The following is a 71338-nucleotide window of genomic DNA, read 5'->3' as shown; positions in this document are numbered from 1 at the left end:
CCACTTGGGCATCAACTAACTGTGCAATAAGTATTCATCCTTCCCTCCCTCTCTCTCTCCCCCTCCCTTCCTCCATCGCTCGGCCCTGCACCCACCCTGAGCAAACAGCACTTTATCTGGAGGAGGAAAAAAGGCGCTTGCCCTCTCTCTCTCTTTTTGCTCTTTGTGTGTTGAAGTGTGCCGCTCTTTGTTTGGACCCTTGTGTTGCTGGTTGATGTATTCTCCCCCAACAGCCCAGGACCATATTTGAGTGTTAAATAAATGACTAGTCCTCACAATGAGAGGCTTGGAGAGCTCGGGTTTTCCAGTGATTTACCGCCATCCGTCCTCTCTGCTGTTTGTTCAGACGCGCGCGCTCGCTCTCCGAGACGCACTTCTCAACACAAAGAGCGCACAAGTCTCTCCGAGGCGGTTCAGCGTCCCGCCGAGCGCGCGCCGTTGACAAAACACCTTGTGGATGAAATACAATCGCACACCGTGACAGGAAAATATACAAGGCGCCGTGTTCCAAATGAAGAAACAACAACAGCAGAAGAAGTACGGCCTCCGAGCGCCGCCGCAGACAAAGCCAGTGTAAATCCTGCAGCCCATTCCTGTCACGGCCAACGGCATCCTTTATCCGGATGCGAGGTGGACCGACAGCTTTACCATGTATCTACAGATGAAACGCAGCTGATTCATTGATATCATCACGCGGAAATCAATAACGAAATGAGTTTGTGGAGCGCTAGCTAATAACAAAGCGTGGGAAGCCGCGTGACCCTCCGCTCTGATCTCCCACCGCAGACAGACTTGCACCCAGGTTTCCATCGTGTTACATCATTTTGTCTGAAACTTCTTATTACAAAGTGTTTCCCCCAAGTCTTTTGACACACTTAAGGAATAATACATGGCGCCCGCGCAAAATCTGCCGTAATCTTCCTCAGCAGAGGCGCTCGCTCGTCCTTTTAGCCGGCTGCCATTGTTCCTCCATTAGGCCCATTCAGGCCCCCGAGCCTGTTTGTCTGAGCTGTCCTTTCACTTTTATGCTCCCGCTCACCCGCATCTGAGAATTGGTCAATTTCACTTCAGTTTGATGCAATTCTTAGAATGATTAGGATTTTATTTACTGCTCCATGTTAATGAGCAGCGCTGGTACCTGATTGGCCGCTTGCTTTTTGTGACAGGACAAAAGAGTTTTTCTTTATTCTTCTGTGTGTGTGTGTGTGTGTGTGTGTGTGTGTGTGTGTGTGTGTGTGTGTGTGTGTGGGTGGGGAGGGTGTCGTCTTAGGATTTCGAGCCCCAGCTGACCTGTCTGACACAAAGCCTAGCCCTGCACAAAATCAAATAAGCCCCCCCTCCACCACCACCACCCCCTCCGCCCTGGAAACACGCACTGACATGGGTACTGTAGACACATACTCACGGAGCATGGCCAATCCATTAGCACAGCCAGTGGAAGACGGCAGCGTGCTATAAAGGTCCAGGATTTATACCTGTGTCACAATGAGCGTGACGCCCTGCTCTGTCCCACTGTATCAGCACGCTGCCACGCTGCCAGATGGCATCATCTTATTTCCCACTGTCTATATGTTAATTCTGAACAGATGCACGTGTAATCTATTATCTAGTTCACTAGGACTGTTTTTTTAGGTCAGTCTTGGACAGGTCATTGTTCTCAGTGGGTGATGTACCCTATGTTCTTATGGAACAAGTGATCCTGCGCTGGCCTTGATTTAACCTGGATTTTACTTTGTTATTCTGGAAAAGTACACTACAAAATGTATTTATTCAAGAATTTAGAAATGAAATGAGTTTTGAGTTTTTCAGTTTTATCTCATCTTTGTGTGTATTTATTTGGTGTAATGTGATGTTTTATTGCAATCATTTAAGTGTGCGTTTAGTCTCAGGCTTTAACACTACCCAAAGTTTTGATGTAGAGAAAACGTGTCCCTCCATCTTCCAATGCAAGATTTCTGTGTAAACATACTGTAGAGATCTACAGAAGGCCCCATATGAGTAAAGTTGTTTTGATGTATTAACTTATTTACTTTCAAGTATGCCATTTTCATCTTCACGTAGCTTGTGTATATATTGCATATCACATTATTAGTAAATCTTTCAGTATAAGTACCTATTTATGTTAAAATGAATGTCTGACATCCAAGACTTGAATTTATTACCGGACGGCAACCCTCTAAACAGCCGGCTGCCACGCTGTCATTACCATTTCCATAACATCAATCCTGATCAATATGCTCAGCTGTGTAGTAACTACAGGGCTCATTCTCTCTGGGAGACACAATAACATGCGGTAAAAGAAAGTAAAGCCAGACTTCTGCTGACCGTGCAGGACCAGAGCAGTATCCTGTCATCTGTTCACAGCCCTCAGCGGGGGTGGGGAATAGAACCATGGAATATTTAACAAAGCCCTGAAAATACCTTTAACATTGGGTCAATGTGAATCAGTCCTTATTGTACTTTTCCATCCTGTGAGTACTGGACACTAACCATAATCCTGCCAGCGTGATGTAACGCGTTAGATAACTGCTATTGATCCGTGCTTCACACAAGGCAACTGATGAGTCGCATGTAATGAAGCATTTCCCACCATCCCAGGCACGACACAGTCGAAATGGACGCCTCAAATTAAAACTAAAGCACGGAGGAGGAGAGGCAGCTCAGGCGGTGGAGTATATTTCCAGGGAACAGTGAGCTGATAGGTTGAGTCCATCTCTTTCTCCGTCATCCTCTGCGGCCACACACACACACACACACACACACACACACACACACACACACACACACACACACACACACACACACACACACACACACACACACTCGTACACTTCCCCACTGTGTCTTACTCACCGTGACTTGTGGGGATGAGTAATGTGGCCTCAAGCATAACATCAACTGGGAATGAAGCATGGGATAGAGACAGCAATCTATCTTTCACTTTCACTGCTAACACATCTATCTGCTCACCAGGCACGCACACGCACACATTCATGCTTACACATGCACAATGGCATCCAATAGCAGCTAATTGGGTAATCCTTTAGTGCATTGTAAAAGAGATTGAGCATGAATAGGGCTTCAATGCTGAAGAGCAGAATACCAGACACTCATTACTGGCCCAGAGCTGGAGTACCAGGCACGGAGGGAGAGACAGGAGCAGCGAGAGGGCCGACGAGGAGAGAGTGTGTGTTGTGTGTGCGAATGAATTTTGTACTGCGGAGCTATCGCTGCATTATGCATCGATAACTCCTGTATTGTCTGGGAAACACTTGATATCTCTTTTTAAAGTTTGAGGTTAGGGGTTTGTTGCAGGGAGGGAGTTTAAAGGCTGCGCAAAACACACTTTTCAAAAGAACGTCTCGTATAATCGCAGCCGAGCGGCCTGGTCTTTGATCTGAGAGCAGCGTTTACTGACATTACTGACAGACCCCCCCCTCGGTGAAGTCTGATTGCACTCATGCCATTATGTGCATCCAAATTAGACAACAGGTCAAGCAAACATTCACACAGTTTGGGTTTTGATACATACGGAAGTTGTTGGCACCGCTCACCGGGTTCCTGCAGACAACCACTTCTCCTGCAGTACCAGCATTTGCATAACCTCAGCAGCCAGACTATAAGGGAAATGTATTTTTAATGGAGTCTAAACGGGGCCTTTAACCCAGTGACGAGGATGGGGATTGATGCTTACGAACTTAAAGCGTCCTAAAATTAAATATCTAAAATGCCCTTTTATAAGTCTTTATTGAACTGCATCCAACCACGCAGGACTGATTATTGCCCCACAATATGTCTCTCCACCTCTCTGGAATGCTTCAGTCTCATGCGGTGGCTTGGAATCTGTCCAGAAACGGTTTTAAAGAGCTGTACGTGTCTTCAGTAAGACAGAGCAGATCACTGGCCAGCTCCATCGCAATGAAATATTTAATTCCAGGGCTTTTATCCCACTCTAAAAACAGCAAACGCAAATGTGCTGTAAAAAGTCAAAATATTTTTAGACATTTTTGAATTATGGCCCATCCATCGCAGTACGTGGGCATGTTACATTTTTCTTGTGCTGCCGCTCACTTGTTTTGAACAGACTGCGTCGGTGAATGAGATAAAAGCATTGTCGCGAGGGGAATGACAAGTGACGCGCCGTCGGACGACTTGGCTGCGGTGTCAGATCGCTGCTCGTGCAGTAATTGAACATTCGTCGAGGAGACACGCGGAGTCAAGGAGCTGTTGGCTTCGATTAAATACCCGTGCACGTGCATCTCTTCTGGTGGAGGAGAAGAATGGGGCTTTCCCACTGACCTTGCAAGCTGAAGACTGGGTGATAAAGTTATTCTGGCATCCTCCCATCGGCCTATCTGCTGGCATGGCGTGGGAGTAGGAGACGAGCCCATGAGCTCACTCCAAGGGGCCCATCTCATAAGCAGCAGAAACTGCATGCTATGAGCTTCAAAATAAAAGTCTGCTGCCCTTGTAATGTAAAAATGTTCCGTTTAAGGAAACTTGGGATGTTTCATTCAACACCGCAAACCGCCGCGTATGTATGTAAGACGCGTATGGCGAAACGTTTCGAACTTTGCCGCATCATCGTGAGCCGAGCTTGGCAGAGATGCTGCTGTGCGGCGCTTCCCTGATGCGGAGCTTTCACTCGTGAAATGATGGCGTATTTGGGTATCTGGGGCAGATATTTTAGGAAGCGTCTTCCCACCAGGTCGCGGGAGCTCAAATGGTTTGTCAAATGCCACAGATACGGAGCTAAGCCGCGCTAATCTGCGCGACAGAGCGCCAAGCGCTAAGGATGCACGGCGGCCAGAGAAGTCGCCATGTTTATAACGACATAAGGCTTTTTTGCAGTTCTGATCAGCGTGGATCTGGAAAGACGAGGAAGCTTCCTTTGTTTATTTCATCCCTCGGCTCCTTTAAACTTTGTTTCCCCTCACCGCACAAAAGAGCGGCGTCCAACGTGCCCGAACAGGCGCCTCAGACTTACCTGTTCACCATGTCACCTTGTCACCCGCGCGGCGGTCACAGTGCATACGTTACTGGAAGGGCCTGTCAGCTGAGAAAACGTGAGGTTGTGCAATGACGAATTATTGAGTTGTGTTTCCTCACACAAATGTGTTGCCATTAATTATAAGAAAGATAATGTTTCAACACAGTGGAGCCAGTTGGGTTAGAGAATCACAGGCTGGGATATCTAAGTGGCCACATTTAATTCATACTTAAAATACCTCTAACAACAGACTATGAGTCCAGTGCTACTCATTTTGTCAAAGTGTTGTGTACACTGTAACACTAAAAAAAGGGTTTCACGCCGCTCCCTGTTATTTCACGCTTCCCCTAAACAATGATTCGGCCACTAATGGCTGTGCTGAAAGTCAGGGCTGTGAGTGGCAGCGGCTCCATCCAGAGCTGGCAGGTCCTAAATCACACACGCGGTTTTACTTTGAAATTCAGCTTGCATAGAGAAAACAGGAAGAGCCTGTACTGCCTCCACGATGAGAAACTCGGCTTCGGGACTTGGAAGCCCGTAAACAACAGATGATCTAAAGTGGTGCTGAACTGAACTTAGCGTTGGACTTCCTACACACACACAGTCACATCTGTGCGTCTGCTGCCCAGGTTCCCTCCAGAACGAGCCCGTGCCGCCACTTACCCCCCCCCTCGTCACATCCGCTCCACGACCTCGGGTCGAGTCCAGCTAGAGGTGACTTACCTCTGTTACGGCCGACTTGCCCCCACGGTCACGCTCGCGGCCGCTGCTCTGACTCCCACAGACACTTGCTGGCGCTGCTGCCGGACGGAGGAAGAGTCGTGTCTTGCGGTTCCTGCTCTCCTCTCAGGGTTCTCGACAGGGTTCTTGACTCTCCCCTCGTCAACACCTGGCATGACGCAATCAGTTCGTCCCATCGCTCACAAACTGAGCATTGTCACATTCCTCCATAAACATGCTCCCTCTCTCTCTCTCTCTCTCTCCCTCTCTCTCTCCCTCTCTCTCTCTCTCTCTCTCTCTCTCTCTCTCTCTCTCTCTCTCTCTCTCTCTCCCCTCCCTCTCTTCTAAGTGCAGCTCCCTCCCACTCTCTTGTGCTCTCTGAACATCCAGCACTGCCTCCCACACTCCCTCCCTCCCTCCCTCCACCTCCCGTCTCTCTATTTCTCTTAAGTTTTGCAGTTTTTCTTCAGCATTCTCTCCTTTTCTCCTTTTCTTCTTGTGTGAATCCGCCTCTCTCCACCTGTCTCCTCTCACTCTTCACCTCCCTTCTCTCTGCCTTCCTCCCCCGTCTCCTGGCCTTATTCGCCGCCGTTCATATGAACTTACTTCCCTGCCTCACCCGTGCCCACGCGTCGTATCTGGACCCCGAATAGAATTGGATGTCAGTGCGTTTGATCAACTTTGGAAGTGTGAGGATTAAAGCAGTGCGAGTGTGCGATAAGCATGTGGACCTGTACAACCCGTGTGTGCACTTACATGCAAGTGGCTGCTGCTCCAGTGACTCATCTGTGCAGTTGTGCACAGCACAAGCAGCTCCAACCGACCCAGTCATGGCTCCTACTCACACGATGCTGGAGCGTCCACTGTGTTTGTGTGTGTGTGTGTGTTTTGATTTATTCATGTAACAGATGTGCTAAATAAATGATCAGTGCACAGTCACACGCCACCCTTTTACTGTGCGAGTCCATCGTTACGTCTTCCGGTTGTGGGTCTGTCCGTGCAGCTTTGTGTCGCTTCAGCGCTGTCGTCAACGTTTTTCTCGCGCAATTTACTCGTCCTTCGTCTTCCTCGACACAAAGCGTTTGACAGCCGCTGCATTGCGGTGAAAAAGATCACATGCACTGTCCTCTCCCACGATTATTGTAATAAAAATAAAGTTGGGAAGAAAAGCTGCGAATGATAAGTTCAGTGTTCAGTGTCTTTGCTGTCTGGGCATGTTTGGTGGGGATGTAATGACTATTCCTTGTCCTGGTGTGCCGTTTTCTCTTGAAATGATTTTCTCCCTTTAGTCTGGGTAATGATATGTAATCAGAAGCTGGGAAGACAGTCGGGGACGTTGCGAACACACTCAGCAGGTGCCGTGGATGTGGATGCGCGTGTGTGTTTGACACAACCGTGTAATTTTACTGACCGAGGCCCAGTTGAACAATCTCATTTTGATAGTTTTCCCCCTTTTTTATATCCTGGTTATTTCTGTGTGTCATTGAGAGCGTGAGTGATGCTGACAAATGTAGTGTGTCAAGTCAAGAGTCAGAGTGTGTGTGTGTGTGTGTGTGTGTGTGTGTGTGTGTGTGTGTGTGTGTGTGTGTGTGTGTGTGTGTGTGTGTGTGTGTGTGTGTGTGTGTGTGGGATCAGCTGTGTGGGGCCTCCAGCCACTCAACTTTGACCCGGGGTCAGTGTCCGGGGCCCACGGGGTCAACAGCACAATGCTGAGTCTTCGTATTCAACAAGGTATCGATCCTGCTCCATGTGTTTATTTGTGCGCGCCTGTGGGGCTGAGCGAAGATAAACAGGCAGATGGGGCCAGGCCAAGAAAAGGAGGCACGTTCTGGAAGAACAAATTTGACATAAAATCTAATCAATTTCTGCAGCCCGTTCCCAGGCTGACAGCCGCGCTGCTCCTTCAAGTACAGAAAACACCCAAAACAGAACTCAGCATGAGTAATCACACCGGTTCATTCACTTTGGCAGAAAACACAAACATGGCCTGATTGTTTTCCTGTAGTAGCCTCTTTAGAAGCCTGCTACAAGATTTATGTAACAGTGAGCGTGGAAACACAAACGCACACGCTGGAGAAAAAGATGATAAGGTACACAAAGGGTTAATAAGAGAAACAATAACCAAGCAAAGATACATTATATAGATAATTTAAACCTCGTCTACAGTAACTCATTACAAAACAACAAACCTCTTATAGGCTTCACACACACAACTTCGGAGACTCACACACAGGAAAAACACATGACCAGAGTATGATTTAAATGCAATATTTCAAATGTGAGCCGCTATGAATATTTAAAACGTGTATTCCACTCTGTTGCACGGAAAAATAACTTACAGCAAACTTACACGTTTGTTCTGCGACAAATAAGTAAAATATGAGCACGACTGAGCACGTGGCGCGTGCACCTTTTCTAAAACCCTCATCGGCGCCAGAGCAAGCACGCTTAATATCTTCCAGATAATGATTCATATATGGATGTGAAATGAGGGATGAGACACTTAGACATTTGTTTACAATATACTTTAATTGAACTTTATTCTATGACTATTTTGCTGAGGGTAATGTCTTTAATACTTCCAAGAGAGATTAAAGCACAATTACCTGACGTCCTTTCAGGGAGGATTTCATAATGCTAATCGGCAGTAATAAATGAAAGTCAAAGCTCTTTGCACAGGAAGGACTCATTTGGGTCATAAACAGGGAGCAACGACATTGATGCTCCGGTTTAATTACAGTGAACTACTCCCCGGTGCTCCTTCTATCTCTCTAATAGCGCTTCCGCCGCTGTCTGGAACTGTTTGTGGATACTGCGCCAGGTCCTCCATCATTTAAACTGTATGTGTGGGGAACATCGGCGTCTCCGAAGCTCCGGTCAAAAGGAAAAAAATTAGCCATGCATCTGTGCGGAGCGGGAGCCGCGGCGCTAACAAGCTGAACGGCCTTCGGTAATCCACGTGGCCTCGCTCTCTTCCTTCCTCCGCAAGTGCTTTCTTCTTTTTCTTTTTTCATCCCCTGTCAAGGCTGACAGCTCCTCTGTGTATCAGCGTGTTCACCTGGGGCCGAGCGGAAGGGCACGGAGAGATAATATTGACAGGAGTTGTTTCCAGACACAGATAAATGATGTCACTCCGGGAGAGACCGAGGAGGGACGCGGACTGTACGCGGGCGAGAACAAAAGGAAAGCGGCGTTGGAGTAAGAAACAAGAGGCCAACGCGAGGTGCGAGTGCACAGAAGTGGGGCTCGAGCGGAGGCTTTTATCGATTCTGCTGGCTTTGTCTGTCACCGTCTCCGAGGACGTAGTTGGCCCGGTGATATATGGCCGCTTCATCATCTGCTGCCGCGGCAGGGGACGCGGGTCACGGGGTCCGGCGCCGCGGGGACCCGGTGTTGCGCCGCCGGTGCAGCGGGGCCGCGGAGCACTTTGAGCCCCGCACATCACGATCCCACCGAGAGCCGACGGGGGCCCGGCAGCGCGAGCGGGGGGGGGGGGGGGGGCTCACCTGACTTCCCGCCGCAGGTCCGACAACTAGCATCACGAAGGCGTCATTAATAAGCAAATATTCACGCGCAGATGTTTGGTCTCCTCTGGCATAAACACGTACAACTGGTCCCCTCGTGCGGGAGATAACGCAAAGCGCGCTCACACACGCACACGCACACACACACACACACGCGCACACTTCAAAGCGGTGATGGCTGTCTCTCCGTGCAAAGGCAATTTGCTCTCCCCCAGATCTTTCTCACCGGCAGCATATAAATAAGCCTGGCACCGGGCGGTCAGAGCGCACGTTAACCGTCCATCAGGTTAGATGAGGACAATGAAATCGTCTGCCCGTCCCTCACACCTGACGGCGGCCACGAGTCGAGGGGGAGAATTCGCATTACACACGCCCACGCGCCGCCCGCCGCTGTCAGTGAGACGCCCGCGCAGAGACATGCAGGGGTTATTAGTATTGATTCCATGTGCTAAGTCACAGCTTGATGAGGCTCTAATTTATCAACACACTCTCTCCCCGCGTTGACGGCGTCGGGCACGAGCCACCGCCGTCGTCGGAGCCCCGGCCTCCTGAAAGACGACCGCTGCGGAACCGCGGGAAGCTTCCCGCGCTCCCTCCAGCTGCTGCTTCACCCTCGCTTTACCTTTCGGAGTAGATTTGCTCATAATCCTATTAAGTCACGGGGTTAATGGGAGAAGTCTCGCTGATGATTTCAGCTTTTGATGCGGGGGCATGGAGGTGCAGCGTGTCTGTGCTCAGACGCCGTTTAGACGGATCACTGCTAAAAATCACCCTGATCCCCCTGATGATCGGGGGTTTAATATAAATTTCGCAAATAGAGCCATTCGCCTCTCCCCGTGGTTAATACTTTGGACTCTAACAACAGTTAACTGGTTTGAGAAGTCTTAAACATCTGCTAATAGGGATTATATGGTGTGTGACTGGGCTATAAATTGCAATGAACTGCACGTTTAGGCCGCGTGAACAGAATAGCGTTATAAGCGAAACGCCTCCTCCCTTGAAATCTGTGTTTGTGCGATGGACACAGTTTGGTGGCGTCTGACTGGTTTCAGGCTGGTTACAAGTTTAGCTGATGATGAATCGCTATTGTTCCAATAAAATCTGTGCAATGTGACAAACGTGCTTAATGCACTAATTAAAACAAATGCACTCAAACCCTACAGGAGGCAGCAGAGCAGCTCGCGACTGGCCTTTATTTAAACAGGGCTTTGTGCATGTTCCACAAACTGCTAATGAGCTGACATCCCAAAATAAACTTCTTTCAAATCTCCTCCCATAACATGTTCCGAGTGCAGATTCTACCTGCTCGCTAATCCGGTTTAGCATAGCACAGGTACCTGAAGTCTGCTGTTAGTGGGAGGCTGAGCCACACAAATCACATTTTTAATGCGTGGGGGGAGGAGGGAAGGGGGGGGGCAAATGGGGGAGCTGTTTGTAGAGTCTGTGGCTGTAGCTTCACAAGGGGGCACTGTTGTCATTCACTTCATGAACTCCGATCCTCCCTTTCTTTCTCACCCTCTTCCGTCTGGACGGTATCATACATGAAATGAAATGATGTTCTTCCTCCGAAGCAGAAGGCGAGCGCTACCAACAGTTTCCCCATTTCCCTCCCTGGTTAAAATTAGCCGAGCGCTGATACAGGGGGCAGCGCCTCCATTGTGCTTGCAGCACACAGGGTCCCTGTTAATTTCCTAGCTCAGTGGTGAGGCAGTCATTATCTGAGGATGGGCATCTACAATGGATAATTATCCTGGGAAAAGGATTTCAAACTGTGGAGAAAACACTGCTTTCAGCGAGGGGGCCTGAATGCACAAAAACACTGGCTAGCAGTTAGTCACTGCCATTACGTCTTTCTCCCTCTTTGGCTTTTTCCAAATGCCCAGTTGTGATTTGGACCGACTCCCAACGAAACGGTTTTCAAGCCACTCCCTGTTTTCTTTCGTTTTTTTTTTTTCCTCGCATAATTTTATATTTATTGCTGTTTTAAATCTCATTTCCAAATGAGCCTGCTGGCTGGACAGAGCAGATAATAGAGTGTGTAATTTGAGTGGACCACTGGGCAGAACAGGGAAGCGCACACCAGCGCACACAGGTGCGCACACAAACACGCGGGGCCGGAAATAAAAGTTGAAGCGCTGCCGGAGTGTGACGTGTCCCACTCGCCTCCGAGGCGATATCGGTAATTACTTTCTTTTGTCTTAATGGCAGCCCTTTTTTTTGGGGTTGTTTCAAAAAGTCCCTTCTTTAGGTCCCACATCAAAGCCCGTGTGAGCGAGTCCATTTATCGGCGCAGACTTGCCTCATTTCAGCCAAGTGATCTGTAATTCTGATAATTACCGAGGCTGCTCGACCCTGACAAGAATCCCGTTCTCCCGCCAATCATTTCATCACGAGTGAACAGATAAATAACTCAACATAATGTCATGCCAATGTTATCTCTGCGCCTTTAAAGCAGCTTCTTTGTGTTCGAGGGGACTCCATTGTGACGGCGAAAGCCGGCGCCGGCTGCCAGGACTTCACACAGACGCCGGACGAGAAGCAGCCGGAACCCGGAGCTCTGGCAGGCGTGCCCTCTGAACCTGACTGAAAGCTACTGTTTTATTCCGCTGTGGATCTCATATCTAATCGCAGAAATCCTTCGGAGATCCAATTGATGCCCGGCTGCTCTGTGTGGTAAACTCGAATAAATTCAATCGCATCAGGGCAAAAAGAACATTATTGATGACTTGGAGCAGCTTCACACGCATGCACACAGATGCTGCTCTGATTGACCAGCGCAGGCGAGCGAGGGTGAAGCCGGGCCTTGGAAAGTACACTATCCCCTAATAAGGTGATCCCATACGAGCACGAATGGGCTGAATAGAATAAAATGAATTCTCCCCGGATTAGGCATAAGCGGATGACAGCGCTGGGCTCTGATTTGTTTCTGGTGTACTGGTTTAGCTCAGTTTAATTGGGCCCACCGTCTGCAGAACACAGGTGATTTACAGATAAGAGGTTCTGCACTGGGCCCGGTTCAAGCTAATGTTCAGCCACTAACGTCAGCGCGCCGTCTCGGGCTTCGTCGCAAATCATTAGGCCCGAGTGCCGCGGGGCGAGGGCGCCGGGAAGTGTGGAGCCGCGACTCGGCGACACCAGCGTTTTATTTCGGGCCCAAAGTGAAAACAGAGGAGAGAATCCCGCCCCCCCGGTTGCGCTCGGCCGCGCTCGCTTGTGGTGGTAACTTGCGGATCTGGGTGGCGCGAGAGTGAGAAATAAGAAGAGACAGTGAGTGAGAATAAATATCATAATACATTTCAGGCTCTGTCAGGCTGAACCCGGCGCTGCCACTGGAAGCTCTACAGTTTTGGATGCTGGGACCCCCCCCCCCCCCTGCCTCCCCCGTCTCTTTACCTCCTCACATTTTCAATCTGTTTTACAAAGACGCGTCCTTATTCCCATGTCAGTGGGCTGAATGTCCCAGTTTGCTTGAAGATTAAAGTAGAGATACCCACAAGAAATATAACTCCATCCAAGCATTTGCTGTGTGAATATGCATTAAGTATTTTCCCATATACTGCAGCAGCTCTGCTCCTCACACCATCCACAGCTATAGGACACCTTCACGCTGCAGCACAGTGAGGCGTCTTAGTCGCCTTAATGAATCAGGACGACAACACAAAGTATAAAAGCTTTTTTAATGCTATAGCCTTGGATGACGCAGTTCACTAATGCCTGACAGGAAGTGTTTTAAAAAAAAAAAGAAGGAGGAGAACCAATCATGAGCTCTGTGTTTGTCCATTATTGTCTTATTGTCTTCCCCCATTAGCTGCGAGCGCCAAGAAGCGCACGTCTTCACTTTCCGCACTCGACCTCCTCAATTAATCACGGCCCCTCGTGCTTTTCTTTTTTTCCATCAAATGATTTCCCTCTTCCTTTCTGTCCAGCTCCGCCGCGCGTCTCCCTAACGTTTCTTTCCATCGCGGCTGATGGAGAGGCGGCAGTCGTTTATGATAAGGGGCGTGTGGAGTTCCTGGATGCATAACTCACTAAGAATTAATCCTCCCGGTATTCGCTGCTTTCAGATCAAGGTTTGGGTCAAACAGCCTGAGAAATAGAGACACATTCTGTGGTAGTGAAGCGAATCTATGCCCCAAGAACCGTCGAAAACAACTTACACGTTCCCCTTTGGGCTCAATTTACAGGCTGCTGACTGTAAGTTTCAAGCATTGGTATAAATGCTGTTAATCGTCTCATTTAAATGAGTTAAGTGGACTATTTCCTAACATTTATTTCTGTCACAGCGCTCAGCGGAAATATTTAAACAGCTTTGGACACTGTATGAAGAAAGGTGCTCATTATCCATCCCTCGTTCCAAAAGTGGGGGTAATTATTATTTAACGCCATCTTCAGATCTGCAAAGCGCCGCTGTATCGGTATTCACCGGGAAACTGCTGTCGTGGGAGACAGACGGCGCAGAAACTGAGAACCTTCAGTGAAGTTTGTGATTGTGTGTGTGCTCCCCACTCCATGCCCGTCTCCCTTTTGCCCCACACTCCACTTCCTCATTACACACACCTCACACATAGGACCCTTCCCATCACTATCTGTAAGACATCAGCCCTCCCCCCTTTCGTTTCCCCCCCATTTCTTGTTATTTCTCGCTGTCCGCAGCTTTCCTCTACCTCTCAAGCCTCCTCAACCCACCACCCCCCCTCCCCCACGCCCTTCCTTTAGCTCGTTCTTTCCTCTCTCACTTTCTCTATTACAGTACAACCGCGCCTGATAGGCGGTCGTACAGTAGGAGTAGGTGTTTTGACCTGACATTGGGTTTGTTCAGCACGTCTGTCCATAGCTGCTGGAGGCCCTCTGAGGGTCCTCCGGGGTCCGGGTCGGAGTTTGTTGTTTGTGGAGTGCGGTTCTGGAGCCAATATGCTCATTCAGAATACAAACATATAGCTCACCTCTGAATGGGGAGGTGGGGGTGAGGAGGGGAGGGGAGGACGCAGAGAGAAAGGGGTTCAACACCACCTCTTCATTCATCCCTCCCACCTTCAGGCTCTCCCTCTCCCTCTCTTATCCCCACTTCTCCTTCCCTCTCTATGCCTCAGTGCATACATAAAGTGCACAGGCTCAGGGTAGTACAACGGCCCTGGGCAAAGACCTAAAATACAAGCTTCGACACATCCTTACGTAAAGCTCGCGATCTCTCCCTGAGATTCCCTGAGCTGCTTTTCCACCATTGCCACGAGCTCTGTATGATGTTCACCTTTACTCTCACTCTTTCCACTAAATAGTTCTCTGTCCACACTTAGTTTTGGATCTGAAGTTAACTCTATTGTGTTTGTAGCTCGACCAAAAGTCAAACACTGACACATCTTAAATGCCAAAATTAACTTGAAACACTGCATCCCTAGAGTTGCTAATTAATTATACACTGCTGTAACATTAATTATAATAAAGCTTTTATCACATTAGCTGATATGTTACCATGTGATCCCTTTACATTCCCACCGTGCAGCTCACTTAAATATTTATCATTCATTAATATTATTTGCAGTCGGTTATAAAACAACTGTTAACGCCAGGAAATAAATAAGACGACTGGCACGGCCGCGGCAGATCTGCTGGAGCAGCGAAACTCCAGGTTTTATAATAATTGATGAAGGTAGCGTACAGTATTTCATACGCTGGGTAATTTTCTAATTGGCGGAGGGGCTGAAAGTTGCTGTGCAGGCCTGCAGCTGGTCACCGGAGGGAAGGAAACGCACGGATTCGCCTCCAGACGTGCGGCGCGATTTGGAAAAAACGCGGAATCGTGCGGCGAAATGAAGCAACATGTGCAGTTTACGCCACTGTGACATGTGTGAAAGGTGTTTGCATCACGCTATATGCAGCGCCTGCTCCGCGGAGACAATGATTTATAGATGCATATTTGCAGGGCGCGTCTTTACACCTCACGGCGTCGTCTGTGAATCCTGTCTGATATTTTAGAAGCTGTTAGATCAGAAGAAGAACACGCTATTTCAGGCACGTTCGGGCACAAGATAATTTTTTATCACCAAAAGAGTGTCGACAGTGTAATGACTGGAGTTTCAAAAGGATCGCTGTGTAACAATTACTTCCTCCCACCTCGTCGAGGAAATACTGTAATCATACAATCAAAATCAGGTTTTAAACACCATAATAGGAACTGGCAGAAATTGCTGGTGTGTTGCTGCTGTTTTGTTTTATCTGCAAGAGGTGCCTTGGTGGGTCATCTGCTCTAAATTCAAACATTCCAGTAGTGGGATGAAAAAAAAACCCACCAAGCTTGTTTTTGAGCGCTCCTGTAATCCAAAGAAATCCACCCGTAGCGTTTTAAATCACCGCAGGCAGCAGGAATAATGAATCTTTCTGTGTGTGTGCGTGCGTGTGTGTGTGTGTGTCATAAACATGTAAACGTGAGGGGCCGTGAGGTGCAAGAGTAATGAGGGGCCGCTTAAACAGTCTGTCATCATCTATGCCGTCAGAGTGGGTCCTTTAACCGGCCCCTGCAAAGTATATTGGCTGCATTATGGCATAGCGATCCTCAATTTATCAATAAAAGAAGCGATGTGTCACTCCAGCGAACACAGAGGCTGCATTTGCATTTCAGATAACCAGACCTGTCATGTGCATTTTACATGCTGTCTCCTCGCTCTGTTTGCTGCTGTCCCTCTTTCCCGCCGTTTGCTTTTAGTTTCGCTCTCCTTCCTGCAAATCTGAATGAGAGCCCCCTCCGTGGCCACGATGGCTCGTCGTGGACTGGAGTCATCTGTTTTGCGTAGCATTCTGGTATATTACCTGTAAATTACTCGTGCATTTACTTTTTGCATTTTTGACTATTAGGCGCCTGCGCTGCCTTCGAGTGCACCTGTTCATGCCGCTTCCAGTCTCCACTCCTGCGTTTTTTTCCTCGAGAGCCCGCACGAGCAGCGTTTGCATTCTCCTTCTGAAAGAATAATATGTTTACCGAAAGCACAAACACGATTTAACTCCTGATTCAATTACCGGCATTCTTTTGAGAATCCAAAAGGAGCATTAAAAAATACAGTAAAAAATGCAACGCTGACAGACCAATCCAGAGAGAGTAAACAACGGCTACAGTGGTGAGCAGCAACATAATCCCTGCTCACAGGCCCTATACATACACCACGTGTGTGTGTGTGTGTGTGTGTGTGTGTGTGTGTGTGTGTGTGTGTGTGTGTGTGTGTGTGTGTGTGTGTGTGTGTGTGTGTGTGTGTGTGTGTGTGTGTGGGTTCCACGGGACGGCCATGGCTCTGCAATAAAGGCCAGACTACAGCTGTGAGAGAGACAGAGATCCCATCGCCAAATCCAATAAGAGGAGTTGAATTTCATTACAGATGTTGAGCCGGGATATGACGGCTCCATCAATAACCTCCCGCATGTGAGGAGCAGAGGGGCGAGCATGACGTGGTCCACGTCCAACAGCCGTGGCAGAATCTGTGTCGGGCTGCTTCGCTCCAGCTCCGGTCCTCCTCCTCCTCGCTCTGAGTTCTCTCCAAAGCCCCCTTTGTTCTTGCTGATGCCTCTCTTTCTCCCACCTTCACTTTTTTTCACTTGGACAATAGAAATGTCCAGTCTTTCTTCAATGGAGCAAGGAATTACATCTCAAGTGGTCTGGTTCAATCCAGCCGTCCACTCCTCTTGTCCAAGCAATGAACATGTTTGCTTAAAAGAATATACAGCCCTCATTGGGATTTTCCACTTGTACACACACACACACACACACACACACACACACACACACACACACACACACACACACACACACACACACACACACACACACACACACACACACCCTTGTCAAAGTGAGGACCTCTATTGACATACCAGTAGTAATGCCTTCCGTAGCCCCTTACCCTTCACCTAACCATCACATTAGGCAGACGCCTAATCTTTGCTCTAATCTGAACAAAAACTTAGCCCTAAAATCACGTCTTCACCAACCCTCAAGCGGGCCTTCAAAGAAGTGAGGACTGGCCAAAAATAAGTTTTTTGGTTATCACTTCGATGCAAGTACAAGTACACACACACAGTAATGCACGCACGCACGCACACACACACACACTCGTCTCTCTCTTTCTGGTTTTCTATCCTTCGAAACTATCCTATTTTTTACTTGTCAGTGTGACACAAGTGGCATTTCACTGTAAGAACTACAATAATTAGAAGCACAATGTAATTCGATGAAAAAATGAATCCCCTTTGGTTCTGTTTAATAAAATCCATCCCCTCGCTCTCTTTCTTCTCATTTAGTCTGTGTCCGCACAAAAGATGGCGCAGAAGTTGACGTCTCCTTCCAGTGACGTCCAGTGGTGGAGGTTCAGCCATCCATCACCTCTGAAACTACTGTATCTCTGGACACGCACGAATAATTGAATTGAATTGTTTTGTTTTGGCCTTTGTTGTAGCTCAATAAAACTAAACTGTACTGACATAACAGGAGCCTGCTGGAGACCGGACCCCTATCAACCCACCAGAGAGTTTAATAAGTAAATAGTGGAAGTCTCTATCATATCATATGTTTCACTTTTACAAAACAATCAGACATTTGGTTTTTGAGGCCGAACTTCATATGTGTGGGGTTTTACTGTAGCCTTTGATTCCCAACGACAAACAGACAAAAACCTCAGATTATGCCGTTACTTGCGTTGATCAAATATGATTTTCCACACAAGAAATCCAGGTAAGAAGCAGAAAGATTTGTGTGCAGCCACAGCTTGAGCTACTGAAGTTCACATTTTTCAATTACCTCCATCTGGATCCGCTGCCGCCTGGGCACAGCTTTGGCCGACGTTGGTTTGATTTCAAGTTTGTGAAAAACGCACGTGATTTAACGCATTATAAATGTTTTAATAAGCAAGATATCGTAATTTAGAAACACCTGTGGAGCGAGCGCCCCGAGCCGCCTGATTAGCGCCCGCTGGATTCGGCCCCTGTGACCTCCGGGGCCAGGTTCTATTACTCCCTCTGCTTTGGTGAGGCGGAAGTGAGATGTGGAATTCAGAAGAGGGGGAGCTGTGCAGCGATGCGTATCGGTGACATGCTGAACACAAAGCCAACAGATCTGCTTCCACATCCATCTCTCGTGTTTTCCACCTCTGTCATCTTTGTTTTATCCAACTGATTCTTCGTGACAATAGATGCGGCCCGTCCAGATAAAGCTGCAGAGCCGCCGCATCTTTCTCCATCCCATCGCTTTGTTTCTCAACGACTGCCATTAATATTATATTGCAAATCGATCAACCACAGCACATTTAGTGGGATGAATAACAAAACAATTTGGCTTGCTGCTCGTGACGGTCTTGTCTTTGCTGGCATTAAAGTAATGTTTAATCTCACAAGGATATATACTGCACACAAGAATGTGAACAGTCCATTACGCTGAATTTATTTGTCTACTGCTTCTTTCCTTTCTCTCGGATGTTTTTTTTTTTGGGGGGGGGGCGGGCGATTTATGTTATTGCATTCACAGTGCATTACAGAGCTGAGGAGACATGCTGTGGCTGGGATTTTTCTGCCCAGGCATTGAAAGAGGACCATCATCCTCGGCTCATATCGCAGTGGTGCTGAGAGCCATTAGCGCATGCCATACATATTTATCCAGAATCAACGCGCGCAGGCTGCACATCAAACTTGATAAACAGGAGTTTATATCAAACATCCACTCCTGTCAAGCGTGAAAGTGATATATTTTCAAGCACATCTGTATCTATTACTGAATATTTCACCGGCGAATCTTCTGTCTCAGCAGGAAGCTTATGCAGCTCTACTTCCTCCCTGCATGATGACATAAGCCACATTAACAACTCATTACAAGCTTTTACATCAGTTCCTGAGGTAATCTCCGAACAAAGACGCACTGTGAACTCCACAGTCGCACACATAATGTAACTCTGAGCCACAACTCACTGGCTCCGCACCGCAACGGGGGCAGAGGGGCCAAATTGCATCAGCGGCGAACGGCCGCGGAGAGGAGAAGAAGAGCGCGCCACAAAAACAGGTGGGCGGCTGCAGAAAGGAATGATGGGACAGCAATTGGAGCCATCTGTGATTGGAGCATTCCTAGCCCCAGTAAACCTTTCTTCTCCCGCCGCCATGTGCAGAGTGTTGATAAGAGACATCATCCCACTGACTCATTAATCAACTGTGAAATGTACAGCTACCTGCCGCTTTCTTGTTCGCGTGCCCCCAAAAACCCGCCGCTACCTGCCTCCCCCGCGCTCCCTCTCCCTCCCTCCCTCCCTCCCTCCCCCCGCCCGCGAGGAGAAGAAACAAACTGTGCTCCGCAAGGATTCCCTTTCAGGGAGAGGAGCGAAAGGAAGAAATACCAAAATTGCCCTCGTTGCAAATTTTCCTGTTTCAAGACTGTCCTTTCTTCGCGCCCTCCCCGTCGCGTCCGTGCGCACGCGCGTGACCGCGAAGCACAAAAGCAGCGCCCACGTCTCCGCGAGCGGGCCTTGAAGTTGAGCGGCCGGGCGCGTGCAGACGCGTGGCCCACGCGCCGCGTGTCGGCGGCGTGAATGACGCTCACGCAGACGGATGAGCGTGTGATCTGGGCTTTTTTCACCCCGCTTCCGAACCGGGCCGCCGCGGCCCACCTTGTCCCCCGACGGAGCCGCTTGTCCCAGCGGTAAAATCTGCCATCAAACTCCTGATACGTCTCTAAATTGTGCTGCGCGTCGCGCTGGTCTCCTGCATATACAATGTCTTTAAGCCGTGTAAGAACTGCTGATCTGCTGTCTTTTTTTCGCCCCCGAACTCGGGGCGGGGGATGTGAAAGAGAGAGAGAGGTCGGCATTTTGATCAGTTTATTTGCATTTCCTACATGTCAAAACCTCTAATTTATCTGCCAGTGTGGATCGCCTTTATGGGACGCTGACTACATAATCACTCACAGCATGTCATCAATTTTTCTGTGAAGTAAGCAACAAACTGACCAAATCAAAGTGTGATTAATAGGCGGGGGGTATAAACAGCATTGTTCTGATGGCAGACCGCGAAAGAGGACGCCCAGAAAGCTTCCGGCTGTACATTTTCTGATTTAGCAGGTTATAAAATATACACACCAGGGCATAGGTTCACTTCATGGAACATAATATACTGCTAACAGGTACATGTCAACGATGCTTTCACGTAGTGAAAGCTAAACAATGAAACAGAGTTGGATATAAAGTTTCTTCACGCAGTACATAACCAAGAAACATCACCAGACTACGATTATTACGTAGTTATTACGAGGCAGAGATTTGACCTCCTTCCAGGAATAAATCTGCTGTAGATGCTGCTATGTCCCAAATGATTCCACTGTGATGTCTACATACTGTACATAGCGTGTAGTGTCAAACTCAACTCATCATACAGTAGTAGGCAGTAACAAGCTGGATTTGTAATTAAATATGGGAATCATATAAAGTAATGCAGTTTCTATGGTGGAAACAGGACCTGTCTGTTTTGGAGAAGACTCTGGAGCCCTGGATTGTCTCTGCGATGCGTCTGCACCACGTTATGGCTGTATTGCATTATGGACTACTGAGGCTGTTCCTGCTGGAGAATTGACAGTGCTGCTTCATCTTTGATGGATTTCTCATTCTGAAATTGTTTAATGTTGATGTAAGATAAGAATTTCTCTCTCAAACACTGTCTGACATTTACTGTTGCTATAGATGTATCAGATAGAAGGTTAGATCGATTTGGTAAAATTGAACTGTTCACCCGAGACAGATTTTGTGTGTTTGTTGATTTTGTGTGTTTGTTGGTATATATATATATATATATATATATATATATATATATATATATATATATATATATATATATATATATATAAACACATTATATATCTTGAGAATATTGCAAAAGTGCAAAAAAAAGTAAAAAAAACAATACAGTGAAATGCTGGAGATGGGTTTGAGTCCTAGATTAAATTTTGAGTTTAAAATATTGAGTAACACTAGAAATGTGTGGTCATTTGTCACCGGAGCCCTGAAATGGAACAGTTTGTACTCATATAATCACTGCATGTTTTGACATCCCAAACAACCAACGCTGGATCAAAACATTAACGTGTCACTGTTCAATTGTGTTAAATGTGAAACTTGGGCTAAAAGATGATAAATATTATACTGAAGCAAGTGACATTTTATATTCTCAAAAGCCCAGAGCAGTCAAGTGGCCGGATTAGATAATCACTGTAATTTCTCCCAGACTTGACCACAATGTATACGGAGAAACAACAGTCAACCATCGCACAGCGAGCACGGTTTCATTTTCCATCTGCTCCTGTGACAGATTGTAAACCTTTCTCTGAATTAGCCTCTAACATAAAGCTTTTTGCTTTGGTAGCCTGTGACAAAACACTCCATTAAAGTGCACCGCCCGAAGACATAAACATTTGGGTGGAAGAACTCAAGAATCAACATTGAATCACTGCAGGGGAAATGTACATATGCAAAGAATAGATGTCATCTGCAAACATGCCACAACGTCAGAGTTTAAATACTGAAAGGAGGAGTGTAAATATATAAAATCCAAACACCCAGTACAGTTCACATCAATGCGAGTGTTGATTGTTGGAAATATATTGGAATGCTTTGTGTTACATTTTGTGGTATTTTGCTAAAAATGTGGTCAGAGTTGGAAGCTGACTTGCTGGAAATGTAAAAAATTAAACCGTGTGGAAGAAACCTTCAGTCGGAGTTGGATTTTTAAACGATTACTTCATGATACCCAGTGAATTTAGAAACAGCGATTGCATGTGTACAGTACTGTATGTGCTCACTATACACACCAATCATGAAGGGCACCAGCACAAAGAGGTGATGGAGAGGCCAATGGAGGGGTAAAGGTTGACCATGTGACACGTTCTCCTCAAAGCAGCATTACTGAACGAGAAAGCGATGAAATGAAACATTCCTTAAAACGACTGTGGTTTTATTTAATACAGCATTTTTACAACTATATTGTTCTAATGGCAGCTTTGTATAAATGTCCATATTTTGTCTGGTGGTCATATGCTGCTTGTTGTTTGTGGACATTTGTGTTTGTACATTGTGGGATGTTGAAAATTTGAGGGGCAATCGCCAGATACTGCACAAGCTCTCGGTGCCAGAGACGTCTGATCCTTCGTCTATAACGTCCTGCGGTCAATCACACTCTGATCCCCCCCCACCCCAACACACGCACACTACAATGACTGTCCACGCACAATGTATGTATGCATTAGCATGATACTCAAACAGGTTATGGCTTCTCAAGCAGTTTGAGCTTGTTTAATCTCATCCTTCTATACATTCTTAATATATTAGACAAATATAAACGCAGATAATGAAGGCCTTCCATTAGTAGGAATACTCGGTACAGAGCCATCTTAGCATACAGTAATGTCCATTCACGGTACTGCAGATGTCATTAGGTTGAATGAACGGAAACACACTCGTTTATATACATAGAGACAGAAGTGTACACAGGTGCAGGTAGACGTATGTCGAAACACCCACAGTCATCGACAACAACACCTCAAACGACCAAAGAACCATTCACTGTAGAAGTCGCCCTCTGGGCTTCCGGTTGCTGCCTGCTGGAAAAATATACTGTAGCACTCAAATGAAAGAGCTGTACCGCAGATTGATCATGGTCACGGATACTATACCAACATTTAGAACACTGAGTAGGCTTTACAGTTTACACTTTACACTAGTGGTGAAGAGACAGAACGTAATCACCCCCGTACCCGCCCATAAATTTGTGGACTGCTCCAAGAGAAGATTAAGTTGAGAACCAATTCAAGAAAAGAAGGTGACTGATAGCAGAAATATGTCTCTCTGTCCTAATCTCTTCGCTCTCACTCTAGCCCATTTACCTCCCGCTCATTGCTTTTCTCTCTGCAACAATTTCCTTTCTGTCAATCCCGTCTTCTTTTAATTATGTTGTTCGCTCCTCCGCTCGCTCCTTTGGTGAGAAAAGTGCACAAGTCTTTAACGCGATCGCCTTCGGGCCTCCGGGGGGTTCGTGTCTCGGTCGGACCGAGGGTTGTTCTCAGAGAACGGCCTCCCGGATTCCCTTGGGAAGGTCCCTTTTTGCTCCGTCACAGTCGCGGTCCGCCAAAAACACTACATTAAATGAACAACAAATTCACAGTTGGAACACGTCAACATTTTCCGCCTTTTATCTCCTTTTGTTTTCGCTCTTTCATAAATGTCATTCATGTCGCCGGCTCAGAGACTCAGCCCTCTTAATATCAGTCTCAGAAATAACACCTTCTGCTTTTGGGATCAGCTCGGGGGTGGATGACCTCTTTTTTCTCCGCCTGGCGCTCCTATAAGGCATGCTGGGCCAGGACCAGCGCCAACGCCAGGCCGGGAAGCAGAGCCCAGACGCTGGCGCACAGACAGGCACAGCGATCCTCTGGTAGGTCGTGGATTTTGCCCAGGCCACCGGCGCTCGCTTCGGAATACTGGGCAGACAGAGGGACACACGGGGGGGAGAGAAAGGCAAAAAGGTTAGACGTGACTCAGACGCTCGTCCTGGCATTTGGAGAGAGGGAGGGAGGGAGGGAGGGAGGGAGGGAGGTGAGACATGACAGGGTCAAAGCTGAGGAGAAGAAGAGAAAACACGAGTCGGAAAGTTGGAGTGAGAAATTACATGTATCCGTGGCGGAGCCGCTTTGGCGTGAACATGAAGCGTTTGATCCGCCAAATGTTTTGATATGCGAAGTATATATCAAGCCCTCGCTGCTTAGTATGCTCTCTGCTTCTTAAACAAGTTGGCAACAAAGGGAAGCTCCTCGCGACTATGTTTCCCTTTTTCTCCCCGCTCTTTTAGGTTGTGCCAGCAAGTCTCTAAACGGGTTTTAGAGCCATCATTACAGACTTTATTTACAAGAAAAACATGCTACCGAGGCAAACACACGAAACAGAAGCCAGCAGCGGCCGGGGATTTCTCTCAATATTTCATAAGGCACAGCTTACAGTCGGCAGGCGCCGGGCGAAACTGTGGAAAGAGCCCCTGTGAGTCCCCACTGCACACAATGAGAGCGTCCAATGGGTGTCTCCAATGCGTTTTTAACAAATAAGTTGCGATTAATGGGTGTGAAAGCGATGCCGTGTCAGTGGAAAACCCATCAGTCTGGATTTGGAGCTCAATGGTGCGCGCACGTCGGCTCTTACAGGTACGTCCACACCTCTGCGCCGGCATTATGTGCTTTCCCATCAAATTGTTAGCATTTTGAATACTTCTTCAATTTTCCCGCATTCTTGCAGCACAATGCAGAACCATTTGCCTGCAAGTGAAAGTAGTCTCACTCAATTTGCAGAGGTCCCTCTTTCAGTCCAGCGCAGCAATACAGCGACACATCATAGGAAACATTAAACATTTTCTCCTCGTCCTCCTCCGCCTCCATCGCCATCGTCCCCTCACCTTGTTTTTTACCAATGCAACCTTTGCAGAGATTGCGCTTTGGTCGATTTTCTGGAACGCACACACACACATGCGCACGCACACACACACACACACACTCACACACACACACGCACGCACGCACGCACGCACACACACGCACGCACACGCACCACGCACACACGCACACACACACACGCACGCACGCACGCACACACACGCACGCACACGCACCACGCACACACGCACACACACACACACACACACACACACACACACACGCACCACGCACGCACGCACGCACACACACACACACACACACACACACACACACAAACACCATCTACTCTGATGTTATCTAGCGGTTCTTCATCTTCAGAAAAAACAAGGGAACAAACTCGCAAACAAATAATGAAATAAGCAAAATGCTGTTGATATTACATTCTTTTTCGCAGTAGTTTTTTATGCTGAAAGATGAGAGAGGGAGAGAAATGTGAGGCGACCGGAATAGCTGCACTTTCCACACTACCTGAGCTTGTGCATTGCTGCTGTGCACGCTGCCAAGAAATGGTTAAATGACAGTTGCCAAAAAAAGGGAGGGGGGAGGAGGGGGGGAGAAAGCTACGGGGAGCTTGACAATGCACCAAACACATCTGCAACTAAAAGCCAATTAATTAGCAGGGGCAGTGATGTGTGGCAGCAGCCTGTTGACATGAGTCCAGATCTGTGGCTGCAGCCAATATCCACACACAAACCCGGGGCTGAGAGATGCTTCACGTACACATAAACAAGTGGCCAAAAGCACAAACACATGCATACACGCGCAACCACCGTGACGAGAGGCAGACAATGTCAAAAAAAAAAAATCTCACTACGCACACACACACACACACACACACACACACACACACACACACACACACACACACACACACACACACACACACACACACACACACACACACTGTAACAAATGCACAGACAGAAAGCGAGAGGATGGAAAACATTCACAAGGAGAACGGAAAGAATCTATTTAGTGTTAAGCTGTGTGTATCACACCTGTCATTGAAAACACATGTAGACAGCGCCAAAAAAGCATTTTCCTTATCGATCTACACATTGTCTAACTTACAGTGCATTGGAATTGCATTTCCCAGAGCTATTTACCGAGAAAACCGGAGTTACGCAGCTTCTGTCCACAATCAATTCCATTCAATTAAGCCGGGAATCAGCACACAACGGTGCTACGTGGGAACGCACAGCGCAGCGGCTTCCCAAACGGGGGGTGATTTCCACGCACTCAACACGAAATGGTCCGCGTTATGAACGGCTTCGTTTAAGAAAGTCCCAGCTTAGCAATCTGTTACTGTACGTGTACACAATGCAAAGCAGGAGAAGCGTTTAAAACACAGGGTCTGTCTTGTTTAGAGTCGGGACTGGAGCAAAATGTAACGTCACAAATATCACTTTTTGCTCTATTCAAAGTAAATGAGAGTTTTGCCCCCTACCCTCTCTGACACATGACCCAACTGGAGCCCAAACGTTAACTGAGGCTGGGGCCCACAAGCACCAGGAGGCTGCCTTTGAATCACAGCTGTGTATAACACTCTACATCCTATAGGGGAACATCATGGCTGACGTGAGGAGGCTTAGTCACAGGCTGCAGGTTTTCCTGCTCTTTCCTACTCTAACTGCGCTTCATTTGACAGCCTGTTTTTTAATGTCATGGATGTTTGGCATTAATCCATCTATCTATGTTTATTCTGCTTCCCAGACCACGTGCAGCGTTGTGTGTGTGTGTGTGTGTGTGTGTGTGTGTGTGTTTTACTACAGGGCCCACGCTGAACGCTGTGAGATTTACAGCTTTGGACAGTTCGTCGTCTGCCAAGAGGACTCATACCATAACAACACTCCCCCAATTTATCTGCCATGGAAGTTTGACAAGTTTTAATTGCCAGGCATAGTTGTCTCAGAACATAGGGCCGCCCAAAATGTCCCCACCAGCTCCTTCTCTAATTATAAACTTCCTGCTTGAGTAATCACACGTCTTATTGTCTCCTAATTACCATTTTTACAATAAATTAAACACCACGCTGCAGTGAGACAGGCACAGAGCGGTTCATCAATACTGACACACACACATGGAACCTGCGCCGTCGACCTCTCCCTCTCCCCAACACCTTTTCCAAAACATACACACTGTCATTGTTATCAGTGGCGCTTGTTCATTAATTTCCTCTTTGCCACGTTTTTTTTTTTTCTCTAAGGTTTTAATTTGCTGTCGTCGCAACAATGAGGGTTTCTGCGTAAGGGACAATACGGCGTGACGCGTCTGCAGTGAAACCATTTAATGGCTGTGAAAATGTCTGGAATAGCTCAGAATAGATGTCTTAATGGGAGCCATTCGTTCAGCAGGCACATTTACAATCATAAACACTGCATGCTATTTGGATTTTGTGTGTATCTGTAGTAATAACTGGAAAATGACATTAATATTAATACCATCAACATCAGTGTAACAGTTTTACTCCACTGTGTCTGATTCAGCCCAGCTCCGCGACTGGGTCTCCTGCAAAGGTGGGAAACGTCGTCAGTCCTACACTAGAGGGCTGCACGCGCCGAGAACATCTGTAAATAGAACAATATTTCACAGCCAAAACAAATCAAACTCAACAGCTTGATAGAAAAAAAAAATGACGAGAGCGAAAAGCTTGCATTCACCAGCTGTGAAATATTTCTGTTCTGTTGAGGAGAGTCTTCGGTGAACAATGCGATCCTGTCACTTCCACATTTTATGTGTAGAGAAAATGTACGGTTCTATTAAAAGCGTTCTTCCACCACAGATGAAGAAAAGTGCTGTTTCCGGGCACCAGACGGTAAAGTCAGTCATAGTGGTGTTGACTGCCGTCTTCAGAGTCGACAGCATTCAGCTGAGAACAGGCCCTAGGCCAGTATTTTGAAACCTCTAATCCAGATTAAAACCCCCACCTCCCATTTCTTTCGCTATTCCATTGTGTGAGAGAGAAATATTATATTTCATCCAAATGTCATCATCTTGGGTGTAGCATAAACTGTCTTATCATAAAGTGTCTGTTGTGGTGTACAAATTGCTTTAACAATGCAGTGCGATGGCATGTGATATGAATGTCAATGCTGTGGATTCGTACCAAATCTTCTTTTCGTGGCAGCAGAATATTTTTTTGTCATTTTTCTAATGCAAAGAAGCTGCTGGACACTGTAGCTGGAAAGGTACATGTGACCATGAGGGAAGTCAATTAATTACACACACCATTAGCATTGGTAGCAGTCCATGTAATTTCTGTGGCTTTTTACCTTTGTGATGATGACAAAAGGGGGTTCTGAGGTGAAGTCCTCCTTCGTTGTCAGCGACGGGTCTGGCACAGACATATTTCTGCTCTGGACGTTGTCCACCCCGTAACCAAAGGCCTGGATAGCGTTTCCTGCAGGGACAGAGATTTAAAGTCACTTGCTTTTTTTTTGCCTGCCATCCCAGAAAGAAGCCAGCAAGCAGACACATAGTTTTAAGTCAGCGTCTTGGTCCCCTGCCCAATCGTAGGCAACCGAGGGGAACAAGTGAGGGCGGAGTGGGCTATGGATGTAAAAGGAGTGCACAGAGCCAGTGTTTCTGCTTTGTCAGGAAGAGCGAGTTGGTAACCTCCACTCAGGAGATTATAAAATACCATTACTGCCCTAGGTTTAATATTTTAAGATATGCCCATTTTAACGCTAGCAATTTAGCTAGTAATTATCTTTCTATGGGCAAAGTCTGGGGAGACAAAATAGCCACGTTTAACCAATACAAACACAACGGGCTCAGGTTCACGTAAGGATTATTGCAAAAAACTGTTTTATGTTGCAACAGCAACTATGCCAAATAGCGGAGTTGGTGCCTCAGATGACAAACCCCAAATGTGTTTTCAGATATTCAGAGGTATGTGAGGAGCAAAAGCAATAAGGCGAAGCAGAACACAGGCAGCAGAGGGCTGTATATACAGTACGTGCAATTAAGTGTATGTGTGAATCTCTACAAGACGTGATGAATCCCTGTTCAGTCAGCTTTTCAGCCAGATGTGGTAAAACAGAGGCTGAGTACCTTTTCACTGCTCATCCATTTAAAACACGAGGCGCTCTTTGTTCAGCCAGCGAGAAGGCAAGGCATGTAATTGCTTGGCAACCACCTCCATTATAAGGTCAGCGTGCAGAGATGACTTTGAATAGATTCATGTGACTGATCAAATTCAAAACATTCTCAAACGAGAGAGGCATTTCCACCGCATCGTAGCGGAGGACAGATAGGATAGCTGCGGAACACACATGTATAATTACACACACACACACACACACACACACACACACACACACACACACACACACACACACACACACACACACACACACACACACACACACACACACACACACACACACACCGCTTTATAGGCACATAGATTTGTCTGCCACGTCCTCCGCCCGCCCACGCAGTATTGCACTTTTGTTGCACACAAATGTACATACTGCACAATAAAACAAACACACACACACGCACCTGCACATTAAACACACACACAACAGCGCCCTTTATGCCGCTCATTCTGCTCGGCTCTGGTGCCGGGGCTGTGAAAAGCAGAGCTCACCACTGAAGCCTATAGCAACGCTGAACCGCTGACGTACTGCTGAGACGCGTGGTGTTGCGCGGCTTTGTATCCGGGTCCGCCGTAGCCAGATAGCCCACTATAGATGCTGCGAGATGGCTGAATAAAGCCATAAATCACAGCAGTTGGCTGCAGGGCCTCCACACAGAGCGTTTCACTATACCCAAATGTTCAACTGAGTCATTAAGCTCATAGCCAAAAGCAATTCAATTTTTTAATGACTCTGGATAAGTTTTCCTTTAACCCCTGGGCGCAGCCCCTACTGAGATACCTGCAGGGGCTCATGAGTAAGTGATAAAGGAGGCGGGAGGATGAGAGGCGAGCCGCTTTCCCACCATTCCTCGGCTGAAATGTGGCCTCCTGACATGCTTTAGTCAAACGCTGCTTTCTGCTCCTTTGCTTGAACTTGTAAGGAAAAGGCTCGTGGGTGCGTCGGCGCAGCGTTTTGCTCAGTGTGGATCAAAGCGACCTGCGGACGTGGACGTGCAGGGATGAGTTATTGGATGATGAACGTGGAGAGCGGAGCCACGCCAGCAAGTCAAAAGTTTATACAAACCTCTGTTGCCGCGGAGGAACATCATTCATGCATTAAACAAAACAGTGTTATGCAACGCGGAGTATGTTTTATGTCCAAGTCTGTAAAAGAAGGAGCTACATTTAGCTTTTGTGACAACTTTGGCACGCTCATGGCTGTCTGAGCGGATTTATGGGGGGCGAAGGCTTTTCTATTAGCACGATTCCAACTTGAACTTCTCGTTGACCCGTGGGTTTCTATTCCGCTACTTCCTGATTTGAAAGAGCGTCCTGGGCCACTTAAGTCATTATTAAAAGCAGAGTATTTCAGTTAATTATTAAGTAGGAGGATTTCGCTGTCCGCAATGGCTGCTTGTCATCCAGTCATTACCGCTGGTCTAAGTCGTGCAACATTAATGCTCCGACCTCATCCTGCTCCCACCTCGTCCTGTGCCTCAGCACCTCTCACCTCCCCTCCCATTTCCGGGCAACCGCCTCCCAGAACAGCGCCGACCTCGACTTATTACCTAATACGACCATCAGCTCTGGGCGTCTAGCTTGCATCCATTCAAACTTTGCTTACTTACTTTTACAGACAGACACGAGGGTCGACTGTGATGGAGCTGAGAATCTCAGCTCTATGTCTGAGATACGAGAGGATGAATGGAGACTTTTCTCCACTGTGAAACGTAGACGGCTGTTTAACGTGTATTTGTTGACTACATAATTCCAAATGCGGTCATATCTTCAGCATTTCTGCAATCCTGAAGTAATAATGTTGAAAAGGGAAAAAAAAAACATATATGTGCGTGTTTTCGCCACCCCATTATTACCAGTTCCCCTCGACTGCAGAGTGGAGATGCTGCATTTTGTGTTATTTTTCAAGACGCCTCCTCAGCTCCCAGCTTCATCCCTCATCCTGCACACTCAGCTAAAACGGCACCCCAGCAATCTATTGAAATAGACTGAAAGCATTATCCACACAATGGTACATGTTAAAGGCAGTGGTGTCTTGTAGTGCTGATGACACCGCTCGCGCCGCCACAGCAAAAAAGGAGCTCTCTGTATTTTACCTCCAGGTGGAAAAAAAAAGGGCGTAAAATGTTCGAGGGACCCACTTCGTCATGCTGCATCCAGTGTGTTATGCATTAGATGTAGAGATGATGTGTATTTTAGCCTTGGCCGTTATTTCATTTGGACCATATCTGCTCCTTTTCATGGCATTTCCCTCCGTAAGGGATAAGCCCTTTAACTCGCCCCGATTGAATGTGGAAATGACATGCAAATGGTTCCTTTTGTATTAAAGTCGGGGCAGATCTTGCCCAAAGGAGGGATGAGAAGTGATAAGGAATTACTCATCTGTGAGAAACTAAGAACATTTAATTCCAACCTAATCAGTGGGCAAAGGGGCGTCCGTGATAAGTTGTATCAAACTCTGTCGCAGACACATTTAGATTAGGACTTCCACAGCTTCCATCCATCCATTAAAAGAATGACTCAATACCGCTGGCGTTGTTTCCTTCCCTGGATTAAGCATCTAATAAATTATAATTTGAGCTAAACGAGTTGATATGTTGTTCGGGTTAAAATTCATCTTTTGATACCCATTGACTCTCTATCCTACTTTCAGCGGGTGCAGCGTCTCACCGGGGGGGCTCGGCACCGCCGGAAAGCGGACCGTGAGCCCGTTTAAGCTGCACGGCGGCGGCCCGGCGGCGCCGGCTCGCGGCCGCGAGGCACTCGGCCTCCGTGCGGCGTGTGCGGGTGCGCGTGGGGCTCACTCAGGCATGTGTTGTCGGTGAAGTGGCGCAGGAAGCCCGTGCACTCCTCCTCCTGGTTCCCGCTTCCCTTGCAGGTGCACCACGGGGAGATGACCCAGTTGGACTCGCTGCTGTCCACGTAGTTGGGGGTCATGTCGGTCCCTGTGAGAGAGAGACGCATGCGTAAAGGGGGCAAACAAGTGAGGGGTCACTAATGGATAATAAAGGGTTACATTTATTATAAAGCGTAAATAAAATGGACGACGCAGCGTTGGACGTTGGATGTGAAGAGGCTATTACGCGTCTAAATATTTAGCAAAATAGGCGTCGGGGTGGATGCGAACGCGGCGCCTCGATCTCGCATCGCTCCACTAAAACATTTTCGCTTCCAAATGCCTCCTGTGTCAGTGCTTTCAGCTGGAGTCAGGGCTGTTAGCTGCACTCTGCGCGCAACATTTTCCAGAGAAACCCAGGAAGCACCGCGGCGCATTATCACTTCATACTTCACCATTTATGACACACGCTGGAGTGGGGAAAGCACTGCAGCTGAAATATGGACACTTCAGCAGCGACTGTGCTGGAAAAAATATAAAAAAAAAAAGAAAACACAGTGTGATGTAAATTTCTACTTGGACCTCTGCTCCCGCAAACCTCTCTGATGGCGAACGCTGGCCGAGATTGAAAGAAATAGTACGAGCGCGCTAGTCTGCGCACATTGTTTGAGCAGCATTCACTACGAGCAAACAGATGGCCATCAAGTGTTTAATTAAGTAAATACTCTCTCAGTGCCTCTGCTCTCTAATTACTTTTAGGAGGGAAATTACGTCCAGCGTGCTGGAGGAGCTACGAGGCCAAGAGCAGCGAACGTCTGACGTTCCCTGCTTCTTCCTGGTTCTGAGCCCCGGCGTTACTGACCGATGAGCCGCGTGTAGGAGGCCAAGCACGCCTGGTGATTGTCTTGGTTGGGGCAGGTGCTCGCCGAGTCCGGAGTCATGGCGCAGTTCACCTTGTAGTCGGCCAGTCTGGACCTGCACAGCAAAAAGAGAGAGAGAGAGGGGCGGGGGGGGGAGAGAGAGGGAGAGAGAGAGAGAGAGAAAGAGGGAGAGGGAGAGAGAGAGAGAAAGAGGGAGAGGGAGAGGGGGAGAGAGGGAGAGAGAGAAAGAGGGAGACGTGGGATTGGTCATCAGCTCATGCACACATGCACACACACACACACACACACACACCGCTGCAACAGGTGTTCTGGGCCCGGTGAGCTGAGGCCCAGCAGCGCCCCTGGTTCCCTCACACGGGGCCACATGAAGGCAGCGCTGGTGTGTGTGTGTGCACAGACGGTTCCTCTGACGGAGCGGCCCGTCTTATCCCGGACATCTCCACTAACTCCTGACCTCACCGTCCCCGTGAACCGGGGGAGGTGATTAAAATAGTGCGTTTTGTTTCGGAGTGTTTGTGATAAGAGCTTTAAGTCTGTGGAGGCCCCCAGGGTGGCATCACTAATCCACTTAAGTCGGTTTATTGGCAGAAGCGCGTGCAAACTTACACTGTCTGTACTGCTCACATCACAGCTGCCCACTAAGTGAATCACAATCCAGTGCACACTCACTCTCTCTCTCCCTCTCTCTCTCTGTCTATCATGACTCATCGACTGTGACCTGCTCAGACCATTATTTACAGTCTTTAAAGTTCACAGGTTACGTAACTGAGGCCGTGCGCTGGCGAACGAATACACATGCATGAACAAACAAGTGATCTAATGAATATGTTTCCTGAGTTGCATCAATAAAACAAAGAATTGCCATTTAATATGAGTGCTGGTCTTTATCTCAAGCCAGTAAGCAACAGTTTATATAAATAAGTGTGTGTGTGTGTGTGTGTGTGTGTGTGTGTGTGTGTGTGTGTGTGTGTGTGTGCGCGTGTGCCTGTGCGTGCGTTCGCGCATGTGTGTGTGTGTGTGTGTGTGTGTGTGTGTGTGTGCATTTGTGTGTGTGTGTGTGTGTGTGTGTGTGTGTGTGTGTGCATGCGTGCGTGTGTGCGTGGCTGATCGCGTGTGTGCGTGTGTGTATGTGTATTTATGCCTCACCTCTCACAGACCTGCTTTGCTGTGACCAGGTTTGTCGCTCGTCCAACACAACAGACTTGCTTTTACACATTTAACCAACGCAGCTGTCCACGCAGACGCACAACAGCTTGAGCCTCTGAAGCTCCACGTTTGTAACCGCGGCTCCTTCTTTCCTCTTGTCCCAGGTGGGAATTACATGAAAATACATGCAACATACAAACAAATGCCACAATATTCGCATGTTCCCACCGAACAACGGCCTGAAATGACTCCATAAAACTACGATTTGGCTTTTTTCGCTTGGCAAACAATTCCATATTTTTTAGGACGTCTTTTCATCCATTCACTTCCACTGCAACCAGGGACAGTTGGTCAGCTTTCGTCTCCCATTAAAAAACCACAGCGTGCCGTCGGTCCACGCTGCTGCACGCCACCATTAAGAAACACAAGGAATATTAATGTCACGGACATTTACATTCTGCCTTGTCTTGAAATTTGCTTTGCAGCTGTTTCCCTCATAATGCATTCCATAGTGGTGTTTCCTGATCACTTATTCATCATTCTGTGGCTTTTTCATCGGGCTCAAAGGCTCAAGTAATTGGATGGGAGGAGACGCATTGTAATGATGCGGGCCTTCACCTGCGTGTTCCATCATCCACCATCGCTTCCAGCGGGAGGAGCGTCGTTGTCGTCCAACAAACCCAGAGAGGAGCACTGTTCTGTTCAGGGTTCGTCCTCTGAATAAGGAAACAAGCTAATTTGGCTGAGGAGCGGCGGTGACGAGGTGCCAATGCGTTTCAGCGCAGCACGCGACGGCCTCCGGCCTCCAGCGGCAAACTCCACTCAGACTCACTTGGTTCCTCCACCTCCATCTCCATGCGGCCTCCCATCAAATCACCCAGAGAGCCTCTCAACGCGACACGGCGCCAACATCACATCTGAAGCCTCGCTGCAGGAAAGGCACGCGTCCGACGCCGGCGCATCGCGTTGATTCAAAATAAAAAAGAAGGCCCGTAAATAGTGATGTGGCCCGTTCTGCCCCGCTCGCTCAGAGCCTCCTCTCATTCGCGCCTGCTGAGAGGCAGAGACGCCACTCGTACCGCAATCATATCACAGATGATTAAAAGGAGGCGAGGGCTCGGAGGGGAAGAAAACCCGACGGTGGCTGCACAAAGCAACATTTTCCCATCTCCCTCTTTGCTTCTGGACAAACCGTCTTTTACCTTTGTGCTAACAGGCAACGCCGGGTTTGTGCAGGAGCGGGCAAAGACCGCGGAAGATTAAAGAAACGGAACAAGCGCTGTGTTTCTTTTTAGAAGCGGAGTTCTTTCAGACAATGATTGCTTAAAAACAGTAATTTAAAGTTTAGAGAGGTGTCCTGAGTGTTCAGACAATGGTGTTCCAACACCGGGATGCAGCCCATTTCATGGCTTCCACGGGCTTTCCATTATACCTCGGTGAAGCACCAGTCACTACTGAAATTACAGGCTGTCTAGCTCAACAGAGTTTTATGGTCATTTCAGCCACTCAGCCCCCAGGGAAGTGGCAAGGGAGCCCCCACAGAGGTAGACTTCTTTCAACCAACCTGACACTTTAAACACAGTGATTCAGCCGAGCACTGAGTGCCTGTCCATCCAGCTTGGCAGTAATAGAAAACTAATGGCTTTTTATATGGATTCTTATTCCTATCACTTGATGCCCGTGACAAACAATGTGACTCAAATCAGATGAGTGTCAGTCTTGGAAACAATTTCCTTATGAAGTAGGGGAGACAGGAGGAAAAACAGTTATCAGACTCTAAAGTCCTCTAATAGCTTCCTCTCTACATTAAAAACAGCAGTCTTATCTGTTTAGATACTTCCCCTCTGTGCTCTGACCACGAATATGAGTTGCTCCACGGATGATAATTTCTGTTAAATGTGAAATTACGGCTCTTGACTCTTATCGCTTCCCCCAGTCTTCAGCCTAGAGAGACATTAGAAGCCGTATCTCTTGCTCATCTACAGAAAGCATAATAATAACCATGGCACAATAGCTGCCAACATAATAACAGCAACACGAAGCAGAGAGAGAAAAACAAAAGAGGCTTCTTTCTGCCTCTCCCCTCTCTCCTTTCTTCTCCTTTCTGTTGTGTCCTCCAACCTTATCTCTCCTCTCCAATTCATATCCCTTTGTCGCTGTTGTATAAACATATTTTCATCGCCGCCTCAACTGCTCATGTGCAAAGTCACGGTGCGGGGATTTGACCCTGGTTTAATCAACGGGGTTCGACAGCATTGTGTGTCCTTTTGTCGCCTCGTGTTAAATGCCAAAACGAGCAGGTTCGGCCAAGTTCTCGCTGTTTTTATAAATGTACTGCACATTTCATCACGTCACAGTAAATATTCTTAAAAGACAAAGCTCTTGTCTTTGCTGTGCTCATTGGGATTCCCGGTCTATACTGTAAAAGGGCAACGTGGACAGATGGCATTCAGTCAAAACACCAGTTTAGCCTTGCTGTTGGGTGACACCACCTTTTGCCCTCTTACTCAGCAGGGACGGCAAAGCTGCAATAACGCCTCTGCATTATTACACTCTCTGTAACTCTGTCTTTATTGACCTGTTTGTTTTAAAGCCTACTTGTGCTTAATTATACCATTTCTTGTTTGGTTACCTGGAATCAGGCCCCTCTGACAATGTCCTACAGCCTCTTATTGAACCTTATGTCACCGGGCCCGACGTTACATCCCACACGATCGCTTAAGGTTGTCGAAACCCACTGAATAAGACAAGCACCAATCTCAACAAACAGAGGGCGCGTGTCGAACAAATGGATGAACTGTCTGCGTGGACAGGGGCGAACGGAGCTGCACAGTTATTACCACTAATTTACTGCTTTCAATTGCATTTTGTTCAAAAGCAATGAAGCAGGAGTCCCGATTTTGACAATGTAACATCTGTGTGAGTGATACTTTTAAGAAACCTGTAATGGATATTATTTACAGTTTATATGCAACAACAAAGTTCAGGAGAACGTACGGTAAAGCTTTAAGGGAGACTCCTTAAGTACAAACAGAAGTTCAGGGTAAGAATAATAAAAAGTAAAAGCCCTAATTGACAGATTCAAAACCACAGATCGACCGTTCTGTGGGTAAGACTGAAGCCCTATTGATATAGTTTGCATTAATAATAGATACAGTATAGTACCACTGGAGGAAGACACTATGAAAGTAAGGATGAAGCCTAGTCAGTAATGACTGCAGTTTTCCGCTTTAGCCTGTTCCCTTGGAGATTGTAAGTGGGCATATACTAATCCAGGTTTCAGAATGAAATGCACAACTCTTTGTTTCCCGTCCCTGCCCCGCGCCTCTCACCACTCCTCTACCGCGTGTAGCCGGCGCGTTGGGCACATCTCCACCAGAGCCGAGGCCTGATTAAAGTCACACGCTGCAGCAAACTGTGCTGTACATGAGGAAAAGGTCACCAATTGACACACGCTTTGCCTACAAAACCAGAGACACTTCACTCTGACAGCGTGTGTTGTAACCAGGGAGACAGAAAGAGCTCAGGTGTTGCCTTGAGCGGAGGCTTTTAAAAGGGAAGTAAGTACAGTTTCGTACAGTATTACAGTATTTGAGGACCGATTCTGTTAAAAGTTTGACAGTAAAGAAGTTTGAAGCTCTTTAAAATGAATGAGTGAATATTTAAAATATTAATGAGCGCATCTGACTGGAGACATAAACTTTTACCGCTTTCATCAAACAGCTCTTCATGCAGGAACACTTGACCTGAGGTGTTTATTTACACTTCAAGTCTGTTATATTTTGCTTTTAAATGAACGGTAAAAAGTTAAACGAGTATTTATTTTACGTACACAGCTCTGAGCATGTTCTGACTCACAAATTTACCACTGGTTAGTGAAGTAATCTGCAGCCCGGCACTTTTTCGCTTCTGTTAAAGTCAAGGATGCTCATTAAAGGCCTTACCACGCATGTGAACCGGGTGTTAGAAGAGGGCCTAGTGGTCGGCACAAAGGTGTTTGTGTGAGAGGAAGCGGGAGTGAGAGACACTGATAATAAAATTGCAACAGCATCCTGATTTCTTCCTTTGAGTTCCATCACAGATACAAGAGTAATGCCATGTGGGCCACTGCGAGGCTGCTGTTGTCAGATACAGCAGCCTGGAATGGTGATTTAGTGTGTGTGTGTGTGTGTGAGTGTGTGTGTGCGTGCGTGCGTGCGTGCGTGTGTGTGTATGTTTGTGCGTGCGTGCGTGTGTGTGTGTATGTTTGTGCATGCGTGCGTGCGTGCGTGCGTGTGTGTGTATGTTTGTGCGTGCGTGCGTGCGTGTGTGTGTGTGTGTGTGTATGTTTGTGCGTGCGTGCGTGTGTGTGTATGTTTGTGCGTGCGTGCGTGCGTGCGTGCGTGCGTGCGTGCGTGCGTGCGTGCGTGCGTGCGTGCGTGCGTGCGCGTGTGTGTGTGTGTGTGTGTATGTTTGTGCGTGCGTGCGTGCGTGCGTGCGCGTGTGCGTGTGTGTGTGTGTGCACTGCAGTGCCCCGTGAGTTCTCTCTCGCCTGGTACAGTGCATCTCCAAAAACTGGGTCACGTTACCTGTACAGTGATCGATTGTCTCCCACTTTGAAAACCAGTGGCCAAAGGACTCCATCAAAGTGCACTCAGCGAGCCAGCAGAGCCAGCGTTATAAATCAAAGATACACTGTAGTGTTGCGTTGAACCTCTGACAATCACAGGGCGCACGCATACGGTCCGTCTCAGTCTACGTTGCGTGAACTGCTTTGGGCATGAACGGGAGGTTCCTCTGCACGCATGCACACAGGCACCAGCTCACAAGCAGCACATCCAAATATAGCCCTTTGTCACTCCGTGGACTCGGCTCCCAAATGAATAGACGTTGGAAGGACGGCCGAGAACCACGGCAGTTGAGAGGAATTCACTGTAGGAGAATAGGAGAACAGCAACAAACACGCCGATGTCTCTTTTTGTCCAGGATTACGCGGGGAAATGTCATCATAACCGATGCGAAGGTAAAAGCATGCATAGAAATGAGTCCTGCTCCATTTATTACTTGTTCGCTGTCCATCTACGGTCCCGGGATCTCCGGAGAATTTCAACAATTGCCTCCGCGGAGAGCGAGAACAGGAGCAAACCATCCATCCAGCGGAATGTGGCGCCTACACGAAGCCTGCGCCAAAATCTTTTTCAAATATTTATTTTTCTTTGATTGAGCTCTGGGCTCCACCTGCAGCAATCTAAATGGTCGCCGAAGCTAAAATCACAGCCAGTCTGGCATCCAGGGCTCCAAAAAGGAGCGATTTAAAGGCGTCCTCATACTGTAAATCAAGCAACTGCCGGTCTTTCATCATCACAGTGAATAATACAATAGCTACGGTTGAAGCCCATTTGGACTTGATTGCGCGTGTGTTGAACCGTGACCCTGTATTGCATCTGAATGTGTTGCAGGTCTGTTAGATTACCAGCGGAGCCTCTCGCAGAGATCCATAGCTGTGCGACCAAAACCACTGACCTCCAACCTGCTGCAGCAGCTTTACAGGCTGGATCAATTCTGATCCCTCCCTTCCTCTATTCCCTCTCCCTGTCTCATTATCTCCCACTGCCTCTATTCCTGCTCCAATTCCCTTCCCCACTCTGGATCCATCCCTTGTGCTGAAATGAAATAGGATTGGGCTAGCTGTGTATCCCCCATTTGGAGTCAGACGGGTGTCCCCAAGAGAGACAGGCTGTCGTTGAATGATCTCCCCTGCTTTTATCAACAAATCTCATGGAAGAGAGAACAAAGGCAAAAAAAACTTTCCTCTGGCGCTGTACTTTAGCTACTGTAGCTGTGACTCTCGTCTCAGAAGGTCAGACGAGGCCGCTCCAACCTGCGCCTCACTCATCTCGGGCGCAAAACAAACCCTAATGTGACGACTTTGTCTCCATTAGCTTAACAAATTAGTTTTAAATTCAATTTTGCCTGTACGACAACCTGAAAAGGCAAAAACACATTAAAAACGTAGCCTGATGGTTAATGCAAGAGCGCAAAGCACATTTTCAGGGGCCGAGGGAATAAAACATGAAAGAGCCCAGTGACGATGCCCGATATCATGCAACATCCATGTTAAACGCAAATTTGACCCCTGTTACTGCGGCTGAACTCGAATCAGACATTTACCAGCACTTTTCACACTCCGTAGCTAAAACCATCCACGCACTCTGTGAACTTTGTGTTCTGTTCTGTTTCTGTTTTTAATCTGCGCCTTGAACTTCACGGTCATCCACTCCCGACGCTCCCGCTTTGTTTTTTCACTGGCAGCAGGTACACTGAATCACCACCTACAGTACTTTATCAGTGTTTAGCAACATCATTTTTATTATCATTTTAATTTTTATTTTTAGAGGTGCTGAGATTAAATTCATGGGTCCTTGAGCACCAACAAAGGGTCTTAAATTGCCACAGCTTCAGGGGCGAGCAGCACTTAAAGCCGGGATTTTTGAGGTTACATGCAGGCTGAAAGTGGCCGAGTGGATGGTGAATGGGTTGTTGGTGCACAGGCCGGCGTGGCCGTGCTGTGCGAGCGTGTACATGCTCATCAACTGGGCTGACCTCAGCGCAGCCTTACGCAGCCGCAGATAATGAGCTCTAACTTTCTATTTCATCTCTCTCAATAAGGACGCGCACGCGAGACACCTGCGGGCCTAAAGGTCAACGAAAGCAGCGCAGCCCCAGAACAGATTACACAATACGGGCAATTATCCAGACAATCATAAATCGGAGGAGGGGCAATAGAGGTTCCCTGCTTCGGCTGTGTAGTGGTTGGATTTAATGTCGGCAGAGAGGAGCTTTGTTTCCAATATTTACACAGACAACACGAAGACATGGACGCGGGATAAATGGAAAATACCAACAAAATACTCATAATTAATTGTGGTCATTATGAAGTCAATTTGAATTTTTGCTTTATGTAAATCATTTTATTATTAATTACTAATGCATGAGATCCAACGGACAGCAAAACAAAAAAGCAAATAAATAGTGGTACAAAATGTTATTTATACTGTTTCACCTATTGTTCATTTTATTCCTAAAAACATTAGTAATTAAACTGTTGCTTTAAGCAATTATCTGTCAATTGGATTGAATTGTTCTGGCTTTCACGTCCAGCACACAACTCATTTGTTTCAAACCAGCCACATTATTATTGTCTGCCAAGGCAGACAATAACCGAAAGTATGTTTTGATAAAGTGGCTCATTTTCAGGCTCTGACTGCAGATCATCCTCTGTGCCTATGAGGTGCTTTATATATTAACTCCGCAAACCCGGAGCAGACTCGTCGCTGACGGTCACTCAATTGTATCAGCTGCCTAATCATCTGTCACGCCGGCAAATGAAGAAGAAGCCAAAAGTTTTCCCTTTCTGATAATTGTAAGATAATCACGGGCATTATTTTTAGCAGAGTGCTTTCAGGGGTCTGGCAGACTCCATTAGGTCCATAAATGAGCTTTTAAATGCTTGGAATTATTGAAATGTCCAACGGTTTGCTGGTGTTACACCAAGGCAGAGGGCCTCTCCCTCGCCTGGTCGGGTGCAGACGCTGACGCGCGGACCAGCAGGGTAAAAAGATCTCGACAAGCGATTTGGCTCCGAGTACAACTGCTGTATTTCTCTCGGCGGCACAAACACAGGCAAACACGTCACGGCTGGGTAGGTGTGAATTGAATCCGGCCGCTTGAATCCAATAGAGGCCTCATGCCGCCAAAGTGATCCACTAATGTTTTGTTCAGCTTAATTGAGCGTTGTCCCTTCAACTTAGCGTCACATCTTAATCCCGCGCCTAATAGCACAGCATCCCTGAAAGTCTAATTACTCGTCTGGCAAAGTTACAGCGGAGAAATATAAGAATTTAGGATGCCAGGGGAGAAGGGAGAGTGCCATCAAACAGATATTCTCCTTAACACACGGATTCAATTTTCTTTTTACTCGTCCGAATGTTAGAAGATGATAATGAAGTGTTTGGCGGAAGCTCGTCTCACTCCCACAGTGGCCCGTGTACAGTACGAAAACCCAGCCATCAAAACGAAAAAACAGAAACTGTGACAAACTAACAAACAGGAGACAAACATTTGCACCAACTGGAAAACTACAGGACTGACTAGCAATTCTATACTACTACTAGGGGTCGGAGGTCGGGGTCGTTAAGGACACTACACAAATACAATTACTTGAATGGAAAACACACAGCTGGTCAAATAAAGTCAATAAAAACCAGCCCAAGTGCGGAACCGACAAAAACAACATCCCACTGTACCTGCAGAGAGAGTCCTGGCGGCAGATCCTGCGCAGCTCCAGGCAGTTGGGCTTCTCCTTGTCGTTGTAGGAGCAGTCGGGCACGATGGTCTGCCGGCGCCGCTCGGCGCAGCCCACGGTCTGGCACGGGCAGAAGAGGAGGCGGTGGGTGAACTCGGCGGGCACGCGGTCCAGGAACATCCTCAGCGCCTTGTGGCAGCGCTTCCTGCTGCAGGCGTCGCCCCTGTTGGGGTCCTCCTTGTTGCAGGTGGCGATGTAGGTGGAGCGCTGCTTCTTGCAGCTGTTGTTGAGGTTGCAGGCCTTGGCTGCATCCAGGCAGGGGTTGCAGGTGCGCTCCCCGTCGGGGCAGTGGAAGCCTTTGGGGGCCACCGTCAGCATCCCTGGAGGAAGAGCGACAGCGCAGATGTGAAGGGAGGCGAGGCGAAGGTAAATCACAGAGGCGCCGCTCGCAAAGGAGGATCAACGAATAAAGCAACAGTCGTCATCTCCCGCTACCAGGGAGTTTTCTGCAAATATTAGACTTGAACACAGAAGCAAAGTCTTCAATATCATCCAGGCCTCTCTCCAAGCAGCCCTGATCCACCGGAGGGGTGCCTGCAGCGAGCCCACATCCACTCTAACTGAATTATTGATTCAGTCTGTTTCAGAGCTTGAGTGAAATATGAATGAATTAAACTATGTTTCCAAATTGGATGTTAATAAATTATTAAGTTACAGGTAATGTTATGATGTCATTATCATAAATCCGCGCATTTTAAGTCCCCAGAAAAGTAATAAATTTGATGTTGATTTTATAAAAATAACAATACTTGTTTTTGATGAAAGTAAAGTAGATGTAAATCACCTTGATTCGCTGGAAATGAGGAGAAGCGAACTTATTTTTATTAAGCAGTGAGCATATTGATGTGAATACTAGGAAGTGGGAGCACTAAATAAACACTATAATGCCATAATGTTTGCTCAACATGTACCAGGCTCAAGGACTTGGCAAAGACGCCGTGCTGTAATAAATGTAGTGCTTCATGATGCTCTTATTAGATGCTTCACCTACGAGATGAAGTTGCCTTATTCCTCACAGTTTAATCACGAGCTGAAGCGCTGGAATTGACCCTGGGGCTTCACACTAGATTTGTCGGGAACGTATTATGTCATTAGGTGTGTTTGGGTGATTCTGCATGTACCGCAGCAGCTCTACCCCCCAAAAATACACCTTTCCCTGAGATATTCTGGTAATAAAGCAGGATCATGTTCACTAGTGCCCCCCCCCCCCCCTCCTTGCATTCAGGCTATATTAGAGAAGTTAACCTCTCTCCCCTGTAGATAATGATATTTCAGAGGTCGTGGCAACATGGTGACACCCGGAGAGATTCATCTCTTATTCAGCAGAACCAATCTCACTCTGTGTCTATCAGACGGCCTGGAGCACAGAGAAGACCATTAATTTTAGAAGGGTGTGCTGGTGATGCTGTATTGTTTCCAAGCGGCGCATTGCATGTTATCAATCCTAGAAATGGGGATGCATGGGATGCATCGCGCTGCAGCAGGAGGGGCGAGAGGGGGGGAGGGGGGTGAGCAAATCCCTAAAATTAATGATTTTTCAGATCACTCAGGTAAAATAGAGCTCTGGCTCGCTGAAGAATAGCAGCGGGAGGAAATGAGATCCTCGCCGCAGAAAGAGGCAGCAGTCTGGATTCAGCCGTCCGCTAACGGGACTTTCATTTAGATGAATCAAGGTGAAGTGAAGCGTTTGTTAAACACGCCGGCTGTGAAGACGCGCGGTGCGGTACTGCCGGTCCAGTCCCTTTTCACTGGGGAAAACCTATTTGCTTTGTTCAAAAGATAACATTATCCTCCATGGCTGCTATTAAAATAAGACATCATTGTATCATCATGTGAAACGGGCTTATGCGAGCAGTCTCTGAGGGGAGGGGATCAACGCGCCGCCGCTGATTTCTGGCAGATTTCTGAAGAAAGCAGGCAGCTCTGATTATTAACTTATGTGAGAGCAACCGTCGCGACAGCATGTGAGGCAATTTACCTGTAGCTGACAAGTGGGAGCAGCTCAGGTGGCGCGTAATTACAGCGGAGGACTCCGGCGCTTGGAGGGAGGAGGGCGAAAGCAGGCCGAGTTTGGCCAAAGTGGGCCGAGCCCGGCCGAAGTGGGCCCGAAGGAGAGCAGGGTCCAGCTGGAGGAGAGGCCGGGGCAGTTCAGTCCTGCGGTTCAGACTACATTACAGCGATGGATGGCAGCTCCTAAATCTCTGCTGGCCATCTGCAGGCTCTAATGTGGGCCACTGGGGGGGGTCCGGGATGAGAAGAAAATAGAAGAAGGATGAGCAGCCAAGATTTATCTGACCAAGCAGGGCTGAAGCGGCTTGTGAGGCTGCGGCGAAGGCCGGCGTTTTACTACCTCTGATTGGGGAGCTGAGATTGAACCCGGTGCTCAACCCAAAAGAGATATCCTGGGGGCGAACATAAGGAGCAAAGCGCACCTGATGACTTTGATGCGCGTGCACACAAACAACGGGGAGGGGGGAGGGAAGGAAGCGAAGGAGGCAGAAACGGGAGGGGAAGCGTGCGCGTGCGCGCTATTGGGTTACAGAGCTGTAATTGATTTTCCAAGTGCATCACGACGAATCTTCACCAAACATATTCTGATAAAATACGAGGAGAGGTTGATAAGCTAACGATACGAGGAAGGCAGAAATGGAAAAATCTTTATGAGGGGAGAGGAGACTGGAGCAGCTGATTGCGGCGGCCGATCATGACTGATGGAGAGATGGAGCGAGAGGACGCAGACTAACAGGCTGGGGAGCCACTCACGCCGGCAAACTGGAGAGCTTTCAATTAATCCTGTCTAATTCGGGAAAGACGCGCGACTCTTGGCTCGGAATAATTAACCCGGCAATCAACAGCTCTCGCCGCCACAATAGTCCGCTCATATCCATCGACTTACCTCGCCGGCTGTAGCGTGTAGCACACGTTAAGGAACAAGCGAGGCGCCGGCTGAATGAACGAGCACGGAGACCGGTGGGCGCGCGCATTGATTGATTAATGGACGCCATAAACACGGAACAATAAGTGTCATTAGGCGCAGGAAAAGTCATAAATATTGTGTTTCCACTCAGTCTTAATAGCTGTTTGCTGCAGTGCTAATACGAGCGCGTGCAGAAGTGTTTTATGGACGCACGCGGCGCGATGTGACATATTAAATTAATTTGCGGGAATGCGAGCGTTGAATTCACAAAGAGAGTATCTAATTGGCGAACGCTGTTTTTTCTCTCGCCGCTGCTTTTTTTTTTATGTATGGACGACGCGGTCTCAAAACATTAGGTTTGTGTCCACAACAGTTAAAGCTCTGTCATTCTTCTTGCTGATCTCGCCATTTGACTGCAAATAGGCTTTTAATAGGGCTCTCTGCTCTATGGGCGTCATAATTTAGGGCCAACGTGGAGGCAGAGACGTCTATTGTAGCCACACATGCTGCAAAGAGGCAAAAAAAAAGAGCAAAAGAAGCAGAACGCGAGAAAGGAGGAGAGGGATAAAATATGAGATTGGAGACACCTATGGGGAGACAGGCGGGAGAAAGAGAAAATTACCTGTGTTCCGGTGAGAAAAAGGAGGAGGAATAATAAAGAGAGAGAGGTGAGGGAGGTGAGCAGAGCTTGTAAGAGTGAGAAGGAGTGTATAGTTCATGTACACTATCTAGATTTTTCTGTTTTTTCCCCCCACGAAAAAAAAAAGGATTCCGCCTTCCCTGGTAATTGCTCTCTGTCAGCCTAATTTGAATTCTGCATTTCATATATCATCTCGCACTCAGGGGACGCTGCGATGCAGAGGGGAGATGGGATCGGCCCAGGTTAGCAAGACGCTCTCGGCTCCAGGTTTGTTCTCAGTAATTAGGAAAGGTGCCAAAGTCTGGATTTAATTCGGCCCTGGGCGAGTGTGCGAGTGCTTGTTAGGAAGACTTTAGTCCGGACCCCGAGGAGCGTGTCAAGCATTCCCGTGTCAAAGGGCTCATCATTCATTAGCTCTGTATTCTGTGTCGCAGTGGGGTTTCCAGCGAGGAGGAAAAAAGAGGGCACTGAATCTACAGTATCATCTCCCTGAGCCCCGCTGAGCAACTCAGACGGGTCGACGCCATCACAGGGGGGACCGGCGGGGTTCACGCACGCTGATGCTCTTAAGGATCAGCTGAACCTCTACCGGGAAACGGTCCCTGCGTAACGAAGCGGCGCGCGGGTGACACGGGCCGAGGGAGGACGGCGATGCTGAGCAAATGCTAAGTGCCGCGTGAGGACGTGGGCATGGACGTGCGCGTGCGGAGGTGGGGAATGGGATATGCGAAAGAATTTGAAATCATCGTAAACACGCTCCTAACTACTTGAGCTGTTTGTGAGCATCTGCATTCGAGTTGAGCTTCGTTTAGTCAAATTCAAAGCCTGAGGCTCCACGGCGCGCATTCTGCTGAGCTGCTTCATCCGTTGTTGCCAATGATATATAACAGAATTAATAATCTAAGCGGATCTGTAGGGCAGGGGACAACGGTGACTGTAATAGTCTCATGCAAAATCAATTTCATCTTGTTCTAACTTTCTCTGTGAGCACGGTTGAATTCACGAGACTCAGTATGTGATCAAGTTTGATATTTGAACCGCCTCCATTCCTTCAGATGGAGCTGCTAAAACTCTTACAGGAGGTCAAACGTGCTTCTTCTGTGGAAGAGTGAATAGACAGGGCCAATGGTGACGTTGTTTCTTTGAAGACAATGCCTTGAAAAGCATGAAAACAGTAAATGCCACAAACAGTGTTCATTCAGTTACAGCATGCGGGACAACTCGCTTGTTGTGACCGCTTCATCAGGCCCATTGTATTAATAATCTGCGTCTTTGTTCATTAGCGGCACGAGAGTATGGAATAATTAAACATATTAACTAAGTGCGACCGAAAAACGCCTTCAGTGGATTGTTCGCTGCTGTTTAATTCAAACTTGTTGAGGGAAAAAAAAACAAAAACGCTGACTATTACAAATGCTGTTTGATAAGTGCGCTGCGAACAACAACTCTCATTACTGACCTGCGGAGAGACGAGCCGAGGCCGAGCTGAGGCCAAACTGATTAGAGGGGCCGCGCGGAATAATGAAGCGCACAAACAAAGCCATGTCAACGCACACAAACAGGGGAACGGACGCCCCAAAGATCTGAGTTTGCCCACAGTGAGTAACCGTAATTATTTTGAGGACGATGTGAAAATGTGGGACGCTTTAACGGCAGCGCGCTGCGCCGCTGCTTCTCACCCGGCTGCAGAAACAGCCTGGTGCATTTAATTGGATGGTGGGCAGAGGTGAGAGGCTTAGTGCACGGAGTTAGAAGGTCTAACTAAGGGATGTTAAAGCTAATTCCTGCAGGGACCCGTGGGTGCCGGAGCCGACCGTGCCCTCTGCTCCTAATAAGTTAATTAGCTCAGCGCCGGGTCAGGAGAGCTGCACCCGCAGCATCTGAGCAACCACGTCTGGAGCCTTTCCTGCACGATGTGGGCGACGCGGCGGCGGCGGCGGCTGTGATCGGGGCCCCGCTGCATCGGCGAAGACGGATCCCTTCATGCATTATGTGTTATTGATCTGAGGGGAGGGCCATCGACCCCCTCGCCAGAGCAAAACAATGGTCATGCATCGCAACTAGCTGCGCGGACGCCGGAACCCTGAAGACTCACTTACTCAGAGTTTGGCGTTGGATCGTTGATCAGACCAAACGAGCGATGTGACGAAGTACAGAGCATTCTTACGGTTTTGTTTAGAGACTAAACAACAGATTCATTTAGAGAAAATAATCTGGAGGAGATTAATAAATATTTAAAAAGCCATTAGTTGCAGCCTCACTGTGCCTCCACCAGCGCTTTCTGCATAAACCCAACAAATGCTTTAGACGTCTGGGTGGAGGAGACCTCTGTCACTGCCTTGTGTAGGACCATAAACCAGCTCCCTGCAGCATCCGCATGCATCACCTTTTGATTTGATTGTGTTAGATCCCCACTGGTGTCGAATGGAATCTGATTAGATGAGGGAAATATGCACTAATGCTACTTATTGTGCCCAGGTCTTATAGCAACTGAGGGCGTGGTGGGTAAGGAAATGGTGATCAGGAGGATTCCTCTGGGAGGCACTCAGTGATGCAGCAGCAGCAGCAGCCATGAAGGCTTCACCGACAGCGTCTTTCTTTTGAAAAGGCCAAACGTGACATTCGTAGCGGAGCTTTTCCAAAGTGACACACGGGGGAGGAAACAGGGGTAAAGTTAAAGGTGGTGCACGGAACGTCTGGACTGAGGCTCTTTGTAATAAAATGCACAATATCCAGTAGAGTGCTGCCTTGATGGACGGTGCGGCGCGGTGCGTGCTGCCCTGGATGGATCATAATGAAAGTTAAAAAAACACAGACTGGATAATTTAATGCAACTGTGGCAACATGTGACTCCAGGCAGCTGTAAGGTAAAAAACAATGTGCTGCTCCTGTTGAAATGAGAGCGGCGAGAACCTGTGAAGTGCACTTTACATCCTCCCTTTAATTTACTGCAACATTCCTTTTCTTCTGTCGTGTGAGTGGGGCTTTATTATGATAGCGCTACAGCAGCTAAGATACTAATAATAGGGGCCAAAGTTGCCCAAGATCCTCCTCTCACACGCAGTCAGCTGACTGAAAGGCATACTTTGATGTATTATCGGGTCTTTGAATTTTGAAGCCGAGCTCCTGCGCGTGCATATTTGTGGGGCAGAGGTTTCACTCGCTGCTTATTTCCACAGTCACGAGCTCTGGTGCTAAAATGCAGACGATAAGTCTTTTGTTTATCCTCCGCACCCTCGGTCTTCCTCTGTGTCTCACTTGCAGCCTCGGTGTCACCGGTCTTGGCTGCGGACCAGACTGCATCCACTTCAGATGTCACAATCACTCTCAGGGGAGAGCTGCAGTGTTCTTCACTCATCCCATCCCGCTTGTTGGTGAGCAGAGGTCATTTAGAAATCACTGGGCTGTCAGTATTATACTGGGAACCCTATATAACCTCTGTCCTCTTTCTATTTATTACCTCCATCATCTATCAACCTCTAGAACAATGCCAAAAAAAAATGGCTTGAGAGTCACATGACTGAAATGATTGCTGGCACGAATGTGGCTGTTGTCAGTCTGAGCCCAATGCGGAGTGATTGACAGCTGCAGAAACCAGACGGCGTCACACTGCCGAGGTGCAGTGCGGTGCAGCGCGTGGGCTCTGTCCAGCTGTTTTGCTGAGCCTGCACACAGATCGCGCCGCACATCCAAATCCGTCGGAACAAGATCCACCGCCCGCTCCCGCCATATGGCCGGAGAAATGAAAAAGTAAGTATTTTAGTGGCGCGGCCACCTCATTTAGCTGCCGATTCGCCACGCAAGCAGATTACGCGCCCGCTGTACGTGCTGGTGCACGAGGTCCAGTGCGTCCCGACACAGAGGAGCCGAGGCTCCGTCGCCGGGGACGCTGCTGTCAGCGCCGCGCGGAACTGTGCTGAGCACCGGGGTGATGAAACGCTGCTGATGCAGCTGCACGCTGCCAGCTACTGTAAAGCAGCGCCAGGAAACGGAGCATTAGGAAGCGCTCTCCTGTACCGGGTGTCATCACTGTTGCTAAGGACACAGCCCTAATTTTCACTTGTCATGCCAATGTTCAAGTTAAAGATGAGCTGAGAATCAATTTTAAACAGTAGGTTTGCAGGTATCTCACGGAGCCGCCCATATGTTCTGTGTCATTTTAACAACCGAGAGCACATAGAAATATATAATTCTTTTTTTCATTTCTATCACAACTTTTGTTCCTTATCTTCCCCCCTGTACAAAAAACTTTTAAAATAACAGAGATTATTTTTCAATTTCCTACCTTTCCTCTCGGAGAGTACACATCCCCCCGTCCTCATCAGCCAAACTGATATCATATATTCCCTGGGTCTCGGGCACAGTTTTACATTTGCAGACGCGATTATGAATGCGTCTGTGTGGCTCGGCGGCGGCGGAGGCAAGAAGTGCTTTCGTAAAACAAGTGTATAATTACTTATCTCTTTGACTGTGGTTTCCTCTCAGTGCCACAATCAATTACTCTGTCCTCAGAAATGATAAATAATGAGGAAAGCTTGCAGCTAAACAGATTTCAGAGTGCAAATCCAATAGTTCACCTTTGAGAGGATGGAGAAAACAGCTGAAGCAAAATGGATACAGTAATGAGTCCGTGCTGTATCTTAATACTGTGTCTAGTCTGGCTGAGCTGCTTGTTTTACCGAGCCCTTGTTCTCATGCGCTGGTGGCTCAAATACACAATTATCTCGTCTGGTAACTGTTTTTAGCGGTGGCCCTTGTTAAACCCTTTACGTTTTACTCTTGGCCACACACAGTAGTATCTTTGGTACCAGTTGTCTTGTAGATTGAAAAACGAATCCTAAATTAGCACGACTGCCTGTGAAAAAATAAAACACACGTTGGCCCATTCTCAAAAGCAAATTTACTGTAACTTCAAAGTAATTTCTGTCATTAAACTAACACATTTTGAGGATTGTTCGGCCCTGGCTGGAAGTATGCACTTTCTGAATGCTTTCTAGATGAATATGCACTTAAATCAGAGAGGGCAGCTTGCCACCATCACTCAGAACTCCAAAGTAATCAAAGCCTGCAGTCTTTCATATTTATTCTGGTGCTCTTTCCTTCCTTCACTATATCAAACAAGCACATTTACAAAAACAAGTGATCCAGTGCTGATTTCAAGCTAAAGGGATTATGCAAAAAGCATGTCTTTCTTGTACCTCCCAGTTATAAAACAAAGGCAGATACATCAGCCAAGAGAAAAGGAAAATGTGCTATCTTCAGTGTTTGTAGATTTCTTTTGGCTAAAAAGAGAAAAAAAAAACGGAAGAGGACATCCTCTGGAAATTCCTGTCAGAACTGCATGAAGTAAAATGATATAATTTGGAAGTGACAGCAGCCTGAAGCCGTGGTCCTGTGTCCAGTCACACCTACAGTGGCGCCCACTCAGCAGTGGACATGCAGACATTACATTAATTAGTGATTCATGACGGAGACTGTGAAGTGATCCCACCATGACCACAATTCATTCAAGGCCAAGCACGGTTAAAAAAGTAACGCAGACTCCACTGCATTGGCTTTTAAATGCCACAGAACCTGCGTGACGCCACTTTGTGATTAATATTTGCATCGTTCCCACCAGCACAAGCTTGGTTTGGTACCTGAGGAGATGGAGGCCAAGCGGGACGCGTCGTGGTGCCGGTTGGGTGGAGGCTGAGGTACAGGTTCATACGGGGATAAATCATCCACATCTCCACCTGAAACAATAAAGGAGGAGGAGGAGTCACCAGAAAGTTTGTGTAATGTAGCAGACAAGAATAGGTCATTTCCTAGTAGGACTCTAAACTATTTGCTTCCATGTGGAAAATAAGACGCTGAGCATCACAGACATCCCTCATTCTGAAGACTTTGAAGATGAAAGCCGAGCATCTTCCCTGTTAACAGCGTGTTGACAGAGAGGTTTGAAACAAAAGTGACAAAACGCTAAGAAACAAACGAAAAAAACAAATTAACACTCAACCGAGTCCCTCCCGTGTGCCTCTTCCTCTGTAGACCCTAATCCCGCATTTAAAATTCATAGCCATTCGCTGCGATTGAGACAAACCCTCTAGTGTGTAATAGCTTTGCATTTTGATCCCGACAGAAGCACAGCGACGGCGTTGTGAGGAAGGCTCAGAGACCCAACGCTGCAAAGGAGAAGACCTGAGACTTGTTGGTGCAACGCTGCGCCGCCTGGACGGACAATCAGCCAATCAATAGATACACCCTGGTACATTCTGTTTATCAGCGGCCTCTTAAACGCTCCTCAGACACTTGATGCTGGCTGATAAAGTGATGTCTTCAGGCTGCTGGGATAACATGGCTGTGTGTGTGTGTGTGTGTGTGTGTGTGTGTGTGTGTGTGTGTGTGTGTGTGTGTGTGTGTGTGTGTGTGTGTGTGTGTGTGTGTTTACAATATGGTATAAACATTTCATGCATTTTTCATGCAAATTGAAATATTCAAAGTCGAATCAAAGTATTGGGTTGTAGGTCTTAGATAAACAAAGCAATAAAGTGGAATTTATTTTAAAATAAGAATTTCTCCAAAAGAAAAAAAAATCAGCATAGAAGTTGTAACCACAGATGTGCTTCGTGCGCTACTGTCCTCAGTGTTGACAGTCAGAACAGCACGGTGCGGCTCAGTAGGCTGTTCTGTAAGAACACGCAGAGCGGCCGCCGAGTGGGAGCTGTGTGTGTTTGAATGACGAGCACCAGAGAGCCACGCCGCAAACACATGGACGGGAAAAGCAAACAGAAGAGAGAGAGAGGGAGAGAGAGAGAGAGAGGGAGAGAGAGAGAGAGGGAGAGAGAGAGAGACGGCGAAGTGACTCCACGCCCGCTGTTTTCGCATTACTCGCACATCTTTCCTTTTTCTTTTTTATGCCTCATTCTGTTGGTCTCGTGTTGATCTTTACATCTAGGTGGAGAGACACTCGAGGGGCCGCCCGACTCCAGCTCTCTCTCACCCAATCACAACAATTACATTGTACCATCTGAAAGCCATTCAAAAGTTCAAGGCTACCACTTAGCCTGCAAATCACCACCATATCTCTCCTCCCATGCCTTTGTTTGGCAGCAGCCACGACGACTGTGTATTTTTCTGTTTTTTTTTAAAGGCAAATATTGGGCTTGTTCCAGTGCGCCGAGGAGATTTTGTAAAGAACGGAGCGACGGGGAATAAAGGATGCCCTATCTTCTGCCCAAAGCAGAGCCGCTTGCCGTGATGCTGCTCACCATTTTGTACCGGGCGGCTGCAGCAATCAGCCGGGATTCACACTGCGTTGGGGGCGAAACGCGCCTCAGCCTCAAAGCGCTGCCGGATGGAAACAACTGTAGCTGCCGCGAGTTCATTTAAGAAAAAAAAAAAAAAAAGCTTGTTTACAGAGACGCTGCGACGCTGAATCATTAGGCTGCGGAGCAACAGTCTAATCACAGCCACCCTTCACATGGAGAGCTCCTCACAGCAGGAGGCCCCGTTGTGCTGTAGGAAAAAAAAAACGCTCCTTGACAGTCACCCTGGACCCAATTACGCATTCATCAAGTAATAGAAAATTCTTCCCAGCTGTTTAGTGATAAGATGCGTTTAGCCGCGGGGCAACAACTTATCGCTGTAATTAAGCCTCCGTTTGACTTCATTTGCTGACAGTATGGAGCATGACCGGCGCGGCTGCGACGGAACGCCGAGCCTTTTCCCAGTTACGGCGGGAGAGGAATACGGCTCCTGCGCCATAAGGACTTTTATGAAGTCGTTAGGTGGCATCACTCATCCTTTACGCATGCATTATGAATGGAGCTAAACTCCTGAGGTGATAGAAATGTACCTATGGATTTTTTCCTGAGATTCTTGGCAAACCGTTTATGGCTTGAAGCAAAGTCAATTTGAATAACTGTCATTCATCTTGGTGTGTTTTTAAAGGTGCCCTGTAGCGATTGTCCTCCTGTTTAATATTGACTTTACGTTGCGCTCTGTGCTTGGCTGCAGGCAATGTTTGGAAAAATATAATAACATACTACATATGATTTCCTTATTATTCAAATAGCAGCAATATCTTGCGACGTTACTTGTGTTCTTTGTTAATTACACAGAAGAGGAGCAGCCTGGAGCACAGCTGGAGGTCCTCCGCCGGTTGAACTGACTCAGCTGGTGACGAAAGGTGTCCGAGCCTTCGCGCAGAGCTCCTATAGTCTGTAAATGAGCTGCCACAGCGGCCAGAACGACCCGGCCCGACTTCTCTTCAAACCATTCCTCACCGGCATTCACTGCAACTTTCTATTTCCAGCTTTATGCTTTAGTTTCACTGAAATGCAAGAAAAACAGTAATATGCGATTTGCCAGTTTGCTTGAACCTAAATGGGTCTGACATCCTGTATAATGTAGACACAGAGGATTCAAATCTACTTTTTTCTGTTTTACTAATTCGTCTTCTAAACGTAACCGCATGTTTTCACTTCAGCAGCACGACACGATAGCAGCTTTGTTTCCTCCGAATTGTGCTTGACACAAGCTGAGGCGAAATTCAAAATAAACGTTTGGCTATTGACATTTTAAACTCAATTTCCAAGGCGTTGGAAACCGAATATTGGATTAAGTCGGAATGACGTCTCAAGTCCCAATTCCGACGCCGCGTGGCGCGGCGGGCAAACACAGAGCGGGAAATGAGCGCCGGAGTTTTTCATCCCTCCCCTCGGCTATGGGAATGCAATGTTAAAATAAATAGTTACACACGCTCGCTTACCTAAATCAGCATTTTAATACCTGCTGTAAGTGCTAAATGCTGCATGTGGTAACAAACCCTGCAAAAACTTTCTCTGGCTGAAAACCATCATCATCTTTATAGCACGGCAGCGTCCTGCGAGAGGCTCAGGGCGACGCATCCGCCGCTCCTTGCCAATTTCTCTTTTATATCGCTATGAATACATTAAAAGTTTACAACATCTTAAACAACAAATATTAACTTAAATACTGGCTGTTCGTGTATCAGGCTCACATTAATGCACCTGTGGAAAATGTGAATAGCAAGTCGTGCGTCGTCTCTCAGCCAGCGCCTATTGCAATCACTGATGCAGACAGTGAAAGGGGCTCGGGGGGGGGGGGGGGGGGGGAGAGAGAAAGGAAGCACAAAGGCGAGGTAGCCACGCTATGATGACAGCCGCCGGGTCTGCTCGTTGACTCCTGCAATGCACATTTCATTCAGCAACCTTTCTGCCAACAATGAGACTTAATGCCCACATCATGACAGTATTCACTGAGCAGAAAGGGCCCTCGCTCACTCTCCGCTGTGATAGAGAGCTTTGCCATGAAAGGCTAATGTAAACCCCCCCGACCCGGCCCGCACTGTCACACTATAGCGGGTCATCGTCAGCCAGTTCACCTCCCTCTATAGGAAATCATTAGACAGATTTACGGGGACCAATGCCTGCCGTTCTCTCCTCATATTTCAATGATGCCTTACACATTTTTAGAAAGATGAAATGGACACACGGTGAGACCTTATTGATCAATACGTCCAATACCCATGGACAGGTGCCTTCCTCTGATGATGGAGTACGTGTATCCGTCTCCCGTACATAAGGGCCTGGGCTCCTGCATCCCCTGGTCCCCGACACGTAGGACAGGCTGGAAAAACGTTCTGCTTATGACAGTGGATGGCTAAGGTAATGGCCGGTGACTGCTACCATTGCTCATCGTAATGATGATTTCACCCAGGAATACTATGTACCTTTATAATCCCCCCACCTCATGTTTTCCCCTCTTAACTCTCTCCTTGTGCGCCGGCCGGCTCCTATATTTCCGTCTCGCCCTCTCTTGACATTTCTCTCCTTCTCTGCCCAACACATTCGCACTCCGTCCACGTCACCCGCTCTGAGTCCTGGTAGTAGCCTGATGTAGTAGCATATTCAAAGGACGACCTTTGCAACGCTTAGAGTCGTGGAAATGGAGGACATATGTCATTGTATAAAACCATGGGCCACTTCTAGTTTGGTCTACAGATCCCGGCTCGGCTCGTAATGAGCCGGACCGCACCGGCGTGGAGCTCGCCTGGGACTTCTCACTTCTCTTTGGCACAAAGCTGTCCTGGCTAATTAAAGATCTTTGATTTCCACAGCTCAGGCTGTGACGTCGTGCGTGTGGAGACGTGGAGCGCCACGGTTTGAATTCCGGGGGCCGCGGTCGCACGAGGCCCAGGGTGCAATTAAAAGAGGAGCGGCGGCGGCGGCGCCTCGACCACGTCCCCCTGCGCAGCAGCCAGTGTTTCTTTCTAGGTAATTACTTCTTTTATGGATTCAAACTGCTAGTCCAACGCCGCCTCACACCAACACAGGCCCATTCAGAGCAGAAACCGCCTATTATCCATCAAGGACGGCCGCGCTGCATTGAACGCAGCTGCCATTTTCTGTTAGAAAACACAATTAACAGGTCAGTATTAGCACAGTTATTGATGGTTCAAAGGCTGGCGTTATGCTTTTGCTGAGGGGGGGGGTGAGGGGGGGTTGAGCCAAACAGAGCAGCATAGTGGCCTGAGGGCAGCGTGGAATAATCGGAGCCCATATCACAGCTGCAGGGCCTTGTTCCTCAAACAGGCTCGCGGGTGAAAAGCGCGTTTTTTCCCACTTTTAGCGCTGACGATACAGCGCATATTTATAAATGTCACCGCCTGCTAAGCGGCGTTAAGATGCTTTATTCCGAGCAAACACATAAAGCAACACTTGATGATGCTGGTGTGATTGGTACAATCTGCTCAGGAGACGCTGCTCTGATCAGGAAGGAGTTCCATGGTTTCACTCTTTAGAAACAGTGACAGACATTTTATGGGACTACATGACTTCATGTTGTGCCGCGCTTCCTCTTCTTATTTTGAAAAGCACATTTTAAGGAAATGATCCAACCCTAATTTGACTCCTGTGTTCAAAGCGGGGGAAATCCATCTCATTCAAGAATGCAGCTGCAAAATAGTCAACATCCACGAAAGCCTGGTCTCAAGAAGAGCTTTTCTTCTACTCTACATTCTTTATGATAAAATCTTGATTTTGAGCAACTACTAGCCTTTTGAGTGCATTTAAATGTCTGTTTGCATTTTGCCCACGTCCTGTAATTATCCGCGTACATTTGAACTGTTTGCAGCTCGCTGGGCTCCGTATCTGAGCAGGAGTATTAGTATCCACGCTGAGGTGCTGGGCTAACCTTGCCCGGGGCGGTGGAGTGTGTGTGGAGAGCTGGTTTGGGAGCAGGACATTGTTTCATTTCCCGGCTCATCCTTGGCGAACGCCGGCTTTCTCTTCGCAGACGCGAGGCTTTAGCCCAAATGTGGATGTCCCGGAGCCGCGAAGCAGATAATCGCCTTCACGTGGCGATCGTTGCGGATTTTTACATACGCCTAACAGCCTCTGCCCGTCTCGCGCCTCCGCCAGCCCCCGACTTGCATCCATCCATTATTCCGGGCGTTTTCCCCGTTAAGGGCGGCGGGGGAGCTGGAGCCCATCCCAGCTGTCATTGGGAGAGACGCGCTGCCAGTCCATTAGAGGACCGTTCGCATCGACAGTATTGGCACATTGACAGTTAACTGCATGTTTATAGACTGTGGTGGAGCCCCCTGAGAACAGCGGCAGCAGCAGTGCTGACTCCGTCCACACAGGTGGGGTCCTGGTGACATCGCTAAACGCTGCACCGCTGTGCTTTATTTAATCCACCACACCTTTTCTGTCCAAATATGATCCTTTGAAGCGCTTTAGCGCCATTTTGACGCCGCACCCCAGGATTCAGTCCTTCAGGTTTGTTTCCAGAGATGGATGTCGTACATAGATTGTTTCCAGTTAACAAAAGCCTGCTCGACTGCACAATGGATGGTGATTAGATCAAAGCTGCACTGTAAGAGCTTTTCGTTGGCGTTAAAGTGGATTTTATCTCACAGGGCAATATGGCCGAAGCAGGACGGTGCCGAGAAGCATTATTTAGAAAGAAACGCAAAGTCTGTCAAGGGCGTACGGTGGTCTAGGCACAGGACGTCTCTATCCTTGACAGCCAGACCATGTGCATGATGCATTCAGACACAAACGCTTTGACTGACGCAGCCATTCGATGGCGAAGGCAAAGGAGTGCGAGACGGGGGAGAGGATCACAAAGGGGAGAGACGGAGAAAAGGAGCGAGAGACGGGAGAGGGGAGAGAGAGACGCAAGGCCCGAGGAGCATCCATGTCATTACGTTTCCCTTGAACTCATGTCAGGGACCCTCTGCTGCCATCAGCCTGATGAAGTGTAGCCGGTGCCATGAGCAGTCAGGCCGGCAAATCGCTTCACGGATCACGGCGCAAAAGCCCGGTTCGCTCGAAGCTCCGAGACTCGACTCGCGACAGTCTCCGCCATAGCGCCACGTGTCACAACAGCCGAGTATATTACGTCCGTGTTTACGAAACGGGCCCTCGAGAGCGCGGCCACGTGTGAGCGTGGAGAAATGTCAGTGTGGGGTGACGGTCCCGCCCTTCGGCCCGATCCCCGGCGTCGGATTCGCCTCAGCGTGAAGCAGCGCTCCACACCCCCCGCTGTTAAGGATGGGGTCAAGGGGAACGAGAGCGCTCTTTAAAATCAGGAGGTCTCAGTGTTACAAGAAGAGTGCTATTTTATGTCCTCCATAAGTGGACACATAAGGGCCACTGAACTATACAAGTGTAAGCTAATTACAAGGTAACATGGAACACTTTAGGTGAAAACCAATAGGTCTACCAATTTAATCCCATTACAGCTCCATTACCTTGGAGAGGGTGAGGAAAGTAGGAAAGCATATATTTTTCATCAGGGGCTTCTGGGCATTCCAGTGAGACGCATCGGGGAATAGGGGCATCAGCGGTGGGTGTGGTGGACGTCCTTTTAGCCTCTGCTCGGGAAATACGCCGCTTCCTCACAGCGCAGAACTGAATGTTCCAGCGCCGACTGCACTGAGTGACGCATGCGATTGGGTGCATCGCCGTCAGGCCCAACGGAAGCTGCCCGCGGAACAGCCGCCGCCCTGAATATTTGCCGGCCCACACAGAATCAGCACCGCGGCGAGCGGTGGCGCCTACCTTCGTTGAGGCCCATGTGGATGGTCCAGTAGTTCTGCAGACACTGCAGCTCCTTCTTCATGCCCCTCTTGCAGCGGCAGTCGTACAGAGGACTGACCAGCAGCACCTCCAGCGCCGCCTGACACTCCCTGTTGTTGTCCAGCATGGCTTCCTTCTCCTTGCCCACCAGGCACTGGCGCATCACCCGGTACCGGGAGCTGCAGTGAGGGTTCTGGTTGCACATGTCGCTCGCCTGGATGCAGTCCACCCACTCCGTCTGAGCCCGGGGCCCGGAGCCGGCGCCCGGGGACGCGGGCGCGCTGGTGGCCAAGGTCGTGGACAGAGCGGAGGGACCGTCCCAGGAACTCGCTGCCTCGTCTGAGTGGGGACAAGACAACAGAGGCAGTGGTGACTACAGACGGGAGGCTGTGCACTAAAAACGTGTAGGGGTTCGTGTACACATGTGCTCGAGTTGGTGTGCAACTGCAAACACACAGTATTTATCTGACACTGGCACAGCGGAGGTTTATTGGTGGCCTGTGACGTGCCCCTACGTGCCTCATCATCCTTCAGCATTCCTGATGGTCCACATTTTCATCTCTGCCTGAGGTCCTGTTGTGCTTTATTTGCATTTACTCAATTATATTAATCAGTTTACCTGCTCTCACATGTACACAGCACAGTGCACGGAGTCAACTCACTCTAAGGCCTCGCTCTTTCTCTCAGTCACTGGAGAATCGTTTATTGTCTCATATCAAAAGCTGCACTTACTCTGCATCTGGGGAACCGGGGGGAAAAAGACCTTACGCTAAATACACAGCTCACACAGGTGAATATTTGACTGGAGTCCAGAGTCTGACGTACCGACACACTCAAACCCGCCAGTACGCACGGCTCCGGTGAAATGGCAAGAGCGCCCCCGTGTGGCGGCGTCGAGCACGACACTCAGAGGACGAGACGACGCTGCACCAGAGAGCAACGGGTAGGAACAGAGTGGCGTGAAGTTAGCGGTCTACAATTAGTTTATGTGCCAGGTTATCACGAGGGGCGGACACACGCCTGAGGACCACGCTGAGATTTACAGTCGTGGCGATGGAAGTCCTCACAATCAATGATATTTCATCTCATCAGAGACCAGAAAGATTTTTGCCTCCTGGCTAAAAGCTTTTTTTTCCACGCTGAGACATTAACGAAGCCGTGGTTGCTTAATTAAACCCGATATAAGTTTGGTTTGTGGGTTTTCTGTATGTGTCAACTGTCCATTAATGCAAAACGAGCGAACAGCGTCCATCGTGGTTTTGCTGCGTATAATCAAAAAGCGACAACCCTGCGCCTTTCAACTCCAGCTTAGAAAAAGCGGACGCACGGGAGGAAACGCTCTGCCGAGAATTACGCGTCGTCTGAGGTGTATTAAAATCTACATGGAACAAAATTTGCGCACGAGTGCACGTGTCATTTCCACGTTTCACTTCTCACCTAAGAGCAGCAGAAAGACGTAAAGGAACATCCACACACTGACAGACTTCATATTGGACTTAGCGACAGTGGCCACAGATGAGTTGAGGTCCAATTAGACGAGTAGTTTCACCTTGTGAAAGGTTAATTCCACTGTCCGTATCCTTGACCCGGGTTTAGTCGGACTGTAAGAAAATCATCTTCATTAAATTCCAAAATCAAGACGGATGTCCGGGGCAAAAAAAGAAAGAATCCGAACAGTAATCCACAAATTTTAAATAGGAAACTAAAATCCTCTGATGCTGAAGAAGCAAAGGCAGCGGAACGCCAATCAATCAGTCAGTCAGTCAATCCATGAAAGCAGTAGCTCAGGGTCCATCCGCTCTGCGTTCATACCGACTAACTACTAAGACTTGATCTCTCCGCATTATAAGGGCTCACACTGGCCGCTCCAAATGCCCCTCGGAGACAAATTGTCCCTAAAACAGCCCTCAAACTGCTCCAAAACGACCTGTCAGCGGTGTCAGCACACGCTGGCTGGATCTGACTGGATTATTTCCCCACCACCGGCTCCCCTGCAAAAAGAAGCTGTGCGCTCCTCTGGAGGGAGTGAACGCTTGTTTTGCACCGACTGCATGCGTGTCGAGGCGTCGCGGCACTTTATAAAGTGGAGTTTCGTCGAGCCGACAGGGGGCGCGGTGCTCGTGGAGCCGCGCTCCGGCGACGAACGCCGCGACGTGGAAAAATAAACACGCTATTCTGTCTTTTTTTTTTTTTTTTTTTTTTTGCTGCAGGGATCAGAGTTGAGATGCGCGCGTGTGGTTCTCAGCAGTGGGATTATAGTGACCTCGCGTGGCCTGCGTCGTATTTCCTTGAAATCCTCTGATGTTGCAGGTTTATTTTCCACGTCTGTAGATTTCGTTGATAATTGCTGTGACTCACACGTAGCGTCCCTCGTAGATGATTCCATTGGGAAACTTCTGTCCAGCGTCCAGGTACTTGTTCCAGTCAGACAGAAAATAATCAATCTTTTATGCAAGTATTTAGTAATTCATTTTTCGCTGACATGAATTTCTATGAATTGCCTCCCACAATTCATAGAAATGTGCAATTGGTTTCAAAGGCAGGGTTTAGAGAGGTGGACTCAACTGTGATGAAAATGTCATAACTAATTTTAGCAATGTGCCAACACTTCGCATAGCATCTGTGTTTCCTCTGATTGAAAGAAAGATTAAAAAAAAAAAAAAAACAGCCAGCACAATATCTGGTATTATATGTGCGCTCAGAGGAAATAAGCCCACAACCCACGGATTGTGCCATTTTTCAATGAGGCTTCACACGGAACAAAATGACTTTGTTGTGCATCATCGCTTAAATAGTGCAGAAAATGTCATAAATCTTTACGGATCCCGAGAACAAAGTCTCTATTTAGAAGCCGTGACAGTGACAAACTGCAAGGCCACTGGCTCATAATGATATTTGACTGTCAGTGCAGGCTTCCATCCAGGGACAAGAGCTCGCCATTATAATGGCAAAAGCCGCATTCCGCCTATATTGGCGCGTTCCCCCCAGAGTTTGGCGTCTCTGTTGTTATGAGGATGCTGCAAAACCTTCATCCAGCACAGCAGCGACGGCTCAGATGCATATTTCAACAGCGAATTGCAACCTTTTGTCTTTCAAGCAACTACTTCCAGTAGTGGATCGATAGTTTAGGTTTATTTAAAGAGCGAAATAAGTTTAAATAGGTTCTCACCGACTCACCCGGGCTCAGAAATAAGAAAATCAAGAGAGAGGGAGAGGCAGATGCGAACACAGTTAATAAAACAACAAAATCTGCCTTGTCAATTCTGCTCCAGACGTCCCATTATCTCCATCCATGATAGTAGAACACGAATAAATCCGCTTTTCACATATTTCATGTTGAGCCAGGCTGTCAGATCCACGGTGGGAGTTTATTCCTGTTGACACGATTCACCCCCTTCATGGGTATTTAATTGCACAATTCTGACTTCATAAAGCATCTGGAGTTTTTTTTTTTCCATGTGCACAATTAGAGAGGCACCGTTCAATCAGCCACGCTGTCATACGTGTATATGCCAATAAATAAATATATGCTTAGTATTCACAAGGAAATGCACGTAATCTGTATGTCAGATAATGACAATTTCACAAGGTGGGTCAGACTGTGATGATGGGGAATTACAAGTCTGGATATGGGAGACTCTGTCCTCAGCACTGAGGGAAATCAGCCCCTGCTTCTGAGAAGTGTATCCGATAGGGTGAATATAGATGATATCATTAGAAATTCATGAGATATGAAATAATGATACAGATAACAGTCAAAGTTAGACTTAAGCCACTGTGCAATAACTTGTGCTCAGTGAGACAGCGGGGGGTTTGGGGGGAGGGTGGGGGGGGGTGTTGAGAAGGAGCTAATGCTGACTCTCGTGGGTCAAATAAGCAGCTCGGCGGTCTGAAGGTGTCACCTTGGAAGCTGCAGAGGAAAGCGCTCTGTTGGAAAGTCTGAGGCCTTGCAGTGAGCACAGACGCCAGCGAAGGACCGTTTTAGAGCCCAGTCGCGATTAATGAATATAACACGTTTCACATTCACAGCTCGACCATCTCCATCGCCTCGAATAAAGATTGAGTCCTCATCCAATAATATGTTAAATTAGAAGGATGTTGCTTCGCATATGTGTGGGGTCAAAGGTCACTGCATCGCTGCATCACACACACACACACACACACACACACACACACACACACACACACACACACACACACACACACACACACACACACACACACACAGGTTAAGCATGGTGGATTAGATTAGGACTCATGGGCCATTTAATGCGTGTTATGGGACTTGTACAACATGTTTAGAAGATGAAACCCAAGACCATGAGAAACACAACTTAATGGTTTAAACAGAGCATTTTGCTGTATTCACGTACTCTCCGTGTAATGAGAGGAGCCTGTGTTCACTGAACTGCCGAAGGTTGGAATCTTTTTTCGTCTGAAAGCCGTTTTTGATGTTTTGAAAGCAGCAAAAATACGTTCGGGTCAAGTTACATTTGATGCTTCTCAGCTTCCAGACGGTGACAGAGTTTGCGTCGGGTGCGGAACGCGCGAGTCGGATCCCATGAATTCATTCAGCCAGTGTCAGAGCGCCAGCAGCCAATGAAATAGGCATCAGTGAAAGCATTTGCGGAGCCGGCGGAGAGGCGAGTGCTTCGCATTCAGGGCGGGGCCCGTGCGCCGCCCCGGTTCTGGCCCACGCACACTTTAATACGACAACAAATTGATCTTGTTGGAACACAAGGTCCTGCGTGTGGGTGTTTATGCTCGCGTCAACTTTGTTTTGGGTGTTTTGGAGCAGATTGCAAGTGCTACGTTTCTGATGTGACCTCTGCTAGACTCTCCGGAGGCCATCGACTAGCAAGATCCATTTGTTTTCCAGGCATTTCAGACATTGTCCATTTCTATCACATTACTTTGACAGAAATTGAATTTCCTCTGATGCATTTTTATGTTTCCTAAGTGCTGTTGTGTCCTCGCTGGGAGTATAGCGTTTCCAGTGGCGCGAGGATGCAAAAACACTTTAGGTTTAAACAGAAAAGAAAGAAATGGATTTTATTTTAATGCGGGTATTGATTTTTTTTTTTTTTTAAACTTCCAAATGATTTCCACCTAAAATATTGGTCCTTGCAAGTAGGCGCCCAAGGCCCGGCTGTTTTAAAGTCCCAGTCAGGACGCAGAGGACGAACTTTATCAGCGCGCCCCGCTGCGCTGCCTGTTCTTCTCTGTTGGTCTCCCACAGATTGCCATCTTTCTGACTGGAATGGCAGCGCGCGGTGGGAACATGCATCTATTCTTATCAAGGAGGCGCAAACAAATAGCATGACTCGGCACTTTCCCACCCAGCCTCTCACTATCCGCCTTGTTTATTTTCCTGTTGTAGCACTAAGTTGCGACCGGTGGCACATCTATCCCGTTTTATTAAACACACCATGGGTCCCGGTTGGGATGTTTACAGGGACCTCGGCTCTGGCCAGCTCAGTGAAGGACCTGGCATCCAGGACGAGTAGGAAAGTGCGATTCTCCTGAGAACATAGATAGAAAAGACTAAATATGCTATGAGGAGACAAAGGTCACAGGACACATCCCATCAGAATAACAACATGGACTGTAGCAAACTATACTTCACGCATATTGAAATTGTCTATTCACAGCCAGGCTGCGGAAGCGTCGGCTCTATTTTTGTCTGTGGCTACTTCTCTCCTTCATTATATCACAGAGTAAAGAGGTTCCAGCTGGTCACGCTGTGGTTAATTGCAGTGTGTGCAGAGGAGCTGCTTTTTTTTTTCTGTATTTAACTTACTTGTCTGGGTGTGATGATGACTGACAAGACCACTCCATCATCTTCCTCCGTAGCTCTGGGCGAAGCAACAAAGACAGGCTCAGACGGGTAGAAGCCGGGATAACGCCACACCTAGAAAGATGGGATTAGGTAAATATTCCCTCCACGCTGAGCTGTTTCATGCTAAAAACCAACTCGCAGCCTACTGTTCCCTCTCGGTGACAACAGGATGTTGGGAGTAGCTCTGATCAGACAGGACTCGACCCAGTTAACAATGAGGTCTCTCTAAGTGGGCTCTGATTGATGGGGAACCTTGAGCTCCTTGGTGTGGACATCCATCTTGAGCAGGGAGTCGCCGATGACGTGTGCGAAGCCGCAGGCGTAGAAGTAGCGGTAGGGTTTGCCGTTGCGCTGCTCGTAGTTGATGTGGGGGAACTCGAGGCCGCCGTACCGCAGCAGCGCATCGTCGTGGAGCTCCTCGTGAGTCACGCGAACCTTTAGGGCCACGGGGGGAGAGTCAAGACTTGACTTGTGTAAGTTAAAAATGTGTGACATTTTAGCCAAGAAACGCACTGACCTCGTGTACTGTTCAATGCAGTGCTAGTGTGACGGTTGCACCCAATACAGCATCAACAAAACTGTCCATATCCAAAAGTTATGGTAATGTTATAAGAGAATTCAATGAACTTTCTTCCATTTGTGTGCAGTCGATAGCCAGCAGCACTTTACTTACATGAACATACAATAAATGCTATCACTGACGCTACCAACTCTGGTCGTCATGACAACAAAAGCATCACCTTTCTTTTAATGTCTCAGCTTTAGTGCACCCTGTGTGTGTGTGTGTGTGTGTGTGTGTGTGTGTGTGTGTGTGTGTGTGTGTGTGTGTGTGTGTGTGTGTGTGTGTGTGTGTGTGTGTGTGTGTGTGCGTGCTCGTTACGTTAGCTGTTAAATGGCATCTGTTCAGACGACGAGTTTGACACAGTTTTTATCTGCAGCAAGTAAATTACTATGTTGCAGAAAGGACCTTCGGTGTCTCATCGTGCAGGATAATTGACTGCGTGGGAGTGAATTGGCTGAATTTATCATGATTATAGACCTCTTTCTTTACCTGAGTCCTGTAAAACCAGATCAAGTGTAAAGTACAGTTTCTTAACCACACAATTGCCCCGCTCCCTCTGCGGTCCCACCTCTCCTGGGCTCGTCTTCACGGCCGTGGCTGTGCAGCTCCTCAGGGTGACAAGGTTTCGGTCCAGAGGGGTGTTTTCATCCACGTTCAGGGGCAGGACGTATCTCCTTGGGAGGTTTCTGCACAGTGAGTTGTAAAACTTTCGAGAAAAATCAGACACAGAGACAAAAAGACAGTTAGACTCTGTCAGAGAATGTGGGTGAAGTGTGCCTGAAGCAAAACGCAGTGTATCAGAGACAACGGAACCATATATGAGTGTAGAGCAAAGCTGTGGGACGTTACCTTGTCCAGCTCCTCGCCCTCAGCTCTGCGGAGGTTCTCCAGCGTGTAATCTGCGATCACCTGCCCGTCGTCCCCACAGCACATGTCCATCACCAGGAACCCGTCGTCCTCGAAAGCGTTGATCTGATGCAGCGTGAACATGGCCGCCGCCCGGTACTTCACCGCGCTCACCTGACGGGACGAGAAGCAGGAAGCAGCGAGGAGCTGCCGCGGTGCCGTTGACATTTCCAAACAGCTCGCATGTTGTTGTGTTGTTACACAACAACAACAACAATGGGAAGCATGATTGTGATACACAATCATGCTTCCCATTTCGGAAGCATGATTGTGTATGCTTAATGGGTTTGCTGTGTAATGAGACGAGAAAATTGGGACCAATGTATGAAAACAAGGATCAACGCCACCAGAGTGTGACTTCATCAGAATAAATAAGGAGAAGAAAACGTCATCATGTGTGAAGAGATTAGCTTGCAACTTTTGTGTGTGCGTGTGTGTGTGTGTGTGTGTGTGTGTGTGTGTGTGTGTGTGTGTGTGTGTGTGTGCGTGCGCGTGTGTGTGCGTGTGTGTGTGTTGTGTGTGTGTGTGTGTGTGTGTGTGTGTGTGTGTGTGTGTGTGTGTGTGTGTGTGCGTGCGTGCGTGCGCATGTGTGTGCGTGTGTGTGTGTTGTGTGTGTGTGTGTGTGTGTGTGTGTGTGTGTGCGTGTGTGTGTGTGTGTGTGTGTGTGTGTGTGTGTGTGTGTGCGTGTGTGTGTGTGCGTGCGTGTTTCATGCTTGATAGGTCTAATGCAGGTGTAGCTGAGCAGTAAACTGCTTTCAGCCCACCTCGCCGCTGTGCTTGTTGACGAGGTGGAAGACGGTTTCACACTGAGGCTCCCAGGACATGACTTTATGAAAACTCTTTCCCTGGATCCTGTACAGCATGAACTTCAGCAGGTCCAGCTTGATTGGCTGCTCGATGAACACAATGTAGTTCTCTGACATGGCTAGAGCAGATACACACGCACACACACAAACACAAACATATTTATTCAGTGATTCAGTAACATATAAAGAATATGACATATGGGTGCAGTGATGATGTGATGTGGGTTTATGACACAGTTAATGAAGCATGTCGGGGAGCCACTGCAAAGTGTCCTGCTGATATGCCTCGTTAATATTTTCATAAACATAAACAAAATGAGTCAGACAAATTGGTAAAAGGTCCTATGACCTATCAACATGACTTCAGAGTGGGTTCACTGTACATGGAGGTGTTTTGGAAAAGAAACTACTAATGCTGAGCTTTTAATTGGACCAGAAAGTGAGGATTAGAAGAAAGTTCCCAATGTCCAGCTTCACTTCACAGACTTAGTCCAACTACCAACGCGGTTTTCACTTGTGGGTGAAAAAGAACAAAACTACAGAGCTCAAACTGAAGCTCACAGAACAGGGACGAAACATCAGCACCGTGACTCGGTGCCAGTCAGTCTGGCAGACCCCGGCCAGGCTGATGGAAATGGAGCCTGAGATGTAATCAGGGAACTGGGACGACATAAAAACCGCATGGAGCAACAGTCTGTTAAACGAGGCAAAGCCATGAAGTCAGGCTCACATTAGCTCCTTCATCAGCGCTTTAATTATTACTGCTGCTGCTCAAGTAGCTGTCACTGTGACTTCCTGCGTCCCCACAACCTCCACGCTGGGCTGAATCCGGACCGAGGTCCTCTGACAAGACCTGCTCCAAGTGTCTCTAACTGAATTACGTACATATACAACAAATGAAAGACGTCAAAATGCTACTACATGTACACAAATAAGCCGAGCAAGAGGCTACATTAAAAAGATTACACTAAAAGATGGCTGAGTGTCCTTTAAATAGATAAAACCTTCTTTTTCCAGAGAGTCTTAGGGACAGTTTGTCCTTTTGTGTGTTAATAAGAGACAAAGTTATAAAACGAGGGAGATAGCGAAAGCTGAAAAGAAAGACAAAGGAGCCGTGATTGACAAAAAGAAGCAGGATGAGGCCAGAATTCAAATTAGTTATTAATAAGAGCGAGGGAAAAAAGAAGTGCTCGTCCTGTCAGTGCAGGCAAAAACTAAATCTCCCCTGGAATTCATTAATTCCACTCCACTATACATCCAGCATGCAGAGAACTCGGAGCAGCCGCGAGTGAGGCTCACCAAAGCTGTGATAATAGGACGGCTTCCTGGGTTCGGCTGCGGGGATGGAGCAGATCACCGAGGCCCCCGACAGGTCCGCGGACGCCGCCGCCGCGCCGCCGCCGGGGGGCACGCGGACGATGTTGTAGAAGAAACCTGGGGAGGCGGCAGCCGTCAGACGCGGCAGAAATGCAGACGTGCAGCGTGCAGATGTGCAGACGCACCGCTCGTGCCGTAGGAGTTGCCCATGTTGTAGGCGGCGCCGTCCGGGTCGTAGTGCGGGTGGGCCGTGGCGGCGCTCACGGCCACGTACCGGGTCCAGTCCACCTGGGGCGAGCGAGCGGCACGGTTACCCTCACTCTCTCACTCCAGCGGACGTTCACGCCTCACGCCTCACCTTCTCCTTGGTCTCCAGGCTCTGCGGGTCGATCCTCCTCATGTAGCAGGTTTCCGTGCTCACGTAATAGTCTCCTTTGTACTTGACAAAGTTCACGTTGGCGTTGTCTGTGGGCTCTGTGTGGACATGCAGCACTGATTTAGTGGAGAAGTGGTTTTTACAGCCTTTTACAAACAATTTTTTAAATGCCCCTAATTGGCTTTTTTACTTTATTACTCAGCTACGGCCACATCCCCCCGGGGGGTCGTTAAAGTTTCATCTTATCTGCAAAGCACAACTAAAGTTTCACACGGCATCTGGCACATACTGGGACTCTGAAAGCGGGAGAAGAATCGGGCCAGGATGTTTTTGCATGGGTCGGGCGTCGCCACTGTCCCAAACTCCGACACCACGATGCGGTTCTTCTCCGAGTTGGAGACGAAGGAGTCGCTCTGCAGGAAGCGGCTGCTGTACGCGACATGGCCCTCGCTGATATGGAAGCGATGCATCAAGGCCATCCCATCGAACCAGTGGGTGTATCTAAAAAACACAATACGTGTGGATTGTGTGGTACAGTATTGGTCAATCGATGCATTATGTTGTATTTTTCCACAGATTACCGGTCTGCTCCGAACTCAAACTTCCCAGGGCCGGTTCTCAGGAGGCTCCCGTTGATCCAGGCCGGAATGGTTCCTGTGACGGCGGCGGGGACGGGATCGGGCGTCTCCGCGCCGGAGCGCACCAGCGGCGCCACGCTCTCCAGGCCCGAGGCCCGCGGGCACCTCTGCCTGCTGGACACTGAGCGGAGGAGAGGCGGCGGGAGATGAGTCGCACGCTCGTCCTCACCTGGCGTCGTGACGCACGCACACAGCAGGTGCGGTGGAGCCGCCGAGCTTTTTATACATCGCTGGGACGTGTGAATGAGGACTCGCTGCAGCGGAGCCTGCAGCAGCCGCAGAGGCCCGCCGGTATTAACACGGTTAACAGACTATTTAGCAGATTTTTATAAATCAGTTGACTCCTTCCTAATTTTCGCGATGATCGTCAGACTTTGCACCTTTTTTTTTTGTTTTTTTTCCCCGTTTCTTTTCCCGCAGCGCGTTAATAACAGCCCAATTAAACAACGGAGCTGCGAGGTGCAGCTCTCGCGCCTGAACCCCCGGGTCATGAACTCTGAACGACACCTGCACCACCTCCGTCGTTCTGTGTTGTCTAACAACCGGCGCCCCTTCATTACCTCCGTCTCAACACATAACGGGCGCTGTAAAATATTTATGAGCGCGATGTGATTATCGCGGCGGTTCGGCGCCGGGGCCCCACGCTGAGCCGAGCCTGCCGTACCAGGGTTCGCCCGACTCGGGCAACTGTTGCTGCAGCCAATCAGCGGAGCCGGAGCCGCGTTCAACCCCATGACACCGGTACAACAGACAGTAAAAATGAGAAGGAGCAATAAAGAGTCATTGACTGTCGACGGTGGGAACACAAGCTCGACTTTGCGAGCGTGATTGCGATTGTGATTACTGCAGCATCGCCAACGACGTCTCAGTGTGCGCTATTGTACTTAGAGGGGGGGCATTTTATGGGGTTTTCTACTGCTGCAGGCAAAATCAAGTCTGATCAAAGCAAACAGCCACAAAGCGTCAGGTGCAGTTTTATCTTTTTGTGTTCCTGCACCACACACTTTGCCTCACAGCACCAGAGGTGTGTCAGTATAAACATCACTGTAGCTGTTATGTGTGATGTCTTTTTGTTCCCGACACGTGAGGTTCCCTTTTTTTATATTAATTTAATAGTTGAGAATAGCTCGAAGCTGTTAATGAGTTATTGTGCGTATTCTTTCACCGGCTCTGGTTCGGCAGGCGACCCCGGAGCAGCGACAATACGAAACGTCACAGTGCTCTTAAATGCAGCAAAATACTATTGTGAGCAGAACAAAACCCACGTTACGAGAAGACACATGGCTGTGTTTAAAGGGGGCGACGCCATGTAAATGAATGGCTGATTCATTCAGTCAGGCCCTTTCCTCAAAATCAATACTGGTGAGAGAACAACGTTCTCCTGGAAGCTGGTGTACATGTACACGTACTGTGGTACTCTGAGCTGCTGTGGTTCCCAACGCAAAGCGCCCGTCCTCAAACATCGTTAACTTTGCTTGTACTAACTTCATCTTTTCTGACGCACGATAGCACGAACTCTTCCTTCCTACGTTGAAAATGATCAAAACAGTCCTACTCACGGCTGCGTGTTTGCGTCTCAGACATCGGCCCGTCGCTCTGCGCTTATGATCAAACACCAGCGGCGGACTTACGCGAGCGCTGGTGGAAACCTTTGAACCCCGGCCTATTTCAGGAAGCGGTGACACACGCTATACGACACTGCAGCGCGGCGCTGTCATTAAAGTGCTTATGAAAATGACCAGAAGGACGATGACCGCTGATTCCTGACAAAGGTCACCGTGTGACATAACGTGGTAGCTTAGCAAACAATAACAGACAGTTTGTTTATTTCTTCAATGTTTATTCTGGAAGAAAAGAGTCACCGCATTAAATCATTTGTATTTGACTTATGATATTGTTTGTACTGTTTGTGTATTAGCTGTTCCAATCTTTGCTGTTTATGTTACACAACAACAGGCGGCTCGAACTTTAGCTGGTGGTGGCAGTGACACTCATATAGACATAGGACGTCCCCCAGCATCTATAAATAGGCTTTCTATAAAATCAACAATGGAGGTTTTAGCCCTGGTCCGGTGTCGGTCCCCTGAACCTGAACCAGGATCTGGAGTCTCCAGCAGTGGACCTGCACCACCAGAGGAAAATACCCCTGCTCCAGGAAAGAACGAGCCTTCCGGACCTGAAACAGTTGGTTTAGTGCCAAGAGCAAATGACTACCTGTG

At 48.0% G+C, this 71338-nt stretch overlaps 3 protein-coding genes across 5 annotated transcripts in view; all 3 read right to left on the bottom strand.

Annotated features, from left to right (window-relative positions):
- lzts1 (leucine zipper, putative tumor suppressor 1) overlaps window positions 1-5980 on the bottom strand; it is a 14763-nt gene extending 8783 nt beyond the window's left edge. Inside the window, exon 1 of one of the 2 annotated variants that reach the window (XM_029163347.3) lies at window positions 5714-5980. The gene's annotated coding sequence lies outside the window, so the exon portion shown is untranslated. The remainder of the gene's footprint in view (window positions 1-5713) is intronic. The other variant, XM_029163344.3, reaches the window with a different exon arrangement.
- A 16193-nt stretch (window positions 5981-22173) lies between these two features.
- Window positions 22174-60723, bottom strand: LOC114862586 (GDNF family receptor alpha-2-like). Its single transcript, XM_029163063.3, has 8 exons — window positions 60113-60723; window positions 58658-59014; window positions 51224-51319; window positions 41969-42347; window positions 32519-32631; window positions 31625-31765; window positions 27991-28118; window positions 22174-23716 (listed from the first exon to the last, which is right to left on the bottom strand). Exons 1-8 carry the CDS (start codon window positions 60162-60164, stop codon window positions 23579-23581), a joined length of 1404 nt encoding a protein of 467 aa, XP_029018896.1. The 5' UTR covers window positions 60165-60723; the 3' UTR covers window positions 22174-23578.
- A 3299-nt stretch (window positions 60724-64022) lies between these two features.
- Window positions 64023-70831, bottom strand: bco2l (beta-carotene 15, 15-dioxygenase 2, like). Of its 2 annotated transcripts, none has more exons than XM_029163518.3 (12): window positions 70679-70831; window positions 69063-69240; window positions 68771-68982; window positions 68464-68579; window positions 68291-68393; window positions 68088-68222; window positions 66747-66907; window positions 65926-66129; window positions 65645-65782; window positions 64767-64949; window positions 64476-64586; window positions 64023-64197 (listed from the first exon to the last, which is right to left on the bottom strand). In XM_029163518.3, exons 1-12 carry the CDS (start codon window positions 70701-70703, stop codon window positions 64081-64083), a joined length of 1683 nt encoding a protein of 560 aa, XP_029019351.1. In that variant the 5' UTR covers window positions 70704-70831; the 3' UTR covers window positions 64023-64080. The 2 variants fall into 2 exon arrangements, with proteins under 2 accessions (XP_029019351.1, XP_029019352.1); XM_029163519.3 differs by having other exon boundaries at window positions 65926-66096; window positions 70679-70830.
- Window positions 70832-71338: the final 507 nt, after the last annotated feature.

This window comes from Betta splendens, chromosome 9 (assembly GCF_900634795.4).
Source record: "Betta splendens chromosome 9, fBetSpl5.4, whole genome shotgun sequence".
Lineage (NCBI taxonomy): Eukaryota > Metazoa > Chordata > Actinopteri > Anabantiformes > Osphronemidae > Betta > Betta splendens.
Note: the sequence above shows the minus strand (reverse complement) of the source record. Positions and strands in the feature narration are given on the sequence as shown.

What these genes read in the sequence shown, in the direction of transcription:
- LOC114862586 (XM_029163063.3), bottom strand. Translation starts at nt 60,164, where the DNA reads ATGAAGTCTGTCAGTGTGTGGATGTTCCTTTACGTCTTTCTGCTGCTC. An exon ending in CTTGGCCTCCATCTCCTCAG is followed by an intron (nt 42,348 to 51,223) that starts GTACCAAACCAA and finishes CTCTTCCTCCAG; the next exon opens with GGATGCTGACGGTGGCCCCC. An exon ending in CGCCAGGACTCTCTCTGCAG is followed by an intron (nt 32,632 to 41,968) that starts GTACAGTGGGAT and finishes TTTGCTGTGCAG; the next exon opens with GTCCAGACTGGCCGACTACA.
- bco2l (XM_029163518.3), bottom strand. Translation starts at nt 70,703, where the DNA reads ATGTCTGAGACGCAAACACGCAGCC. An exon ending in TCAACAAGCACAGCGGCGAG is followed by an intron (nt 66,130 to 66,746) that starts GTGGGCTGAAAG and finishes GCACCGCGGCAG; the next exon opens with CTCCTCGCTGCTTCCTGCTT. An exon ending in AGGGCGAGGAGCTGGACAAG is followed by an intron (nt 65,783 to 65,925) that starts GTAACGTCCCAC and finishes TTTTCTCGAAAG; the next exon opens with TTTTACAACTCACTGTGCAG.